Source organism: Vipera ursinii (assembly GCF_947247035.1).
Source record: "Vipera ursinii genome assembly, chromosome: 2".
In the NCBI taxonomy this organism is placed as follows: Eukaryota; Metazoa; Chordata; class Lepidosauria; order Squamata; family Viperidae; genus Vipera; species Vipera ursinii.
In genome coordinates, this window is record NC_139513.1 from 274,271,998 (window position 1) to 274,325,734 (window position 53,737).

At 37.9% G+C, this 53,737-nt stretch overlaps 1 protein-coding gene across 2 annotated transcripts; it reads right to left on the reverse strand.

Moving 5' to 3' along the window:
* Window positions 1-8,714: 8,714 nt before the first annotated feature.
* On the reverse strand, window positions 8,715-38,587 carry C7 (complement C7). Of its 2 annotated transcripts, none has more exons than XM_083356913.1 (18): window positions 38,445-38,587; window positions 38,082-38,137; window positions 36,467-36,539; window positions 31,969-32,110; window positions 31,161-31,311; window positions 29,101-29,239; window positions 28,362-28,496; window positions 26,262-26,505; window positions 24,488-24,601; window positions 23,882-24,048; window positions 20,965-21,193; window positions 19,637-19,808; window positions 18,480-18,567; window positions 17,777-17,909; window positions 13,854-14,045; window positions 12,178-12,274; window positions 11,035-11,219; window positions 8,715-9,871 (listed from the first exon to the last, which is right to left on the reverse strand). In XM_083356913.1, the coding sequence occupies exons 1-18, from the start codon at window positions 38,448-38,450 to the stop codon at window positions 9,678-9,680; spliced, it is 2,517 nt and encodes an 838-aa protein (XP_083213039.1). In that variant the 5' UTR covers window positions 38,451-38,587; the 3' UTR covers window positions 8,715-9,677. The 2 variants fall into 2 exon arrangements, with proteins under 2 accessions (XP_083213039.1, XP_083213038.1); XM_083356912.1 differs by lacking the exon at window positions 38,445-38,587 and adding an exon at window positions 38,344-38,431.
* Between the last annotated feature and the right edge of the window lie 15,150 nt (window positions 38,588-53,737).

Below are 53,737 nucleotides of genomic sequence, written 5' to 3' on the forward strand. Positions count from 1 at the left end.
TTGTGTATTTCAACTCACAGAATTCCTCAGCCAGCCATCACATTAAAGTTGCCATGTTTGAGAACCCTGGACTATAGGAAGATATGGAATAGATCAGGGAAAGAGGCCCAAGAGAAAAGTTATGCTAGAAGCACTGTTGTGTGAGGCTTTGTGGTGACAAGTTTCCTAGTTGTGAGTAGGTACACAATATACAGCATCATATGTACTATTTGTTATGTACTGGGCTTTTTGAGGGAATGCCACGTGGGTTGCTGGAGCAGCTAATGTCTCTCCAGCAACCCAGACTACAAGTCTCCTGTGCTGCAATTGGCTATCTCCAGGCGGCAATGGTTGATTCAAACCTATTGGCTGCCGCCTGGGGGTAGACAATATATTGCGGCTGGTTGCAACCATTACCCTCAGTACAGTCACAGCACGAAATAAACTATGAGTTACCCTGTACTCTGTTCGCGTCTTCATTCCTGCTTCAAAGAACCCGCTATTTAACACTATTCTTATCACGTAAGCACAAGGCATTTCTCTTAACTGAAAGAGAAAAAGGAAGAAATAAAAGGCCATAATTTTGGTGACCAACTGAGTGCACTTTCAAAAAGCCCAACAAGCCCACCCCACCTGTGCCAGCAGAAAAGGCCTGTTCTGAATCCCGTCTGCTAAGGAATTGAAGCAGGTGGGGTCAAGGAGAAGAGCCTTTTCCGCTCTAAGAACTTCCTCCTCACTTTTGGCCTTCTGAAAGGGTAGTAAAACCTGGCTTTGCTGGTGGGCCTGGAGCCCCCAGGGGCACACTCACTGCTGGAGGTGGCTGAAAGGGTAAGAAGATCTCACCCCTAGCCCATCCATCCAACTCTTAGTTCTCTTACTTGCGGTTTTTGTACAATTCTTAATAATATGTTAATCTGTGTCATTTTAATTTTTTTTAATATTGGAACTATTTTTATTTGTTTTATAACTTGTAAGCAACCCAGAGTCACCTTCTAGGGGTATAAAAATTTAAACAAATAATAAAAATTAAATTCCCACCACCTGTATGCATTTTTAAAGTCCAAATTTCTCTCTGTAGACATACAGATTTTTATTATCATTCCTTTGGTTCTGCACATTTATGTCCCTTTTGAAGAGAAACTAACTTATTTTCCCGCATACAGTCCCTTGAATCTCTTCCTCCCATCTGTATTTCTGGACCAATTTGTCTCTAGTTAATTTGCCCGAGCCAGTTACCAGTGAACCGGATCTTAATCTCTACTAGTCACTTTCAATCTGTTTCTTAACATCTTCAAAACAAACAAACAAACAAACAAACAAACAAACAAACAAACAAAAACACCTCCCAGTTTGATTTCCCTTCCTTGTAAGAGGAGTGTGGCAGCATTACAGAAATAAAATGGAAAGTGTACCCTTGGTTTATAATGGACTCTATTGTACAGAGAAGCTGTATTTGCCTTTTTAAAAAATCTGTGATAAAAACAGCTAGAAGAAAAATTATTTGGGAGGAAAATTGCATAAGGGGTAGTGAAAGTGAACATCATGTGCTTTTGAGAGTGAATTGATCAGTTCCCTGATGGAATATAACAGCTACATAAATCCAGTAAATTCAGTAGAAAATAAAACCAAGGGTATGCATTATTCAAGTGGAAGTGGTGATCTAAAGGTAGAGGCAGCTCTGCATTTTTGTTACTAAACAGGAACCGCGACACTATTGGTATGAATCATTTCGAGCAAGGAATAGCCAGCCCAAGTGTCCCATGAACAAAACACAAGTATGAAAAGAAAACAACCAAGCTCAGAGAGCAGCAAAGACCCCAGAAATAAAAACATTTTGGCTGATTTTGTTCATTTAAAAACCAAAGTGTTGTATATTGTCAGGACCACATGGACAGGAACAGACAGGATTCACAGCAACAGTCTTTATTGTGTGCAGGCAGGAACAAAGGACAATGGAGCCTCCGGAGCCCCTTTAAATACCTAGCCAGGTACATTCCCAAAACCAATCCCCACATCCGGAATTCCCGCCGAATGCTGACCAGCCAATCCGAGCCTTGACTGGCGCCACCTGTTGGTCCTATTGGCTTGCTGTGATTGACAGTCCCCAGCATACACAACACAAAGCAAGATTGTTTTGTTTTGGATACAACCCAAAATGTGGTGATTTCAGGTGCCGGTGTTCCAAGTATTCCATTCTATTTTAGGGATATTCAACCAAACCCAACTCTCCTCCTGGCCCCATCAAATCTCCAAATAATAAACTCCCTCTCCTTATTTGCCCAATTGACATCAAAGAGTCATCTGATTTTACTACACAAAATCCTAACTTTTGTCCTCTGTGCATTCTAACAGAGGGAATGTAATTGGCTAGGCTAGGGCAATCAGAATATCAGCAACAGTAATGGGAAAGCTTGCATGGGTGAGTTGCAGTATAGAATGAAAAGACATGGAGTTTTGCAAAGGCAGGTTATCGTTGGGTCTTGAAGGATAGAATCTCACCTGTTTATCTGAAGGAAGAAGAGGTTGGTGGAATTCAATTCTGCATGCACTAGTTTTATATATGTATAAACTCACTGATCACTTGGAACAATTGACATAGAGGTGTTTTGCAGGGAGACTTGGCAGTTACCTGCATATAAGATGCCTCCTTTTGGTTAGACCGGAGTTTCTCAACCTTAGAAGCTTTAAGATGTGTGGACTTCAAGAACTTAAATATTAGAGGAGGTGATACGCTGCTAGAATTGTTTGGAATTGTCAAGACGAAGAGGGACGTAATTTTTTATATTTCTTTTTTCCCTGTATCCCTCCTCCTTTTTTCTCTCTCATTTTTATTTTTAAACTTTTTCTTAATTTGCATTCATTTCTTATCTTGCTAGTTTTAAACTTTAACAAAAAATATTTCTTAAAAAGAAAGGTTGAGAAACGCCAGGTTTGACTGATATTTTTAAGGCTTTTATTCCTTCTGCCTCAGTTGAATTTCCTTTCTTTTTTTGACCCTGATCTGTACTATTCAGCTTCTTCCTGACTCACCCTTTCTCTGTAATGGAGTGCACAAGCTACAGTCGTCCTTTACCTATAGACTGAGTTAGATAATTCAGCCTTTTCTACCATCATGCTATTTCCTAAAGAAAGGTTCTTTATTTTCTTTCACACGAGTGCCAGCCTTAAAAATACATGCTTTTAAAAAAAAGTTATACACCTAATTTTAGTGTTCGTTTTCCTCTTCATTCTTTCAGGTTTACAAAGTTATCTGCTGACCTGGGTGGTTTGGATTGATGTAGCCTTTGTGAGGCTTCATCTGAGTTTTTGGAACTAACAGTAGGACTTAGCAGTTATTGGGGTAGAAGGGTAGCACTTTATGATCAGCAAACTGTGACCTCTATCTACAAGTCCCTTTTTCCCAGCAGCAGAAATAACTGCAAGCAGGAATAGGGAGAGTCTTTTGAAGAGAAAGAAAAGTAAGAAGGAAGCAGAAGCAGCCTCTGGGGAGCCTTGACCTTATCAGGAGGGAAACTTACTTCTTTTCATCAGCTGCATGGGAATTTTCATCACCCCGTGTATTAGAGGAAATAGTAGTAGAATTGGCGGTGACTGCAGTCTTTGGCAATGACCATGAGAAGAGAAGAGAAGAGAAGAGAAGAGAAGAGAAGAGAAGAGAAGAGAAGAGAAGAGAAGAGAAGAGAAGAGAAGAGAAGAGAAGAGAAGAGAACCTTGGAGGTCTTCTAGTCCAGCCCCCTGCTCAAGTAGGAGAACCTATATCATTTCAGACAAGTGACTGTCCAGTCTCTTCTTAAAAACCTCCAGTGATGGAGCACCCACGATTTCTGAAGGCAAGCTGTTCCACTGCTTAATTGTCTTCACTGTTAGAAAGTTTCTCCTTAATTCCAGGTTGCTTCTCTCTTTGATCAGTTTCCAACCATTGTTTCTTGTCTTGCCCTATGGTGCTTTGGAGAATAGTTTGACACCTTCTTCTTTGCGGCAGCCCCTCAAACACTGGAATACCACTCTCATGTCACCCTATTTCTTCTTTTTTTAAGACTAGCTAAATCCAAGTCCTGCAGCCGTTTTTCATATGTTTTAGTCTCCAGGCCTTTGATCATTTTAGTTGCTCTTCTCTGAACTGTTTCCAAGGTCTCAACATCATTTTTGTAGTGTGGTGACAAAAATTGTTTGCAGTATTCCAGGTGTGGTCTCACTAGGGTTTTATAAAGTGGTACTAATACTTCATGTGATCTTGATTCTATGCGTCTGTTTATACAACCCAGGATTGTATTAGTTTTTTTGGCTGCTGCTGCACACTACTGGCTCATAGTCAAGTGATTGTCCACAAGGTTCCTCTCACAGTTGCTGTTTTTGAGCCAGGTCTCACCTAATCTGTACGTAAACCTTTGGTTTTTCCTGCCTAAATGTAAAACTTCGCTTTTCTCCACATTAAAACTCATTTTGTTGGATAGGGCCCATTGTTCATGTTTGTCAAGATCTTTTTGGATCCTGAGCTTGTCTTCTGGGGTGTTGGCTATTCCTGCCAGCTTGTTGTCATCTGCAAATTTGATGAGTTCCCCTTCTATTCCTTCATCTAAGTGATTAATGAAGATATTGAAGAGTACTGGGCCTAAGACAGAGCCTTGTGGTACTCCATTGCTTACTTGTCTCCATGTGGATGTATTACCATTGAAGACTACTCGCTGAGTACAGTTTGTCAGCCAGCTACAAATCCATCTGATAGTGTTGCTCTCTATCCCACTTTTTTTCTAGCTTACTAAGCAGCAGGTTGTAGTCTACTTTGTCAAATGTCTTACTGAAGTCTAAGTATACTATGTCCACAGAGTTTTGCTAGTCTGCTAATTTAGTCACTTTATCAAAGAATGAAATAAAATTGGTTTGGCATGATCTGTTTTTGTCAAACCCGTGCTGGCTCTGGTTATAACTTTATTTGCTTCTAGTTGTTCGCAGATTTGTTTTTTTATTATCTTTTCCAAGATCTTCCCAGATATTGATGTTAGACTGATTGGTCTGTAGTTTCCTGGGTCTCCCCCCCCCCTTTCTTGAAGATGGGGACCACATCAGCCCTTCTCCAATCCTCAGGTACTTCCTCAGTGCTCCAGGATTAAAGGAAGATATGGTTTTGAGATAACATCTGCCAGTTCTTTTAGAACTCTGGAATGTAATCTGTCAGGTCCCAGTGATTTATATTTGTCAAGGTTGGATAGGTGTTCTATTATCATTTTCTTGCTTATTTTAATTTTTGTTTCTAGTTTGTCTTTTGCAGTAGGGTTTTTTTGGTATGTTGGGCTATAATTTCTTTTTGTGTGAAGACTGATGCAAAGAATGAGTTAAGCAGTTCTGCTTTCTCCCTGTTGCCTGTTACTTTCTTGCCATCTCTCTTTAGTGGACCTATAGTTTCCTTGACTTTTTTATTATTAATATGTTGAAAGATTTTTTTTTATTGTCCTTGATTTCTGTTGCAAGTCTTCATTCATTCTGAGCCTTTGCTTTCATGACTTCATCTTTGCATGTTCTGGATGGCTGTTGATAATCAGCCTTAGTTATGTGTCCCTCTTTCCATTTTTTGTACTTGTCCTTTTTGTCTTTGTCAGAGAGAGCTTTGTGTAGCCATGCTGGTTTCCTCTTGAATTTCTTGTTTATCTTTTTCAGTGATACTGCGCTGGACTGGGCCCCTATGATCATATTCCTCAGAGTTTCCCATGCTTCTTGAGTTGTTTTCCCCTTTAGGATTTTCATCCATGGAATCTTTCCTAGGTTCTGTTTGAGTATGTTAAAATCAGCTCTTTTGAAGTTTAAGACTCTTGTTATATTATTTTCTATTGTTTGTGTTTGCATTATATTGAATTTCAGTTTCACCCAAGGTTCTGGCAACTTCAACTCCCTCTATAACTTCTTCTCGATTAGTAAACTTTAGGTCCAGTATAGCTTTACTTCTAGTTCCCTCCTTTATCTTTTGGGTGATAAAGTTGTCGACTAGGTTGGTTAAGAATCTGTTTGATCTATTTGTTTGATTTATTTAGCACTTTCTGGTACAACCTTTCAGTGGTTATACCTTCTACATCCAGAAGGGGGCTACTACTGTTGCTATTATCCTATAGAGTTACATCTTCTCTTTCAAGCTATTCAACCTCTGGGTGAAACTGCTGAGGAAAATCATTCAGAGTTTTGAAGTGATATATCAGTGTATACAGAATTTATCTGTACTGTTCTTTATCATCAAGCTCCAAGAAAATAATAGACATCCTTTAAAATTTCTTACATTCCATTACAGACTTGATGGGAGAAAACAAAGCTAAAATTAGATTGAATAAAGCAAAAATGGTGTTACTAAATAGGAAATTAGGTTCAGGAATTGATTCCAGCCCTTTTGGATATAGTTGAATGCCTCCTCAATAAGAAAGTCAGCAGCTTTTCCTCCTTAAGTAAAGAGATCTAATATGCTATAAAGTTTAAAGTGTTAATCTAGGATTCTGGCAACCAAAGTTCACATTATCCTACAATTATTGAAGTATATTGAGTGATTTTGGTCCAGTCTGTTCCATAGGGCTGTTCTTGTGGAGAAAATGCACACGAGGGTGCAATTGTCAGCTCTTTGAGATAGTCCAGACCAAAAGCATAAACCATGAGTAGTAACACTATTGTAAGGTTACAGTAACAGAATCCTGCAAGTCTAAAAATATTTCTCCCCTCTTTTATTTTGATTTTCCAGAAAACTAGGGAGGGTCACTTCTTTTTTTTAAAAAATAAATCTTTATTTACATTTCGTGTTAAAAACACACCATACACCAATAAAGACAAAAAAAAGGGTCTCTTCTGACATGCTTCCCATAGCCTTTTTCTTTCTGTGGGCTGAGATACCTTTTGCATGATGGTTTCTAGGCTGTGGCTCTTCTTCCTGCCTCCCAAGGTCATTCCCACGTACCATTATACTTATAAACATTGGTTTGAGTAGCTGGAGGAAAGGTAGAAAATAATTGTACTAAATAAATAATTGAATAGGTGGATACATATTCATCTTGGAATTTTCACACCAGTCTTGAATATTACTGATTCCATTATGTTCTCTGTAGCATTAGTTGGCAAAATATTGTCTGTACTTTGTTCCCTTGGCAAAAGTGAAGGCGAGTGCCCTGGATTTATCATTGTGCCCAGGAGACTTTCCCAGAGGTTGAGCTGATAAACAATCTAAGTGAAGGAAAAGTGCCAAACCTGTTGATTAATGACCAAGCTCTGAGTTATGGATTAACTTGAAAGCCCAATAATAGACAAATTATCTCAGCAATAGCAACAAGACTCATTTTCACATGAATATGCTTAGAACCGTAGCCATAAAGCTAGGCATTCTGTCTCTTGCTGAGATATTAAAAAGGACTTACGATGGAAAGATACAGAAGGTTGCTGTATATCAAACTAAACTCAGAAATGAAGGTCTAGCAAATGTGCCTTATATAATCCAGCAGACAATATGGACATAACAGGAGCAAAATAAATTAGTCTGGAAGTAACAGTATAATAGATCATTTTTGTACGATCACTCTACAGTATTCAGGCATCTTGAGCCCTGAGCCATTAAAGAAGTGGGTGTATTATATATACAGTACTTCCAAAGTTTAAGCTAGACTTGCCTTTGTTCAATTATTTGTCTGAATTCCTGAGCTTTGAAAGTGCATAAAGGGCAGGACTGCCAGTGTGTTCTATCCACTTCTTTTTCAGAAAAATCAAGGAAATCATGGAATAAACAGGGGAAGAAGAGGAAACGTTACAGACAGCCCTATCCCTTTATGTAGTGTCAAAACTTCCATGTTTCAGGAGAAGGTATTTCTGTTGTCTGAAAATACAGATGAAGTTTTTATACAAAAAAGGGAGCTTCCAGAATATTCTCTGCTTCAGAGATATGTTGACCCTTTCAGCCACAGGTTTGTTATTTTTTCCACCAAAATTTAGCAACATGGTTTAAAGCTGTTTCTGCTATAGGGGAGGGATTGTATTAAGAGTAGAAATGGGGGTAATCTGCCTCTCAGAAAGAGGTCTACCATTCTCATCTCTATCCCTACCTTTCCAGAGCAAAAGAAATGGGTTGAATAGTGGCCATGCCTCATCTGGTACATCATTGGGTCACTAGGTGTCTCATGGCCCTCAAATTCAGGATGATAAGGTTCAGCTCTGAACTCTCAAAAATTCATCTCTGTTGCATTCAAATAATGAGAGGTCTTTTTAGCTTGATGTTGGGAGGTGGGAGAGGGAGAGGGAGAGGGAGAGGGAGAGGGAGAGGGAGAGAGAGAGAGAGAGAGAGAGAGAGAGAGAGAGAGAATATAGAACATGATTGGAAGACTCTATTGCAGGGGTCTTGAGACTTGGCAACTTTAAGACTTGTGGACTTCAAGTCCCAGAATTCCTCTGCCAGCCAGGAATTCTGGGAGTTGAAGTCCACAAGTCTGAAAGTTGCCAAGTCTCAAGACCCTGCTCTATTGGCTTTCATCGTTAGGTTCATTTAGATCTAAGTGTTGCAGGATGAAGGCTTCCTTTAAAGGCTGATTGCTCTTTTTAGCACATGCACTGATGATCCCTTATCCCTAAGCTGTACACCAAATGTTGTTACTCTATCACTATTGAGTTTCATGTTTGCTGAACTCCAAACTTGCTGAAATTCTTTTGAACTTGTTCATAGATCAATAAAGGTAAGAAATCACACTGCCACAATTTTTAAGATATGATTTATTGACATGAAAAGTCAACTTGTTTGAATATTTCAGGATTGTTTGTTCAAAAATTTTATCGAAGTTTATTGTAAGATAAAGCTACAAAAAGAAAAATTAGAAAGTTAAGAGAGGTGCAAAGAGAAAGTAACAAAAAACAGGTGCAACTTCTTTGTTCAGTACAGTAGAGTACAAAAAATAAAGAATTACAACTCAACCTTTATCCTCACATTTCTCAACATTTCAAGTCATTTCTATAACAACAAAATCATTGTAATCATTAAAACCTACAATCAAAGTGATTTCAAAAAAAGTCCAGAAACAGAATATTTCAGGATTGTTAAAGAGATCTACAACCCCAACATCTCTCTTTGTTTTAGTAAGACAAGGTGAAATAGATGTGGGTTACGTCAGGTGTCCGGAACCATCTGCCAGGCAGAATGCAGACACAACTGTTAGCCTGCCAAATGCTAACATCATTACAGTTGTTGTTAGTAAAAATTTCCTTTATCCCTTAGTGCAGAAGTACTTAACTTAAATTCCCAGACCTATAGAAGTGGAAATTATTAAAAATACTGTATAACTAAAAGTAATTACATTAACAGCAGTTAATTTGCAAACAAAATAAAACTTAATTAGTTTTAAGGTCCTTTTCTCAGCTATTATTTTTTGGAATGTGGCCTTTAGCCTATCAGTGAGGCCAAAAGTGATTCCTGATCAGAAAAAGATTGAGTATCTTTTTCCTACTGGGCTGCTCTAAATTTTGGGATATTCCTGCAATATGGATAAAATCCATATAAAATCGAGTGGGCTGATTATCTTCCAACTTTTATTTGGGAAGAGAATATACACCAATAAAATATTTGCAAACCTTTCTTGTCATGTATTATTTAACAGAAAGAGATATTTTGCAAATTTCAATAGCACTGTCTCTATTTTTCTGCCTCTTCATTGTTAATCACATTGTCCACCCAGTTCCATTACCAATGACATTCATTACTGGGAAGTCTGTTGTATAAGACAAGGTCTTATGCTAATTACACTGACACTCTCTCCACTGCATCTAAGGATGCCAGCCTCACATTCAGTCATAGTCTGTTGGTCAGGACTTCCATTCACACTGACACAAATGCTTGTTCCAGTTTCACTGCATTGTCCAGCTTCTCTGCATGTGCACGTGTTGGTGGACTCTAAATAATGAACAGTTGCAAAGTAGGAAGTTAATGTAATGAAAACAGAAAATCAGATCTGTAATACACAAACCAACCTAACCAATTGTTGAAGTGAGAGTGTTAGTTAAAAAAAAGGCCAAATTAATATGTTTATGGCTTGAAAGATGTATTGAGAGTTTTTACCAACGGTCTAGCTCTAGCATATTCTCCCAGGCAAGGGTAACCACAGAGTATGGTCACAAAAAGTTAATCTGGTAGCCAGGATGATGTGATTAAAGCTCTAGTTATTTTTTATGTGTGTCATGTTTTTATATATATATGCAACACACATTAAAAAACCAGATGTTTGATCACACTGTTGTAGCTACCAGTTTGATTTTTCTGATGACTCCCTGCAGATACCTCACTTCCAGGATAAAATAAGAAGCAGCAACAGATATAACAGTCAGTGTGTGCACACGTGTGGTTGAATTCTGGTGATTGCCTGGGCAAATTCATGGCAAGTTTTCATGGCAAGATTTCAGCAGTGAATTGCCACTGTTTGTTTTTTAGGACTGAGAGACTGACCAACTTAACATCACCAACTAGCTTTGTGCCTAAGACAGAACTAGAACTTACAATCTCCTGGTTTGTAGCCCGATGTTTTAATCACTAGATCAAACTGGGTTTTGTAAGCTATTGCTTGGCCCTAATTCCTTCCTCTGCTCTTTGCCTTGATAATAACCCTTAATTTTCTCTCCAAGTACTTTGAAGGGCATAATTGAGCTGTGGTGGCGCAGTGGTTGGAATGCAGTACTGCAGGCTACTTCTGCTGACTGCCGCTGCCAGCAGTTTGGCAGTTCTATTTTCACTAGCTCAAGATTGATTCAGCCTTCCATCCTTCTGAGGTCGGTAAAATGAGGACCCAGATTGTTGGGGGCAATATACTGATTCTGTAAACTGCTTAGAGAGGGCTAAAAAGCAGTGTGAAGAGATATATAAGTCTAAGTGCTGTTGCTATTGCTAAAATGGGAAATGTGAGAATATTTTTTAGAAAATCTGAAGGGACAAAAAATCCCTCTAGGGTCAACCTGAATGAAATTGGTGTGTGTGTGTGGGGGCAATAATCACCCTGACTCTTTATCAGAGACAGATCTAAATTTACAGTCTCTAGCTTTTGTAAGTAAGGAAAAATCTCTTACCGTCACAATCCTCCCACAATTGACAGGAATCACAACTTCGCTCAGAAAGAGTACGGTCTTTGCAGTTTTCCTCTCCCACTAAATTATATTGCCTACCCCTACACTCAAGGGCATGTAGCTTGCAAATGGTTAGCCATATGCTCCGCTGAGTTTTGGGGTCAGTAGCACAGACATCCAGGGAAGAGCTGGAAAGAAAAAAAAATAACTCCAGCAAATCACCCACAACACTCTTCTGGCTTTTAACAGCAGGTACACACTGTCTGAATCCTCCAGGCTGCATGAAGTCCTTGAAAGCTTAGGGTGAAATCTCCAAGCTCTGCTGCCAAATTGCTATTCTTAATATGTCAAAAGAGGACAGTATTACAGAAATGGAGTTTAATCATGTGAATAGTCTTTAATATAAATAAGCTGCATACATTCACTGGCTAGTATGGGGTCCTCAATCTCCATACATTTTCTGATTTTTATGGTGAAATTCAAGGGCAAGTCCAGATGTAGCCTGGGGTTGGAAACTGTCAACTATCTAAAGACAGGATTGCCTTCCAGGATATATCCTGGATCTAGATGATGACAGTGGGTGAAGCGCTACTTCTCCTTAAAACCCCACTTCTCCCATAAGCACTTTACATTCACCGTTTTGGCAGGAGAGGAAGGGTAAATAGCAATAATTTCCTCAAATCGAGCTCATCTCATCTTGTGTCAAAAATGCAGGAATTAGAAGGGGGAAATTATTGATTTAAATTTAAAATATTAAAAACTTTAATAAAACACAATTTTATATAGTTCTACCTCAATGCCAGGCCATGTTAATGGCAGGGTTATGCCAGCAAGTCATCTGTGTGCATGCTGCTCCCAGTGGGCACTGTAGAAGATGGGTAGTTGTTTGAATAGTGCCACATTCACAGTAAATATTCTTGTCCTCATGGAAAAACCATGGGGTCTTTAATTCTAGCCAAACCAGTCTATTCAAACATCTCCACACCATCCACTCCTCCTCAAACTTCAAGGTAACTCCTCAAGCAGTTCTATCCAACTATGAAGATAAGTTCAGGGTTTTTTTTGCAAATGAAGCTCCAAAGCTTTTTAATTCATTCAAGACTCACACATTTAAAATTTTAATTTAACAGAAATGGCATAATTCACCTGCATTCGTTTGGCAACTTACAAACACACTGAGTCTGATAAACTCTCTCCCATGGTTGGCACTGAATCACTGTTGGACGTGTAACTGGAGGAACAACTGAAATTTAAGAAGAAACATAGCATCACTAGGAGAAAACGGGAAGCCAAGGAAAACTCCCCCAGCACAGCCTCAGGAGTTTCATCAGGGGAGGAAACATGGACCAATTGTGAATAAGGGACGTGATACTTTAATGACAAAATTAGGGCTTAACCTTTAGAACTGGGGCAGTTTTATGGCTTTTGAGAGTCCAACTACATGACACCTATGCTTATGATCACTTCATTAAATGCTCTCTATGGCTACTGCAATAATAAGTAGGTTTAAACCAGAGGTGTCCTACTTTGGCAACTTTAAGACATGTGGACTTTTAACTGCCAGAATTCCCCAGACTGGCTGGGAAATTTTGGCAGTTGAAATCTACAAGTCTTAAAATTGTTGAGGTTGGACACCCCTGGTTTAAACTATTCCTCTTTAATCACGAGTAAAACAAAAATTATGTTCCATCATCCACTGCCATCAATGCCTATCCAATTTTAATATTTGCATTTTAGGCTATGCTGTTGTTTTATACATATACATATAACATACAAAATAACTCTTATACTTTTTAAGGGCCCTTTTCAGCCTTCTGAAACCCGGCTTCCTATCATTGGAAGAAAAATAGGGATTAAAAGAAATTTTTTGACTGAAAATTGGCTCATTAGAAGCAATCATTTCATGGAATACATTTATTGCACTCAAACAAAAAAAGGGTACACACTTGACCTTGAAGAAAGTTCATTGATATAAACTTCATTTATTAATTTTTAGGAATATAAAGTATACTTAGTACATTAGGACAGGCAGTGTTTGGATCAGGGCTGGCTTAAGATGTTTTGCTACCAGAGACAAAAAGCTCCCTTCCTTCATTTCATGTATAATTTTTTATTTTATTTTAATCCCATTTATATCCCACCCTTCTCCGAAGACTCAGGGCGGCTTACAATCTAAGCACAAATCAAATGTGCTTAGCAATAGCCTTCATTCTATGTATATACCTGCTTATTAGGGCTTTCGCCCCCCCCCCAGCGGCATTATTACAAAGTCAGCTTATTGCCCCCAACAATCTGGGTCCTCATTTTACCTACCTCGGAAGGATGGAAGGCTGAGTCAACCTTGAGCCTGGTGGGATGCGAACCTGCAATAATTGCAGGCAGCTGGTGTTACTTAAGGAGGCATTAGCCCACTGCTCCACCAAGGCTCTGGATCAGCAACTGGATTAAGAACAATATTTGTGTTACTCGTCCCAGCTTCTGCCAACCTAGCAGTTTGAAAGCACGTAAAAATGCAAGTAGAAAAATAGGGACCACTATGGTGGGGAGGTAACAGTGTTCCGTGCGCCTTTGGCGTCTAGTCATGCCAGCCACATGACCATGGAGACATCCTCGGACAAGCGCTGGCTCTTTGGCTTTGAAACGGAGATGAGCACCGGCCCCTAGAATTGGAAATGACTAGTACACATGTGCGGGGGAACCTTTACCTTTACCTTTATCACCTCTAAAGATAGCTAACTAGCTTAAGAGGCATAGATGTTGATGGTGGTGATAGCATCTACCAAATTGATGCTATTTTTAACCTATTTAGAACTGAAACATACCTTGTTTTTGGCAGTGGATTTGAGCAAGATCAGGAGACCATTTCAGACTAGGTTCACATAGAAGAAGAGATGATCCTACTAGCCGCATGTCATTTGGGCAGGACAGGTGAATTTTCTCTCCAATCTGATAGGAAGGCTTCAGTGGATTTCCTCTCAGTCCTCCTTCAAGCCTTGGTAAAAGACAAGCTGTTTCTAAGAAAAAAGAGGCAAAGACACAAATATTTTCAATTGCTGTTTTCTATTTTCCTGTTGAAGACAGTAGCCCTTACCTTTTTCAGCTGCATCTTAAAACTGGATCAGAAAATAATAGAAATAATAATAATAATAATAATAATAATAATAATAATAATAATAATAATAATAATAATAATAATAAGAAGAAGAAGAAGAAGAAGAAGAAGAAGAAGAAGAAGAAGAAGAAGAAGAAGAAGAAGAAGAAGAAGAAGAAGAAGAAGAAGTTGGAAGGGACCTTGGAGGTCATCTAGTCCAACCCCCTGCTCAGGCAGGAAAGCCTATACCATTTCAGACAAATGGCTGTCCAGTCTCTTCTTAAAAACTTCCAGTGTTGGAGCATTCACAGCTTCTGGAGGCAGGTTGTTCCACTGGTTAATTGTTCTAACTGTCAGGAAGTTTCTCCATAATTCTAGGTTGCTTCTCTCCTTGACTAATTTCCATCTGTTGCTTCTTGTCCTGCTTTCAGGTGCTTTGGAGAATAGCTTGGCTATTGAGTATGTTGTATAAATTGTATGTACTGCACATCTGTTTTTTTCCCTGTTTTTTTCCTTTTCTCTATTTCCCCTCCCCTATTTTCAGTTCTTTTCCACATGACTTTTATTCTTTTATAATGTGGGTGATAAATAATGTCGACCCAGATAAGATCCTGACCTGTAAACTGAGGACTAGTACTGCACAACTAAAACCTGCCTATATCTTATCCAAGCATGTGCAGATACATGTGAAAAGATTCAAATGATCTTCTGAAATTTTCCAATCACATTGGACTATAATTTCCATTATTCTCTGAATAGGCTTAATAAAAGTTTTCCAATAGATTTAGAGCAGGGATGGGAACCATGGCCCTTTTATGGCTTGGAATTCCTGGCTCAGGAATTCTAGGAGTTGAAGTCCACAGGTCATAAAAGGACCATGGTTCCCCACCCCTGATTTAGAGATTCCCAGGTTAGCTGCCCCTTCTTCATTTTAGCACCTTCCAGATATTCTGACTTCGGCTGCCAAAAATCCTCACCCAATATGTTGATTGCTAAGAATTCTGAAGGATAAAGTCCTCTCATGTCTGAAAGGTGACCACATGGGGGAAATCTGGATAAGGACAGAATATCAAATTCTTCTTTTGTTTGAAATATGCAATATTTGAGTAACCAGATTTTTTAAAAGAGATTAAAAAAAAGATTTATCAAGAGGAAAAAATCCTGGTGCATGATGAACACAAAACAAAGCTTTTGTGTAATGTGCAATTTAAAGGGAAATCATTTACATCTGCACATAAGAAAAACAAAGAAGGATAAATATTACAGATACATCCTAGGATAAAATAATGCATAATAGTATATATTTTTATAGATGTTTTAGTACATGGAAAATTTAGTTTTATAATAAGAAATCTTTAAAATGGCGAAGCATAAAGAAAAAGGTGGCAGTTGTTTTCAGAATTATTTTGATTATGTATAATTATTTCTGTGGAGTGAAATAAAACGATAAATGTGACGTAGGAAGAAACTTGTCACAGAGAAGAAAAAAGAATTACTGAGGACAACCACACAGAGAGGAAACAGAAGAATGCTAATATGATATTGGCAGGAAGGGGAGGAAAAAGACCAAAAACAGAATGGAGAGAACTATTATGAATGTCAATTGTTTGGGAATGTCAATGTTTAGACAACTATTAAGGCCTCCACTTAACAAAAACCTTCCCTTCCTAGGGAATGCCCTTCTTATATGAGAATCTGTATTTTATTTATTTTATTTTATTTTTATTTTATTTTATTATTATTTTATTTTATATTTTATTATTTTATTTTATATTTTATTATTTTATGGACCCTCGGTGCTCTCTGAGCTTGGCTGTTTTCTTGCAGACATTTCATTAACCCTCCTAGGAAACATCATCAATAGCATGTCTGTAAGAAAATAACCAAGCTCAGAGAGCACAAAGGACTCTTCATTTCAACCCTGAGCTACAAATATTCTTCTTTATTGGTATTTTATTTTATTTTATTTTATTTTATTTTATTTTATTTATTTTATTTTATTTTATTTTATTTTATTTTATTTTATTTTATTTTATTTTATTTTATTATTTTATTTTATTTTATTTTACTTTATTTTATTTTATTTTATTTTATTTTATTATTTTATTTTATTTTATTTTATTTTATTTTATTTTATTTTATTTTATTTATTTTATTATTTTATTTTATTTTAGTACTGCTCATCTCACTCTCAATGAGTATTTTACCTTCTTCCTTCTTCAAAATATTATTGTTTGTTTGTTTGTTTGTTTGTGTGTGTGTGTGTGTATGTGCACACACACAAATGTGTCTTTGTGTCTAAATCAGTCTTGACTTTGAGTTTTCCACTGCTTCCTTCCTAGGCTGAGAGAGATGAACTGGGCTAAAACAATCTAGTTGACTTTGGGCTTAGGGCAGGACTAGTATTCACAATCTCCTGGTTTCTAATCTGGAACATTTAGCGTGTTTCCCTGAAAGTAAGACCTGGTTTTATTTTCTTTGGGGCTCTGAAGTAAGCACTAGATTTTACTTTTGGGGAGGGTTTACTTTTTGCCGGTACTGGTACCGGTACTAGTAGGCCGTGAGTGCGCGGGGGTGGGATGAGGCCTATGCATGGGGTGGAGAAACAACGTGGCGGTGAGAGAGTGGTGGTGGCCAGGTACGGTACAGGTGCGGCCTAGTACAGGGCGAGTCGGCCCAGATCCGGAGTGCTGCCCTGCCGCTGGCCTGCCAGGGCCCTTCGTCAGTGGCCGCCAGTGGAACCGCACTGCCCACGCTTCCGCCTTTGGGCTACTGAGTGCCAGCCTGCATGCCTACTCAGTGTTGCAAGCATTGTGCTAAGGGCTGAAGCTGGTGTTCTTTGGGCCTCGTGGGGCTCTTTGCCCTCCTGGCCGTGCTGCTCTGGGCTGCCCTAGCACACGGCAAGGTGGCCCAGATTTTCTGAGTAACTGCCAGAGTGACCCCCCGCCACCAGCCTGCCAGAGCACTTTATCAGCAGCCTCCGGCAAGCGGGCAGCAGGGGGTGGTGGTCGCATGGAAGATCTGGGCCAACTCATCATGCCCCATGCTAGGGCTTACTTTCAGGGTAGGGCTTCTATTAGGCCCACTCCCCCCAAAAAATCAACTGGGGCTTACTTTTGGAGTAGGGTTTACTTTTGGGGAAACACGGTAGTTATTACACCAAATTGGCTCTAAAGTTATTGCTAATGATGGGAAATTGGAGAAAGATAAAAAGAAGTACTTCTTTACCGTGTGTGTGTGTGTGTATGTGTGTATACACACACACTCTGGATCGAGGCAATTTCCTTTCCTATCAATAACTGACAAGTTGGTGAGAAAATCCAGTGAAGTCAATACCCTAATGCAGTGTTTCTCAATTGCAATAGTTTGTAAGATGTATAAATTTCAATTCTGTCTGGGAAATTATGGGAACTGAGGTTGGGGAGGTTTAGAAAAACTGTCCTAATGGATATCAACAAATATGGTTTCTTCCAGTTGAAAGGGCTTATCCCTCCCAATAGCAATTTTTAGGGAATACCATCCAAATAGTGATATTATATTTATATCCTATTTACAGTCATCCTAAAGTTATCTATCTGACCATAATGGGAACAGATACAGGACTAAACAGACTTTTGGTCTGCTCCAGCAATACTCTGCTATTCTTATACATACTCTGGCAGCTGATTTCTCCAATGGTCCACTTCAAGCCTTCAGCACAGGTAACAACTGGGTTTCCTACAATTACAAATCCAGTGTTGCAAGCATAATGGATGCTTTTCCCCACAGGATAGAATGAATCAGCATCCTAGGAAAAACCAAAAAATCTTGAGAATCATTGAACCAAACAAACAAACAAATCTTTATATGCAGAATATTCTTACAGAACATATGAAACAATACAACATTCGTTTATTTTTCTTTGGTTTATGCATTTTTGGAATATCAGTAACAGTTGGAATTAAGTACTTGTGTTTCTGTAGAACAGTAATAAAACTGCAAAAAACCCTCTAGCAGTAGAATAGTCTCTGCACCTTTGGTGAAAGTAGTTAAGAAGTCAGAACTTCTTAACTACTGTGTATCTTCCAAAAAGAGGACAGAAAAAGGTAAAAAATACTTCAGTGGGTGGAATGTAGTATGTCAAAGGATTGTGGTCCTTATGTTCTAGCTGTCTTATTCAAGTGTCCTTCCAAAGGGGTTGAACTACCAGAGACAGGCTAACAGGAAAATCAGAGTGTTGCCATGCAAATGCATCAAAGAACACCAGATATGGGGCTTGTTTCTGAATAAGTCAGTATAAGATAATAGACTAAGTTGCAGCTCTGGATCTGCACACAAATTTGGAATACAAATAACAATTCTTTTATGTTTTACCTACTTGAACATATCCATTTTCCAAGTGAGGTGGTGACGGGCAGGATTCTCTGACAGTTCCAGAAGTATCAAAGCAGTGTGGCTCTATTGTTCTATAAAGCAAAACATGAGATTCAAATTTTCCAAATATCCTTCAATATATTTGTCACCTTTCATTTTAAAATGCTTTGCTTTTCTATCTGTCATCTCTCTCTCTCTCTTTCTCTCTCTGTGCGTGTGTGTCTGTCTGTCTATCTACTATCTATCTATCTATCTATCTATCTATCTATCTATCATCTATCTATCTATCTATCTATCTATCTATCTATCTATCTATCTATCATCTATCTATCTATCTATCTATCTATCTATCTATCTATCTATCTATCTATCTCTATTTTTCTCTCTCTTCCTCGTTTATTGCATTTCTACACTTCCCATCTCACTTAAGTGAGTCAGGGTCTGTTTACAATAAAAAAATACTGTAATATAAAAGCATAAACAAAAAGAATTCACACAAAAACAATGGTAAAAATTTAGCTATTACAAAGTTGCAGCGACAGAGGGAGCAGCCTCATGTCATCAACCACCGCCAGGATTGCATACCCCTCTTAGGTCCCCCATGGCAATTGACAGAGCCAGGTCTTAACTCTCCTTCCAATGGCCAAAAAAATGGGGGCCCATCTAGCCCCTGGGAGTAAACTGAATGAGGGGACTATGGCAGAATTCAACTTCAACATTTATATCTATATACAGTATCTCTATCTCTATCTCTATCTATCTCTATCTCTATCTCTATCTCTCTCTATATATAGAGAGGGACGTGGTGGCTCAGTGGGTTAGGACGCTGAGCTTGTCGATCAGAAGGTTGGCAGTTTGACGGGTCGAATCCCGAGTGCCGCGTAACAGAGTGAGTGCCTGTTACTCGTCCCAGCTTCTGCCAACCTAGCAGTTCGAAAGCACATAAAAAATGCAAGTAGAAAAATAGGGACCACTACGGTGGGAAGGCGACAGCGTTCTGTGCGCCTTTGGCATCTAGTCATGCCGGCCACATGACCTCTCTGCAATTGATAATAATTTGAATATGTTTGATGCTGAATAGCCTTGTGTGTGAGAGTGTGGATCAATGTTAAAAATATTTTTGTATGTTGATCTTAAATTGATTATCGATAGTATTCCTACCGAAAATATTGCAGCTCTTCATCCTCACACTGAGGGTTTTGAAAGCTTTCACCAATGCAAGATCTGCCACCACCCGCTGGGGAAGGATTATTACAACTTCGACTTCTGGACTTCCTTCCATTAGTACATGGGCTCCAAGAAGACCAACAGCTCCAGCCTCCATTTATGACTCCTGTAATGTGAAAGAAAAGTTCACCCATTGTAAAATTGTAATTTAACCCCATGTTCAGGTCTGGAACTGCAATATCAGATATAAGATAGAACACCCCTGATGCAAGTCCATCAGTTTTTCATTTTAATATCTTCAGTGTAGGGTTGTTGTTGTTTTTTTACAATGAATGCTCCTTTTTTCCTCTTCTTTCTGAAATGATTTGTTTTCATCGTTTATTGAACCTGACTTGGTCTTTTCTTGACCTGGACCCTCTATCAGTACTTTCTAGCATCTCCAAATAATGAAGGAGGAAGCACATTACTCCTGTGAAGGCCCTCCCATTGTTGTTATTTTTCCTTTGAAAATATACTGGTAACTCACCCCTTTTGTTTTCTGCCAAGCTTCCTCCTTTTGCAATTGGGATTCAATTACCTCTAAGTACTTGAGGAATGTGTATAAATTACTTTCAGACCTTGTGCTACTTTAAGAGAGAGGAGAAAAAGTCTGTTTTTCCTTATTCTGGAAGCAAGTTGTTCCACTGATTTATTGTTCTAATTGCCCTGACAATTAATCAGTGGAACAAGCTGCCTCCAGAAGTTGTGAATGCTCCAACACTGGAATTTTTTAAGAAGAGATTGGACAACTGTTTGTCTGAAATGGCATAGGATTTCCTGCCTGAGCAGGGGGTTGGACTAGAACAGGGGTGTCAAACTGCCGGCCCGCGGGCAGGATGCATCACAAGGAAACCGCGCCCACCCCATTGCTGGCAATGGGGGAAAAGCTCCGATACGTCGTGCGACGTCACATGACATCACGAGTTTGACATGCCTGGCTGGACTAGAAGACCTCTAAGGTCCCTTCCAACTCTGTTATTCTGTAACTGGTACATAGCCAAAATCAACTTTAATGCAATGTCCACCAACTGGTTTTAAATCCATCCTCTGTAGCAACCGGGAACACTTGTTTCAATTTCTGCTGGATAAAATACACATTTGTTTCAACTTCTCCTTGTACAATGTGGTTTCAAGATTGCTCATTTGCTTTTCTTAAATACAATAGCAGAACTTGATACCATACAATAGATGCAAATAAAGAATCAAGCGTGGAGAAGACCGAGTGTTACGCATTGTCCAGACCACATTAAATCCCTGACTTCTATGAATGAAGAAATACTTACCTGGCTGATCTTGTACAAGAGTTCCCAGTTCACAAGCTGCTCCAAAGGTGTATGGTTTGCAAAAACACAAGCACTGAGTTCCTTCCACAGCTGGCTGACCACCATTCTGACATGGCTTGCACTTGCAGGGGTCATTCTCATTCAAATAGTCTTCAATTGCTTTTTTCAGGTACAGTTTTTTGACCGAGGCACATGGCACTTCCTTCACCAACTCATAGAGGGGTGCCAGCTATATAGAAGGCACACAGTTAAGAATTCCACTTTCTGCCGAGAGACGTCCGGTATACATTAACTGGAATTCTAAACTATGAGTGCTGCCTGCAACACTTCATATTTGCATTAACATGAAAAGGAAAATATATATATCACCCACTGTCTCAAAGAGCTTGCCAAAACTTATACGCATTGCATCAATGACCCTATCTAATGTTTCATCCCTGGTAACCCCTTCTCCTTTTGCCAAGATTGATCTGACCTTGGAATTTGGGGATGATGGAGACATGATGAGGATGGGGAACAGATTAGCATGACAATTACTTGATAGAAGGATGAAAGGCATAACTGTGTATTTTTTTTCTTTTTAAAATTTAATAATAACAACTTTATTATTAAATTCATTAAATGAATATGCTGCCAGAAGTCCATCAATTTCCTTTCTCTTTCTTTTTTTTGTTTCTATTGTGTAATTCTGCTATATTGAAAAATTGTTAGACAGAAAGATAGATAGATATCGCTATATGTACACTTAATTTATGTAGTTACCTCACTGCAAATTGATTTCCTATCCCAAAACTTTTAACAGTAACGGTGACTTTTTAACAGCAGCCCAAGTCCCTTCTATGGTTCCACAGTACTTTAAAAGTAGATTTCTATTCTTTAAACGTACTCATTTTTCCAGTGCAGTACATTTCTAAGGTAAGTTTGAAAAACAGAAACAAAAAACCTCACACCAATAATATCAAAAGTGAAAAAGAAAGCATAAAAATAAAGTTAAAGTAATTCTGATGCAAATCAAACCTTTTAAGAATTGAAATTACATTTGCCTTGCAAGATACCATCTGTTTAACATTTCTGAACAATGAAAAACAGAACAACTGCTTTGCATAATATAACATAAAATAAAGTAAAACAGGATTCAGACAAATGCTTCAGGGACAAAAAAACAGCAGCGTTTTGACACCAGAAATATAATTTGTAGAAGGGGGTGGAGGGGAGAAGAGGGAAGAGTTACAGTTATTTAGAGACTTATAATTAATCAGTAATCCATGATACTGCTTGTTGTTTGGTATTCAAATATAAGACAATTTGCCTCTGTGGGTTCATAGCTGACATGCATTTATAACAGGTCTCCTAGCTATGCTCAGTACAAATCTATGTACATTTTTGCGTAGTTTATATCTGACTTAGTATAATTTCTGCTGGCCCAGAAGGTAAAAACAACCAAACACTTTGACTAATTAAAACATTTTAACTGATTGGCTGACAAATGCAAAATGGTCACAAGCACTTTGCTTTCACTTGGTTACTCTTCTGTTTAGCAAAGTTCACAGCAAGCTGCTTTTGTTGTCAATGGCAATTTTAAGGAGCCAAAATATAGGAAAGCAAAGCAAACATTTTATTTTTATTTGAAATAGGAAGGAATGAAATCAGCTTAGAGCTGCTGGTGCTCCAAAACAGAATCCTGAGGTGATATATATCGGGTGGCCATAGATTATGTGGGTCAGGAATTCACAACCCTAACCCTAAACCTAACCCTAATCTGAGGCTTCAGAGCAGTCTTTCTCAGCCTTGGCAACTTTAAGATGCATAGACTTCAACTCCCAGAAGTCCACGCATCTTAAAGTTGCCAAGGTTGACAAAGATTTAGAACATCAGCAATTCCCATAAAAAGCAATCACATGCCCCCATACAATTATTTCTTTTTTAAAAAATGCTAAAATCTGGTTTGAGATTATACTAGGACCTGAGATCCTGAAATCTAACAAGATCTGATAATCTTGCAAGATTTGAATCATCTTTTATAAAGCAGTTGAGAGAAGGATGCCTGTCCCTTTATACAAGATGGCACCTCATACTAACTCCCAGTACACCTGGTGTAGATTCATGGCAGCCTTACTCAACCTCAGGAGTTAGACCATACATCTTAAAGTTGCTGAGGTTGAGAAACAACGTGAAATACAGGGCTAACCTATTTGGGCTGCAAAAATCTAAATTACCACTAGACAGTACCAGATAGAAAACATTCTGCTGCCATCTAGCAGTGATCAGGATGCATACAGCCAATATGGTAAGCCTAATGAAGTAAATGAAAATATTAAACAAGTTCCATGGACCCTTATGTATTTAGCAGTCATGTGAATAAAAATATTCATATAGATATAGTGTGATCACACACTGAGATAAGCCTAAATGCAGCTTATTTGGAATTGGCCTACAGTATATACTAATACAAGGGATGCGGTTAGGACGCTGAGCTTGTCGATCAGAAGGTCGGCAGTTTGGCGAGTCAAATTCTGAGTGCCGTGTAACAGAGTGAGCGCCTGTTACTCGTCCCAGCTTCTGCCAACCTAGCAGTTCGAAAGCACGTAAAAATGCAAGTAGAAAAATAGGGACCACTACAGTGGGAAGGTAACAGCGTTCCGTGCGCCTTTGGTGTCTAGTCATGCCGGCCACATGACCACGAAGACGTCCTCGGATAAACGCTGGCTCTTCAGCTTTGAAACGGAGATGAACACTGGCCCCTAGAGTTGGAAATGACTAGCACGCATGTGCGGGGGAACCTTTACCTTTACCTTTACCTTATATACTAATATGGGGTAACCAGAAGCAAGATCCCATAAATTATCTTTATGTATGAAAATGCTGGGCTTTTGATTATGCAAAAGGCTGTGCCAAATCTAAGCAATCAAAATCTTACCTTTTTTTTAGTAACTCTAGGAAAAAGAGACACTGAACGAGCCCAGCGGGAATACCGTTCGGTATTTGCCACTGGATTGTTCACGTCTATGAAACTTAAGCCAGCCACAGTTCCAGGATCCCCTCCTTCTACATATGGGTCAGCTCTAATCTGATCGTTGCTGACTCCTAGAAGGATAGGCATACAGAAAGAGCATTTTAAAAGTCGAACAACTTATATTGCCCAACAATATGAGCCCCATCAAAAGGATCATGGTAAATCATGAGTGCTCTTAAGAAGTTTACATTTAATAAAAATACAGAGCTTAAAAGAACTATATCCTACATTATTTTAAACACAGAATCCCAGCCTCTTTTAGGGTATAATGGACTGGAAGACCAGCAGTGGACGGCTGTGACCTTCTAGAGGGCTATTTTGCAGAGAAAATGATTTTTATTGTCTCACAGCATTTCTACATCGAAAGAAATGAGCAGAAATGTCCTGTTCCAATAATATAGGAGTTTAGTATTTCTAGAATCATCCTATTATTCAAAGTCCTTTAACAACATGGAATGCTGACAGTGAACATTCTCATATTTTCCTGGGAATATACCTGTAGTTCCTTACCGGAAGATTGCTTCAAGACTTCATTGAGGGCTTCGCACTCTACTTTCTTCTTCTTTACAATCCAATAATTGTACCCAGAAGAGGTGCATTTTTGCATATCTGTTAGACTGAACCCTAATGAAACAAACAACCATCAGATACGTTTCATTGTACTAAAGTGGATTAGTGCACTCATTTTGCAGATTGATGGGTAGCTGTTACAGAGTTATAGGCCCCAAGATAACCCTATTATTTAAACAGAGCAAATATGCTTACTTTAGGAATTAAAAGATTTAACTTTTCTGCCAAAACCAATGGCAACCCACCGGTTTTAAAAAATTATCCTGACAACAAATATAATTTATGTAATTCAGGAATTTATAAAAGCAATCCATGGATGGAAAAGGAACTCCAATAAAGCAGTACTTGGCATATGACCATAACTGGGCCCAAAAATTCTGTTGCTAAGTGAGACATTTGTTAAGTGAGTTTTGCCCCATTTTACGACCTTTCTTTCCACAGTTTTTAAGTTAAATCACTGCAGTTGACAAGTTAGTAACATGATTGTTAAGTGCATCTGGCTTCCCCATTGATTTTGCTTGTCGAAAGGTTGCAAAAGGGGATCACATGACCCTGGGACACAGCAACGGGTATAAATATGAACCAATTTCCAAGCATCTGAATTTTGACCAAATAATCATGGGGATGCTACAAAAGTCATAAGTGTGAAAAATGATAGTAAGTCATTTTGTTCAGCGCCGTTGTAACTTTGAAAGGTCACTAAATGAACTGTTGTAAGTTGTAAGGCCATGAACTTTTGTTAAGGACAAAAAATGAGTTTAAGAAATGCCTTGATATTCATAGTGCTTACATTTGCTAAATGAAACTAGCAAGAAATTTCATAGTGAAGACCACTCCAGAAATGACCCTCTCTTCATGACCATATAACATTCTGGAGATTCACATAACATTATTTATAGCTGAAATAGATGATCCTATGAAGACAAGGTTTAACAAACTGGAATTTCAATTTTAAACAAGTTAAGTCAACGTCTCAGGGCCAAAGTCGATAGGAAGTTTTTAACGTCTGTGACCTATGCACAGAGATATACTTTAAAAATGATTATTTTTCTCTCTTTGAAATCGCAGAAATGGATCTAGTATATGGCATGATTTTAGGCACTGGGTTAAAACACAAGTGTGCATTTTTTTTAATTTGGTTCTCAGAAGCGTTTTAAAGCACAACAGGGCATGAATGAGCAACCTCATGGCAAATCTTTAAAGCAACCATAACTTTTCCAGAAACATGTTGTAGCTGCAGGAAGCAGCTGTAGAAACTTAAGAAAAGACCCACCTATATTGTACGGAAAGCAAACTCACTTATGGTAGTTGTACAATGCCATGATTTTAAATACAGAACTGCGTGCATTCAGGCTGTGGCTTTTAGTTTTCATTGTAATTGGTCATTTTTCTCTGCCTACTTTGCTCTAATTTATTAGGAAGGTAGAAGCTGCTGTAAAACATGAATTGTTGATACTGGCATAGAGCTGTGCAGTAGAACATAAATACAGAGAGTTTCAAAACTATACTAATATGTGTAACTACCTACAAAAGCTCTTCCCACCTCACCCTACCCCAATAAAAATAGTGAACTCCAAGACATAAAACGATCACATTTCTCCTTGACTTGTAAAAGTCGGAACCAAACCAGTAAGAATCCAAAACCACATGCAAAAATAGAAGACATTTCACTCGTAAATCCTTGGTGCTGGCAAATGAGTGCAGTAAATGTTACCTCTTGAGTTAGCTTTATTTTTAGAGACATGAAAAATGGCTTTGTAATATCCTCCCAAAGATCCCGAATGCAGGAAGTGTGTTCCATAAAGTTCAATTAGTCGGTGATATGCATTATATTCATAGAAGGAGGGCAGTCTAGAAAGCTCTTTCCAGAAGGACTCCGCAAGGTTTAAAAATGTGGGTTGATTATTGAGGAACTGTGCAACTTCCACTGAATTTTCAATCACCATAAGATAGTTGCTCTGGGAAGATAAGACACAAATCAGGCAGCTCTTTTCACAAGCATACAAAGAGGATGGACATATGAGCTGTATGGTACACTGCACATACCATAATTGGGTCACAACGTCAACCTGCACTCTTCAAAATTCAATTATTGGAGCCTGCTATCCAGCATGTGCTATTCAGTAATATACAAACTGGGTCTTGTACATAGAACTTTGAGGTTTACAGGCAAATATCTCCATTTGTCTCAGGTTAGTCATATAATACTCACCTCAGCCTATCAGTGGTTCAAAATGAACCAAACCTCTCCTCTCCTCTCCTAACAGCTGTCCCCAACCTTTCTAACTTGGCGGCCTGGCCCTGCATGGGAGGAGCATGTGAGTGGCAGGCGCCTGCAAACAGTTCCATTTGAGAGAATGGTGTGTGAGAATTCTCATGTGAGAATTCTCCATTCTCATGTGAGCAGAGGGTGCTTGCGCTTGCGCAGGGGTAGGCAACCTCGGCTCTTTTATGACTCATGGACTTCAACTCCCAGAAATCCTGAGTCAGCTGACTCAGGAATTCTGGGAGTTGAAGTCCATGAGTCATAAAAGAGCCGAGGTTGCCTACCCCTGCACTTGCGCATGAAGCTCCATTCGCACGAGTGCAACTTCGTGTGCGAGAGCCAGTGCCTCTGCTCGCACGAGTGGAGCTTCACAGCTGCGCACTTGCCCCATTTCTCCCACTTGCCCCATTTCAAACAGAGAGTTGGGAACTCCTGCTCTAGAATCTAGACCCAAAAACCAGGTCCAAATGCTCTCAGCAACTGATACCGTTCTTATTTTTTCATGCATATCTTGGACTTAATCTGTAATGTTAAGAGTTATTAATGACCTGATATTAGAGATTTGTGAGACAATGAAAGGAAAATGTTGCTTCGTCCAGAACACTGTTTATGACAGAGTACATATTAGAGTAAGTATTTGGCATATAGGAGGGCTTCTGGTCTTTCATGAACAAATGGATAATTTTGTAGTCATGCTTTCTTGATTCAAGTCAATCTTGATTATTTGATCCAATGAGCATGTAATTTTTACTACATTCTATTATAGTTTCCAGTTTTGCATTTATGCTGTTCTCTTAGAAAATGGTTTGAGATTCACATAATGTGAATAGCCAAAATGATGATGATGATAGACCATGATGTCAGCCTTCCAGATAGATTACACTAATTCTACTTTATTGTAAGGCTTCCTACATAGAATCTTGCAAGACTGAAAGCACATATCTCCCGCCATTTCCTTTACAGCCCAAGAAGCTATGGAGGCCCCTTCTGAATCTCTTGCTGTGCCTACCAGCTTCTGGCTATGCCTCATCTTATTTGACCATTCTCTTGGCAGCATATATTCACCCCATCTTCCATATACTATTACAGAACGACTGATTCTAGCAGAATCATTGGAAACAGCTTCTGTTAATAGAATAGGAGAGGATACGATCCTTTCTGCACCTCCCTACCATCACTAAAGCAGCCCCAAAATCTATTGCAGATCATTCCATTTCCAGAACATATTTTTTGCTGTTTGTTAGAAAATGAAGAATGTCCCTTTGCATTCACTAGCAGTTTAGTCAATTTCACGTTAGGTGTTATACTTGAATAGTAAGGAAGCTGATTATTTCTTTTCTAAAGACTCTCTTGAATGCAAAATGGCAACAGTTCTTGGCCTAAATATATTAGCTGAACTTGTATTTTGCTACAAGAGCCGACTTCAGATTGTTCTGAGTAATTTTGAAGATAATGTAAAGCTCTAAAAGAAACACACACACCCCTCCAAAGATAACTCTGCTTCACCTTTCTGTCACTAGAGAAGTAAGAAAGCAAAGCAATACATACCTCTGAATGGTCTTTTGCATATTCTTGTTCTGTGTAGTGATGGTTATCATTTCCCTTAGCGCTACCCTCTGTCTCTTTCACATAGGACCAGCTACTGTTGTAAAATTCAGTATTGAATTCATTCTCAATTTTCACCTGTACAAAGAAAAAAAAAGATATTTGATGACTCATTAAAAACAATACTGTTACATTTTGGCTCTTGAAATGAATATAGATTGCCTCCATAATGCAGCTTTTGTCAAGATGAGATACTGCTGATATAAATGCTACAGGTGCTCCTAGAATTCCAGCAAGCTTGCCAAATAACGAAGAAGTATCCTGTCTGGGAATATTGGGAGCTATTAATTCAAATACATCTGGAAGTTGCTGAATTGGATTAACTCCAAATTAACTCCAGTCAATAAATGCAAATTTCCTCTTATTTTTTTTATGACAGCTGCCAGATGGGGAACCCATATGGTGCCTAATGGTAATAATACAAGTGATGAGATGTTGGGTTAAAGAAAGTATTTAACCAATGAAAACAAGAAACAGCTATGGGGGGGAAAAACTCCTATTCTTACTAAAGGTGTTAGTAGCTGCTGGTAGCAAGAGGTTGGATTAGTTCTTTATCATTCTGTAGATAGATAGCAGTTCCATATAATCCTAACACAACATCTCTGATGTCAGATGGTATCTTTTAATATCTGGTCATGGATGGATTAGAAATATATCAATAAGGAAAATAAACTAATCACACCTCAAATGTATAAGCAAGGACATTTTCACTCAGCCGATAATATTCTCTCCGGTCACCGCTGAAGACCTTCCGACATTGGCCACCAAAGCTCTTAGTGTCAATGACCACACCTCTCATTTCACCAGTAAGGGCATCAAAGCTGCAAGCAAATAAAGTTATAATGTAACTATAAGTGCAAGATCTAGAATGTGTGCTCTGAAACTAATCATTGGTACATCTACAGTTAAACTATGGACAGAACACGACAGCCATGATGAAGTACTGTAAGCCACAAAAGCTGATAGCATATAAAACAGCATGCTACATAAAGAGGAATGGAATTGCTCTCTGTATCTTATAATACTAAAACATTTTAATCTCTATGGCAACTGTCTTTGAAAAGCTACATTTTAATCCCAAATTAACATAACAATGGTCAATCTCCTCTCATCTTTTTATTCAAATGAAGCCATCCACAAGGCCACAGGAGTGCATAAAGCATATAATTTATAGGCTTTGAAATAATATCCTAGCCTTTGTGCTGAGGTACCAATCACTCCACTAAGATCAACCAGCCAAAAGACTGGAGAAAAGCAGTAGCTATTTATGAATACCTCTGCTTCTGCAAAAACATGCTTAACCATGGTTTACTGAAAAATCCCCAGTTAACTGAGTTTATACAACATGCTGTATATCATGTCTTACAAACCACGGTAGCTGAGTGTACACCACATGCCAAACAACCAAAGCCAAGTGACCCCATTATTGCTCTGTATGATGTGTTAATCCAGCAAAGGGGAAATCCAGAATAAAAGACCCAAGTATTTCAGATGATATTTTTACTGGTTCTCTTCCTTCTTATAGGGTCTATAATTGCTTTCTCCAATCTAGATGTCTTCCAAATATCAACTAATTTCCTGAAATCTATATTTCAAATATCAACTAACTCCCTGAAATCTATTCGAGAATTCTGAGAATTAAAACATGCAAGTGGTAGGCATCCAGGTTGAACAAGATTGGGCTAAAAAAATTCACTGCCAAAAATATGAGTGCGTCTGGCTGTTCAGTTTACGCAATTTGCTAAGTGAATCGAACAATTATTGAGCTATTTCCATACTGTTCTTACATATCTGAGCATTCACTTTCCTGCCTAAATCTTTCTTGACTTCAAGTTGGCAACTGTGGCTCAATTCACACAGAAATGTTCTTCTTTCTTTCTATAAATAAAATATCAGAATAACCAGCTAAAATGTTTTATTAAAACACAATGATGTGTTAAACGATCCTTAACATGATAACCTGACATAACATGAAAAGCCGAGTTCAGTCCCTCAACTAAGGTTGCATAGGTTGAGATGTTATGATCTAATTGTCCAGAAATTTCAACTTGGGAAAACAGTATCTGTTCTAGGAAAGAAATGAATGGAATTTCTCTTTAGTCACATTAATAACAAAGAAACTAATGTGGATTATTACAAACTATCCTAAATTGTAAATATTGGATAGAGATGTGCAGATGTACATAAAAAGAACTGATGCTCTCTGTATGGAAATTGGCTTGAATTGCATCACAAAGAGATTCTGCAGGCTTAGGCAAAATGATATGCTTTGACTTCAGCCTTTAGCATGCTACTAATTCTCAACATAGGAAAAAATATATTATTAATTTTTATTCAACTTAGGTGCCGTTCAACTCCAATTGTTTACAACATTAAAAAACACCACAATACTTTATCATGCAAAAAGCATATAACAGGGACAAAAGGACAAATTTGGTCAACAACACATGTCAAAAATCAAAAGGGGCTCCAACCATCCCAATCAAGTCTGATCTGAGTCTTCCTCCAATGGTGCTTCAGATGTCTCTTCTAGTACTTCATCTCCAAGAACTCCTTGCTAAACCAAGGATCATGCACAGGGAGAGGCCAAACAAGTATTGGTTGAAAGAATTAAGTGGTCACGATTAACTGTAATAATTAATACAGTAATTATTAAACATGCTGCCCAGAGTTCCTCAACAAGGGATTGGTAAGTAAAAAAGTATAACTTTTTCATTCAGAAGAGCAACAAAAGCAAATTACCCTCTTCCTGTCAGCTCTACATTAGGAGGTGATCTAAGTGGGGGCTTCTCATCACATATTTTCTTGACTTCTTCACAGTTATCTTCATCAGAGCCACCTTCCAGGCAATCTTGATCTCCATTGCACATCAATGATTTGCGAATGCATTGTCCTATTACCATAAAAATAGACAACAGTGATAGGTAAGATCTATAAGGAAAACCAGAATTGATGAATAAATTGACCTCTTTGTTAATGTGTAAATAACTCTCCCTAATCTGATAGTCTTTAATTCTGTTGAGTCTACAATTTCCCAAATTCACAGCCAGCACTGAGAAAGGAAGCCCAACAATAAATGATTACATTTCACCATGGTATAGCTACAGATAACTGACTCATAAAAACACAGTGTTGTTTGATATCTTGCTCTGGTGTTTTGGTACTGGGTCTTCTTCAATGGTCCCTTTACCACAATCTGACAAACAAAGCTGAGATGTAATTCTGTTAATTTTCTCTACTGTCTCCTACTTACTTCCATTTTCTATCACTACAGAGCAATCTGTAAGAGATGACCAGGCTGAGCCCGAGGGAGGGAGTCAAACGCATCATAAGTCATGAGTCCCTGTGTGCCCACAAGAGATTTAAGTCCATCCCACATTGAATGCCTTCTTAATTCCCGCTCATTTCCCTTGACCATTAGTAGCACAGATTTTTGTAGAGAGCTTAAGTTTGCAATAAATCTTTATCCTCATTTGAATCGCCTGAATCTCCTGATTTCCCCAGCACTTGACACAATCAGCCGGTCACTTAGAGTCTTGAAGCTGTATACCTGAAGAACATCTGAAACGGTCACCACATCCTTCTTCTGTTGGGCAACCTCTTGTGGGAACACATGCACGAGTTTCAAATGAATTTCCTGAGCATGGACTTCCTTGAAACTGTCCATAAGCTGCTACAGTCCGCCTGCGAATCTAAACCAAAACACATTAATTTAGGATTGAAAAGGAGTGTTTTCAGTGAGAATATTCTCTTGGGCCTAATTCATCTTGACGCATGATGATGGTTGGTGAGTTCTGGGAATAAGTGGTGTGTGTTTTTCTTCTTCCACATTATTTCTTTCTTTCTTCTACATTATAATTCTTTTTTTGTAATATATTTTATTGATTTTTTAAAAACATAAATCACAATAATTGGTGAACATTGTGTTGTCTGGGTTACATTTGTAAAACAATCACTAACAATTGATTTCTATAATCCATAATCCACATAATGGTTTTAATTGATTTTCTCTTTTCCCAAAATATCCTCTTTTGCAAACATTGAGTTAATACAATTCTTATTGTTTTGATAGTTAACAATTAAATATGTAATTTTTACCAATATTCCTGAAAATAATAGTCACACCAATATAATATTTCTTTTCTATCCAATCATTGTGGTTGCATTGTCATAAATCCTGTTATAATCCTTATTTTAATTTGTTTCTTCCACCAAATACTAGGTATTCTCACTGGTTAAGATTTTCTCAAAAATTAATTACATTTAAAAATTTAACTCTATTTTTCCATATCAACTATCTCACACTTTTACATTTCTTAAGGAATAGATAGAACAATGAAAAAAAGAAGAAGAGCAAGAGTAAAGAATCATAAACAATAACATACTACTTAAAATATATATCCCTCCTAAGCTAATATATCTTTATTTCCTAAATTTCTTATTCTTTTTAACCATAATTAAAAATGTTTAATCTTTAAACATTCCATTTAATACATCTAGTACTTTAACTCTTATTCAAAACAATTTTATCCATTATAATTTTCTTAAATTCTATCACATTTAAGTATCTAAAACATTTCCCTTATCTAAATCATTTCAACTTTTTTATATTACTCATATCAAGAAAGAGAACAAAAAGGGGGAAAAGCATACTATATTATTTAGGGAATTCACCCCTCTTAGAATGACATATATGTTCCAAAACCTTTCTATTTCTTTAACCATATTCAAACAAATGTTTATTTTTTAAATATTCTCTCTGGTAAGTCCCATCATCTATTTTCTTGGTTTCCACTTTAGTTTTTTTTCCTTTGCCCAGTATCTTTCTTAATCAATGTATTTTGCTGAATCAAAAAGTTTTTCTGTATGTTCATAAATGTTGCCATAGATATAAAAAGTAGATCAGGTGAAGTGTCTTTGTATGGGGCTTCTAACTTTCCATGTTCGTTGAAATTCTTTTTCTTTCTCTATACTTCTGTTATCATTTCTTTTCTCTCCAATGTTTGATATCAATACAGTCCATTTTATCCAATCTGTTTTCTTGTCCTCATATTTATTTTGTACTCTTAAGGATAAGTTTTTTTCCCCAATTCTTGTGAATTTCTTTCTACTAGGATTAAATCATGTTGCCTTGTTTTGTTAAATTCCATCTTTAAGTCTCTATTCTCAATTCTATATCCATTGATCTGTTTTATCTGCTCCTCTGTTGTTGTTTTCTGGGTATTTTTTTTTGTAGAGTTAACTTAGAAATAGATTGATTTATATTTTCAAAGTTATTTTGGATTCCTTTGTGGTTTAAGGTCATTGTTGTTTGAATTAGTTGCAGTATACTATATGTCTCCTCCTGTGAAATATTTATGTTTTCTTGATATGTTCTTTCTACATATGTCTGATCCGTGATGGCCAAGAATTTGAGTTTTTCTCTTCTTCTTTTTCTCTGCAAATAGCTTTAGAGTCCCAATTAAATAGATATTTGTAGTCCAACTAGTTCAAAAAAGATTTTTCCCCTAAAATTTATAATTCTCTCTTTTTCTACAGCCCAGATTATTGTCTTTTTTTGTCACAGCTGTTCTTTGTTGTTAAAACTTTGAAGGTCACAAACAGAGATGAGCTTTTCCCAGGTTTTGCCAAGTCTTATATTAAAGTCATAGCTGTCATAGTCTTCATCCACCACTAGGTGTCAGCAACTACTTGTTTTTCACTTCCATATATTTTGATTCTCCATAAAAAGATTAATTCGCCACTTCCGTTAGTATAAGGGTAGGGCGGAAATCCCCCTCCTTCCTGTTCAGAGGTATTTTGCTTCTTGGGGAAATTAGGAAATTAAATGTAGAATAGAAAATAAGAATAGAAAAGAGAAGACCGAATTCCTCACCGTTTCAAGCACGCTGTTCACAGTTGTGCTGGTTAGTGCTTTTGGACTTTAGTTGATGCAATACAGCCAGCCTTTCTCTTGTCGGGTTAGAAGGCTTTCCCCAAGTCGAACGGAATGGCCGCCACCATTCCATAATTGCTGGAGCACCCTTCTTTCTTCGTCAACTCTCTGGGGTAACATAGACCCATTTAGGGTCTCCAGGCAGGGCGAAATTAGCCACGGGGGTGTGAAGAATCCGCAAGCCCGCAACCGGTCGCTATCGCACAAAACCGAAAATCTTCCACATTATAATTCTGAACCCTTTCTTTTTTAGAATTTTGGATTTTTCTCCCTCCCTCCCTCCCTGTTGTTTGTATTAGTCCTGTGGCTGAGAGAAAAAAAAATAAAATGTAGGGAAAAAACTTGTCTCTATTTTGAATGTGGTATATGTCTATGTAAAATTACATACCCATCAAAATTAGGGACCAGTCTCTTATTGAGAATTCATGTCAGAATAATGATAACTATACCAGCCTTCTACAGCTTGACAGTCTGATGGATTGGATTTGAAATTATGGAATTCCACAACCAATTTTTTTCCTGGTTGAAAAAAAATGCCCTAGACAAGGAATCTGATTTGCATATTAGCTCTGTCTGTAATTTAATGCCCAGAGCAGCAAGCAGAGGGATACCTCAATTTCTACACCTCCAGCTTGCTCCTGTAAATACATATCCAGAGAGCCTTAGTTAAAAGTCTGACACTGAGGAGAAGAGAGAGAAAATGAAAAAGGGAAAAAAGAGGATAATGAAATAAGTTGAAAGAACACAAAATACCAGAAAAATCAGGAAAAACCTACTGTATATGTATTGTATCAATAACCAGCTGAAAAGATAAATCAATCAGAATAGAGCTGGAAGGGACCTGGGACGTCTTCTAGTCCAATCCTCTGCTCAACAGGAGACCCTATACCATTTCGGACAGGTGGCTGTCCAGTCTTTTCTTTAAAGCGTCCAGTGATGAAGCCCCTACAGCTTCTGGAGGCAAGCTGTTCCACTGGTTAATTGTCCTCGCTGTTAGGAAGTTTCTCCTTAATTCCAGGTTGCTTCTCTCTTTTATTGGTTTCCATCCATTGTTTCTTGTCTTGCCTTCTGGTGCTTTGGAAAATAAATTGATCCCCTCTTTTTTGTGGCAGCCCCATAAATATGAGTAAAATGGTTTGCTCATATAGTATAATGAATATAATGTTGGACGTAAGGCACCACAAAGATGCCCCTTGGACAACGCTCTAAAGCAGACATGTCAAACTCACAACATATCGGAACTTTTTTACCATTGCCGGCAATGGGGTGGTTTCCCGATGACGCATCTGGCCGGCAGTTTGACACCCGTGCTCTAAAGTATGACTTCTGGTTATACTTAGAAGCACTATATATTGTTGCAGTTAACAAAGGCAACTTATTACCAACACTTATTGCTTGTCAAAAGGGTATACTAAAAAAGAAATGTAAGGTCACAGAAGTTAGAGCTGTAAGCAAATAAAAGTTTTTTTACATTGCATATTATCAAAGGCATTTCAATCTTAGCTTACATTTTTTTTTACTTTCTGGATAGTACCCTTATATGATAATATCAACACTAGTTTTAACTTGCAAGTACTAAACAATACCGTACCACTAGGCCCTGGTATAGCATCTCCAGTACAGATAGTCCTTGACTTACAATAGTTTGTTTGGTGACCATTCAAAGTTACGACAGCACTGAAAATACTGACTTATGACCATTTTTCACACTTGTGACAGCTGCAGCATCCTCATGATCACATGAACAAAATTCGGATGGTTGGCAACTGACTCATATTTATGATGGTTGCAGTGTCCTGTGGTCACGTGATCCCCTTATGTGACCTTCCGACAAGCAAAGTCAATGGGGTGCCAGATTCACTTAACAACCGTATTACTAACTGAACAATTGCAGTGAGTCACTTAACAACTGTAGCAAGAAAGGTCATAAAATGGGGTAAAACTCACTTAACAAATGTCTCACTTAGCAACATAAATTTTGGGCTCAATTGTGGTTGTACGTCAAAGACTATCTGTATATAATCTTCTAAGAGTCCAGAAATATAAATCAGCTTATGATTTTGGAGAAATTTCCAAGCAATTAGATATGCAGAAAATATTTATAATACTATACCTGTGTTTTGGTACAGCCATCACACTCTGACCAAGGACCATATGGATTCCATCTGCAGTGGACTGGATAAATGCTATTGGATGTTATGTATGGAAAAAGAAAAAAAATGTCATTTAGTGAAGCATTGAGAGAAGAGATACATCACCAGGTTCAAGGTCCTGGTCATGATCTTTAAGTCCTTACATGGCATGGGTCCGGGTTACCTCGGGGACCACCTGCTGCCGGCGTCAACTTCCCTCCGCCCCGTGCGTTCCCACAGAGAGGGCCTCCTCAGGGTGCCTCCGGTCAGGGAATGTCGACTGGTGGCCCCCAGGGGGAGGGCCTTCTCTGTGGGCGCTCCGGCATTATGGAACCAACTGCCGGTTGAGCTCCGGAGGGCATCAGACCTCCGATCCTTCCGCCGCGGGCTGAAGACCCACTTATTTGAATTAGCTGGTCTGGCCTGATGGGGGAATATGGGTTTTTAAATTGGTTTTTTAGTATTTTATTATTGTTGTTTTTTAACTGGGCACTGGTTTAATTTCCTTTTAACTTTTGTATCGTTATTTATATATGCCCTGTGAACCGCCCTGAGTCCCTAGGGAGAAGGGCGGTATAGAAATCAAATAAAACTAAACTAAACTAAACAATAACAGAGTACTAATTGGGAAAACCTGCTGACTGAAAAATTAAAAAGTTGTTGCCAGTAGGTCTTAACACTACCTATTTCTAGCTTTTATTTGAGGTTTAACTACAATTTTCTAGATATTTTCCACCTATCTATATAAGACCTGAAAGTCTGAAAAGGTTAGTCAAATAAATATGGCGACCATGCTATAGAATTATTCCTAATAATTTGAAATAAAACAATAAATAAACAATAAAACCCTAAGTTGAACCATCCTGTTTACAGGGTTATTTGTATTGGAACAATCTTCATTTTCTAAAAGAAATCCTCACAACGTAGTGCTGGATCAATGTTTGAAACAATAAGTGGAAAAAGCCAGTAATTTTTTTTTCACTACAGCCAGAATGCAATTTGGTTGAATCCCGAGTGCCGCAGTGTAACAGAGTGAGCGCCTGAATGTTATGTAGATGTTGCTTATCTCTAGGTGCCTGTTGCTGGCCAATTTGTCTGAGTACCAGACTTCTATGAATTTCTATAATGTTTTGACTTCTACATCTACCATTCAAAAGGGACAGTCAAATAGCCAAAAAGGAAACAAAAGATTAAAACATCTCCTCCCCAGCATTCAACACCCAGATAAGCAGAGATTATCACTCAACCTTCAAGAAGTAAACAATACCCTATTCACAGAACTACCAACTGAGACAAAGTAGTTAACAATAAGCTACAACCTAATCAGGGAACCACCAAGACCATACCATAACACTGATGGGGCAAATCATATATAATCATATATAAATTATATATAATGAGAGAAAACCCCAATTCCTCAGCACTGATGATGTATTCTAGGGTAGTAATGAAACATCTATAAGAAAATAACCAGGGTCAAAGAGCACCAAGGACCACAAATGAGCTCACGTCTCATTTTTGAGTACATATGATGCACATCCCATTTTTGCTTATTAAGACACATTCAGATTTATTTTTAACACAAATTCTACTTACTTTGAAAAAACAGGAAAGCAGCCTGTAATTTCTAATAGAATCAAAATGGTTAGAATCTAAAAAGAAAGGAAAAGGAAGAAGACATTAATAAAGGGGTGTGTATTTAAACTACTCTTTTTACCTAATCTTCCAATATGTTAATGAAGGAAAGCTCTGCTGAAAGATGCTTTGCTAACAATACTGCTGTAGTGGCTTAACAACAACAACAAGAAGAAGATATATATTCCAGTTACTGCTATCCATTCTCTCCCACCCAACTTACCCTTTGTTTCAGGACTTGTGAGCCCATGTCGTCCTTTTCTGCTTACAAAACAAAGTCTGTCTTTTATAGATTTATAGAGATTGACTCAATGACTTTCTTACCTTCATGATTAGAGGAAGTCTGCTCTGCCCAGCCAGCAACTAGGAAAGGGAAAACCTTCTTTTGAGACAGGCTGCACTTCAGAACTAGGCGGGTCACTTGTCAGTCCAGTTATCTGGAAACTGATTCTGTGCTGGGCTGCTTTGCTTTTTCTTTCATAAGATAGACTCTAAGCAACACTATGGAATGCTAACACTAACTCATAATCTCTGGGGAGACAAACAGTTTGTTTTCAAGCTGTTCTCAAATTTCTGAAAGTATTCAAATGTAGTTTATAAATGTGTTCCATATCCTGCAAAGGCCTGGAATGCAGTTCTGGAGAAATATTTAGAATATTTGGACAAAAACAGAACTTACGAAGCTGTTGTCCAATCTATCAAAGCCAGGCGAACAGATTGGGTCTGCAAAAATCTAGATGATTGCTGACTCTTGAGGAGCCATCTAGTGCTGGTCCAGGGTTTTGCATTCCAAATAAGCTAAGTAGCTTTAATCAAAGTTTATGCCATTTATTTTGAATGGTCATGAGTCACTAAAAGGCTTGGCTCGTAATATTTCTGCCTCCACTTCCTTTTAACCAGAAGTGGCAAGATATTTAAAGTGCCAGGATTTCAATTTAGGACCCACTGCATGAAAACTGAGCTCCCTAAAAAAAGCAATTATTTTTATTCAATTATGGCCAGTTGAAATTTGAAAGTATAGTTCAATGTAACTTATTTAAACAATTGTCATCTTTATTTCCCAGTCGGTAAAATTGCATTTTCTGCTTTAAATCCCCAGGTCTCTTTACTATTTATGAAATATAGGCAGGATTAGTCTTTTTTGTTGCACAGTATTTACTGAATCCTCACCTCAGGTTTCAAGAAACACCAAAGTTTTAGATTCTTGCTAAAAAGGAAAGTAATTTATTATTTTAATTTTTCAAAAAGCTATATTGGTTTTTGAGAAAAAGAAAATTCAGAATCCTTCTTTCAGAAGGAAAACCATCCCAGGGAAATCCACTTTCCACTTTTCTGAAACTATAGCTATTTTTCAAACTTTGGCTATAACTTAGCCACAGCAGAATTTATTATATTTAATAAGACAAATGGAGAGGGAAATTTTGAATTAAAGAAGGAGTATCGGAAACGACTAGCACACATGTGCGGGGGAACCTTTACCTTTACTTATAGGGAAATATAAGAAAGTGAAAAAGAAATAATAAGAATCATTTTTATGTCAGAAGGGCAGCTACAGTATATAAATATGTTAAATAAAATAAAGAAAAAATAAGGAAGTTATATTTATATTTTGCCATCTCTAAGTTTACATAGTAACTTTCTTCTCTCCATAATCTATCCATTCTAATCAACGAATCTATAAATCATTCATTCATTTTTTTCCACAGAAAGTCCATAAGGTTTTTCCAGTCACTAATAAATCTAGTTGTTGATCTTTCTCTAAGCAAACGAGTTAATTTTGCCACTATTTCCTGTCATTTTCACCAACCATTCCGTTCTCATGGGCATGTCGGAATCTTTCCATTTTTACACATGTAGTAATCTCTCAACAGTTATCATAGATAAAACCAATCTTCCATGGCTCTTTTTAAATTATATGTCTTTTGTCTCAGCAAAAAAAATTTCTGGTTTCAGTTGAATATTAGTCTTTAAAATTCTTTGTATCTTTGCATGTATTAGAAGTCAAAGTTTTCTAGCTTTTTTACAAGTCTTCTGGGCATGATAAAATGTCTCTTCATATTGTCCACATTTCTAACATAAATTTAAAGAACCTTTATGTAATGTATTTGGATTTTACTTGAACTGTTTCACGTGTCTGTTTGAATGCTGCTTAAGGTTGCTCAATTGGTGTGTCTGTGTAACGGTCACTGACTAGCCAGACTTGCTGTCTCCAAGAAGATCATTGGATGATTTGGGGTGGGAATGGGTTCCTTTAAACCTATTGGCCTCCACCTAGTGGCCAACCATATAAGTAGCCGCGCAGAAGCCTCTGTTTCAGTTCTGTTCCTGTTTGCCTCAATAAAGCAATGTTACCGTTTGCAACTTCTCATCTCTCTTACTGCCTTCAAAGAACTCACTACACAACACTTTATATATTCTAGAGAAAAATTTTCTGGAATAATATACCAATGGTACATAATTGTATAAAAAAATCTTTTAACTTATAACATAGTCTGAATGTTAATCTCTTCAACCACATTTTCCCACTGTTCCAACACTATATTATAGCTAAAGCTTTGAGCCTATTTTATCATTTATTCTTTCACTTGTTCTTCCTCTGTTTCAAATTTCAGCAAAAGTTTACATATAGTTGGAGTTACATCATTACATCAGTTACATTCATCATTTGTACATAATTCAGCTTCAACTTCTATCTTCTGCTGCTCAATTCTAAACATCCTATTATATTTTTCACTAAATTGTGCATATGAAAACCACTGAAAACTCCCAGTTGTTCTCTTGGTTTCGTCTTATATTCTCTGTTCTTGTTTTAACAACTGTCAATAGATTAACCATTTGCCCTTGCCAGCTTTTTCTTTCCTATAAAATGTTTCCTGTGTAGAGACCCTTAAAGGCATTTGGGGGCACAGTCTGAGCTTAGATTTATTTCATATTTGCAATATGGCACTTCTAATATAGTGACTGTTAAAAACTACATTAGCCTTAACTTTATTTTACCCTAGAAATCTATGCCATCCAAACCTCAGATTGTAATATAGCTATACCATTCTCTTATTTCTCAGCAACACCCATTACATCCAAATCACGGGTGTCAAACTTGCCACGTCACGTAACGTGTCACGATGTATTGCGTCTGTTTTTGCATTGCCGCCAATGGGGTGGGTGCAGCTTTGGTGTGATGAAACAAGCCCACGGGCTGGCAGTTTGACACCCCTGATCCAAACCAACAGCAGTTTGCAAAATACAACTTCAAATCAGGTAATCCCAATCCTCCTTGTTCCTTGGCATCTTGGAGAACTTCATATTTAAACCTTTGCTTTTTCCCCTTAGCATACAAATGGATAAATATTTTTCTGACATTGTTCAAACGGTGCATCAGTTGTTCAAATAGTTATTAGGATTGAAACAAAACATCATTTTCATTTTTATCATAGAGATTCTTCCCAACAATGACAATTATATTTTCTCCCATCTCAACATATCCTGAATGTGGCAAGTAAACTGACTCTGGACTTGAGGAAACATTATATTTTAATTCTTCACCTATGGCTGATTAATAACAGAAGATTGTGCATGGGAATGCCTCTTTAGTCCCATGACATTTATATTGTGGACTCCTACAAAGTTCAATTTTATCCTGAATGTTATGAATAAATCTGCCAGATGATTTTTTTTAGGCAATTTAAAGTTTCGAATGAGCCATGTGCTGATTTCACTTAAATTTGTTTCTCATGTTAATCATACAGGCATGAAAAGAAAAAAAAGGCTCTGAATACTGATCACAAAAATGGACTGGATGAGGACTGAAAGATAGTTTTAAAATTAATGTTTATATAGCATGCAACTATGTAGTATGGGTTACTTAGGATTTCTTTTACAAACTAACTGTAGGCTACTTTGATCCCATTTAGAAATCTTGAGAAAAGGAGAAAATCCAAATAACAGAAATTGGCCCTGAAGAAAGAATAGTGAACTATAAACATTACTTTTTTTATCATTGGTATTCCACAAGAATTGTTCTTCTCTATTTGCCAAGGAAGAACATAATGTTTATAGCTCTTTCTTATTTCTTACTGGTTTAATCTCAGATTACCTAAAGAACGTTTTGCTACATGCCTCTTTTCAAATGCTAAGCTTACCAAAAACAGTTTATTAAAATGAGATGAAATAGTTAGTGCTCCGACTTTAGGCAATTCTCTTCCTGGCACTATCTTTATTGTAACTGAGTCCTAGTGGGCTTCAAATATATTTACTTGTATTCTACTTTTATTATTTTTTTACAAATAACTCAAGATGGTGAACATATAGTAATCAATATACCTTCCTCCTCCTATTTTTCCACAAAACAACAACCTTGCAAGGTGAGTTGGCTGAGAGAAAGTGACTAGCCCAAGGTCAACCAGCTGGCTTTCATGCCATGCTAAGGCAGGACTAGAACTCATGGTCACCTGCTTTCTCACCCGATGCCTTAACCATGGCACCAAACAAATGTGCTAGACCCACACTTTGTCCACTCCCATTCCACCTGTGGGCTGATATAGCTCTTATCTGACCATTGCCCTAACTGCAATTCTTCCTCCAATCTCCCAAGGTTATTCTCATAGCCCATTACAGTGAGCAATCAATCAACTCTGAAATGTTATATGACACTGAGAATATACTAAGATGAAGAGGTTACAAGATGTTGCTAAAAATATAAACTGCAACAATGATGCTTACTGCAATATTGGAGGTCATCGAGGGACAACGTTTGGTCCACAAGCGTCTGCTACCCTCACCCACTGAGAACCTTGTGCAATTCCTCCATGGTCAGCTAATCAGTTCCCCAGCAGGAATGGAATTGTTAGTCCTTTGCCAGTAATAAACCAAACAGTGGGGCAACAGATAACTAGAGCTCTGCAATATATCAGTGTCAGCCCACTGTGTTTGGCCAGGTCAAGAAACAGTCATGGCAGGTTTCTTTATTATTATAGCATACAATAACAGAAACTTGAAAGCCTGCTACAAATTCTGCTTCCCCATTTCATACCAAACAACATCTATGTAGGGTTGATGAAAACCAGCTAGAGTTTTTCATGCTTCCTTCTTTTTCAAAAGTAGGCAATATTTTATGAAAGTGCACCCCTCTCCATAATGGTTTGCTCATTCCTTCCCACTTCCTAAGGCCAGGTCTAGATTCCTTTACTTCATTATTAATTAATATTATTAATACATTCATAAAAAGGTAAATGTAAAGGTTCCCCCGCACAATGCGTGCTAGTCATTTCCAACTCATCTCCGTTTTAAAGCCGAAGAGCCAGTGCTTGTCCAAGGACATCTCCGTGGTCATGTAGCCTGCATGACTAGACGCCAAAGGCGCACGGAACGCTGTTACCTTCCCACCGTAGTGGTCCCTATTTTTCTACTTGCATTTTTATGTGCTTTCAAACTGCTAGGTTGGCAGAAGCTGGGATAAGTAACAGGCGCTTACTCTGTTACGCGGCACTCGGGATTCGACCCGTCAAAACTGCCGACCTTCTGATCGACAAGCTCAGTGTCCTAACCCACTGAGCCACCGCGTCCCTAATACATTCATACTGGCTGGGATATTCTGGGAGTTGAAGTCTGCCCAGCTTAAAGTTTTGAAGGCTGAGAAGCACTTGAATTATGTGTTAAGATGTCACTCACTTACATCATATGAAATTAGTAGGAGGAACATTTTATATAATCTGAAAACAAGGCGTTTACTTATCATTTGAAAGAATGATCTTGACTTCCCGTTCCCATTGTCCTTATAAAAAAAGGTCTTCATCAGTTTTCCTTTACAGTCATGGCAGTTTTAAAATAATGGCAAAGACGGCCTCATTGAATATAAAATGGAAAGAGCAGGCAATATTTGTGGTGTGTGTGTGTTAGGAGTGAGTGTATTTTTGTAATGCAAGTATTTTCATCTTTGTTTTCAGTCTAAGCTGCAAATGGAAGGGAGGCAGGGACAAACTACACCCGAAAATCACCATTTTACTCCCAAATTTTGATGTCCAAGGATTTGGGGAGCTGCCACAGAGATGAGCACCATCCTCTAGAATGGGACGTGACTGGACAAGGAAACCTTTACCTTTTCTTTAAAACAGAACAGGAAACTGAATACAGTTAAGAGGCTCCAGCTAATCCCTCCCTGGTCCAGGGGTCCTTTCTACTGAGGTATCTACTGCACCTGCCTGAACAGAAACATTAGGAGTCTCAATGAGGTTGAGGGGCTGGACAGAGTTTATTTTTTTTATTTATCAAATTTATATCTCACCTGAAAAGTGACTTTGGGAGGCTCACAGTTAAAAACGTAAATGTAGAAAATATTAAAAACGTTAAATACAGAGGCAAGAAGCAAAAAAGTAAGAGCACTTTAGAACTTGGGTTTTCCTAACATCAGGCAAGATCAAAATTGGAACTTTGGAACTGCTATGGGGCTACACAAAGTGGTCCTTCCACTAGATGAACCTGAACTGGTAAAGGACTCTTTTCTCCTGTTGTACCAATTACAAGGGAAACGTACACAATTCTACTCTGCTGAGGAAATGTGGAGCTCATATTTTGCCCTCTGGACAAAATTATGTACCTCACATGACCTCACCGAGGATTGCTCTGTCCAGTTACCTGACAGAAAACCCCCCTGCTTGAGATTTGCTTCCGAATACGCACAGGTAGAATTGCACTGTAAACACAGCAAGCATCAATATGAAAGAAGTAGAAAGTTAAGGTAGTCCCTTGGTATTTAAACATTTTCCTTATTACTATACGGCTGTATGATTATTTTGGATCTATTTCTTTATGATTTATTTATAACTCACATATTCAAAGCAGCCAACTGCTTGATAAACTAAACATCTGCTTTTGTATTATTTATGGTTTAAGTAAAAGTATTTCAGTAAGAGACACTTGCCAAGATTGGCTTGGAATATCCCTTGGGGTTGAGGTTCACATATTTCTCAAAGATCATAAAAGTTTTATGTATGGAATCATTCAAATATTTAAGAAAGTATTGTTAGCTTGTGGCGTCTGGCTTTCTATCTGTTCCTGTCTTTGTATTGTAGTGCAATAAATACACTGGTTCAACTATGTTAACTAAACTCAATTAGCCGAGTTAAATTTTTTGACATCTTCTATTTTTTTTTTAGTCCTTCAACTTTTTTGTAATTACAATTGCATATATTGGAGTGACATATTTAATTTATATCCTACTTCTCTAGAAGTAAAAAACAAACAAACCCTGGCTTATAAGAACAGAGGATATAATACTGTGCAAAAATTATATCTGAAAAAAACCCCACATACTGTACTGCTGTGCTCTTCACTCCCAATCTCCATAGCGTATGATACCGTACTACGATCAACAGCATTTTTTTTTATTTTTATTAAATTTATTATTTAAAAACATTGGACACAGTACCAGCGAGCTGACAAACCTTTTTGTCTACAATGTTTAAATATATATATATACATGTATATATGTACATCAAAAATACACTTAAATACACTTAGATTACAAATCGGTGAAATACCACAATATTTAAAACAGTGAGCTAGTCTGTAAAACCTAATAGAGACCTTTCTTTTTATCCATCCAAAGATACAATTTGTTCCAAATTCTATAATAGTCTGATTGATCTTTATTCTTTAATTCCAAAGTTAATTTGTCCATTTCAGCGCAATCCCAAATTTTCCTAATAACCTCTTTTTGTCCTGGGATCTCATTCTTTTTCCATTTTTGCGCAAATGATATTCTAGCTGCTGTGATAATATGGATCGTTAAGTATAGCACATCTTTAGGATATTTCTCTTTCGTGATTCCCAACAAGAAAAGTTCTGGACTAAACTCCAGATCTTGTTTCAAAATTTCTTTCAGCCAAATCCAAATCATTCTCCAAAATTTTTGTGTTTTACTGCAAGACCACCACGTGTGGAAGTATGTGCCTATCTCTTCAGAACACTTCCAACATTTGGGAGATGCTGTTGTGTACATTTTTGCTAAGCGGGCTGGGGGAAGATGCCATCGGTAAAACATTTTAAATAAATTTTCTTTATACGATGAGGCCAGTGTTATCCTTTTATTCCTATCCCAAATTGTTTGCCAAGTATCTAGGTCGATGTTATGTCCTAAATTGTTAGCCCAGGTCAACATGGGGTCTTTCACTTGCTCTTCAAACAGCTTATATCCCAAAAGTAATTTATAAAAATTCCTTATTTGTTTAGAGTCCGGTCCCAATAATATTTTGTCCAATGCTGTTTCAGAGGTATATATCCCCCATTCATTTTTATCCTTCCTAAATCTCGATTGGATTTGTAAGTAGGCCCACCAATCGAGTTTTATACCTTGTGATTCTAGTTCATTCCTAAGTTTCAATTCCCCCTCCTCATTCAGAATATCCTTGTATGAGATTATGTTACCCAAATCAAACAGATTTGGGTAAACTATCGCTTCAAGGGTGGATAGCCAGACCGGTATTTTGGTGTAATTGTGAGATCTAATTTTTTTCCAAGTATTGAGTAGCGCTTGACTGATCCGGTGTCTTTGAAAATGCGAGAAAAGACCTTGTTTCTCCGTCCATAGGAAAGCATGCCAGCCATATTGCAAATCGTGACCCTCTAAAGTTAATAGTCTTCTATTTCTCAAGATTACCCATTCTCTAATCCAGCTCAGGGCCGCGGCGTGGTAATATAATTCCCAGTCTGGCAATCCAAAACCCCCATTTTCCTTCGTGTCTTGTAAATATTTCAATTTAATTCTTGGTTTTTTCCCCTGCCAAATAAAATTTAGTGATAATTTATCCAAATTTCGAAAAAATTTAGAGTCGAGTTGAATTGGGATATTCTGAAACAGAAACAGGATTTTAGGCAGAATATTCATCTTAATGACAGCAATTCTTCCCAATAATGAGAGTTTTAGGTTTCCCCATCTTTCCAGGTCACCTTTTATTTGGTTCACTACATTATCATAATTATCCTTTTTGAGTGAAGTGCATCTAGCCGTAATGTTAATCCCTAGATATTTTATTTTCTTGACTATTTCTATATCCGTGATTTCGGCCAGATTACCTTTTTGTTTATTGGTCATATTTTTAACAATCATCTTGGTCTTATTTCTATTTATTCGCAGTCCGGCAACCTCACCATATTTAGATAATTCTTCCAATAGCTTTGGTCCCGTCTGACATGGATCCTCCATAATAAAAACTAGATCGTCCGCGAAAGCTTGCAATTTAAAGGTTTCCTTTTTAATGGTTAATCCTTTTATCTTTGGGTCATTTCTTATAGTTCTCGTTAATACTTCAAGAGTCAATATAAACAGCAACGGTGATAAGGGGCAGCCTTGCCGTGTTCCCTTTTGAATTTGAAACTTGCTAGATGCTTCCCCATTAATAATTATTTTTGCTTCCTGATTGTCATAAATTGCCCTAATTATATTTATAAATTTTTCTCCCATATTCATAAAGCTAAGCTGTTGGCACAAAAAAGACCATTTAACATTGTCAAATGCCTTTTGGGCGTCTAAGAAAAGTAATGCCATCTGTTGTTCGCTATGTAATTCATAGTACTCCAATGTATCTAATATTATTCTAATGTTGTGCTTAGTGTGTCTCTTAGCGAGAAAACCATTTTGATCTGCGTGTATGAAATCATTCAGAAATCGTTTCAATCGTTCCGCTATAATTGATGTAAATATCTTGTAGTCCGAGTTAAGAAGTGATATGGGTCTGTAATTTTGGATTAATGTATGGTCTGTGTTATCTTTCGGAATAAGGGTTATGTTTGCCTCTAGCCAAGATTTAGGCGTCCTTGCGCCTTCTAATACTGCGTTAAATACCTCCACTAGGGGTTGAGCTAGGATATTTTGTAATTCTTTATAAATCTCTGATGGAAGACCGTCGGGTCCCGATGCTTTATTATTCTTTTGTGCATTAATAGCTTTTATCACCTCAGATAGTCGAATTTCCTCGTTTAACATATTTCTGGTATCTTCTGTGACCTTAGGTAGTTTGGCTCTTTGAAAATATTCCTCCATTTTCTCCACACTTGCCTGGCTATCTTCTTTATATAAACGTTCATAAAATTCCTGGGCTATAATTTTTTTTTTTCCTCCTGGTGGAATATTCTCCCTTCCTCATCTCGTAGTTCGTGAATCCAGTTTTTCCCCTTTTGTTTTCCCAATTTGTATGCGAGCCACCGGCCCGGTTTATTTGCATTTTCAAAAAAATTTTGTTTCGTGTTTCTCAATTGTTGTGCCAATTTCTCTTTGTCTAGGATGTTAAGTTTGTGTTTAATCAGATCCATAGATTGCTTGATATTCTCTTTTTGTGGATCTTGTTGGAGTGTAACTTCTAAGCTCTTATATTCCTCTTCTAATCTTTCCCGTTGTTGTCTTTTCCCCTTATTTTTATATACCATATATGCCCTCGCTACCCCTCTCATCATTGCCTTAGCTGTATCCCAATTGTTTTGTACTGAGGTGTCTATAGCTTTATTTTCCTTAAAGAAAAAACTTAGTTCTCTCTCCATCTTAGATTTGAATTCGTCTTCTTTTAAAATTGCTCTTTGAAGCGTCCATCTGGATATTTTTTTGGAACCTTTCCAGATAAGTTTAATAGGATTGTGATCTGCCCAAGTACCTGTCGCTATATGTACCTCGTCTATTTCTGAACTAATTTCTTTCGTCATCCATACCATGTCTATTCTAGACCATGAGTTATGTCGGTTGGAGTAATATGTATATTGTCTAGCCTTACGATTTCTTTCCCTCCAGACATCTTGGATATTTAGTTCCTCAGCCAAGTTAAGAAAAGATCTCGGTAGAGTTCTTCTCTTCTTTTTCCTAAGCGTCTTTCCCATATAATCCAAATTTATATCTAGGATAGCATTAAAATCTCCTATTAAACAAATCTCCTCATAATCAATGCTACATATCTTATTGTGAAGTGTTTTGAAAAATTGTTCTTGGTTATGGTTTGGGGCATATATCTCTACCATCATGACCTTCCTGTGATTTATTATAACCTCGACTATCAGTATTCTACCCTCTTTATCGTTATAAATTTGTTTTGCAGTCAATTTTGGGTTTACATATAGTGCCACTCCTCTCTTTTTCTTGTGTCGGTCTAAGGAAACGAATAGGTTCCCTATTCTTGGTTGTACTAACAAATATTTTTGTTGTTCCTTTATATGGACTTCTTGTATTGCCACGATATCCAATTGTTGGTGAATAAGCCTATTAAAAAATTTCCGCCTTTTCACTGGCGAATTCAATCCATTAATATTCACAGACATAATACTACACTCACCTCCCTTCATCTTACTTATTTCTGGTTTTTGTGGATCTCGTGATTCGGGGCTCTCTCTCTTCCTTGTCTCTAGTTCCATGTTTCTCTGTTAACTCACCGGATTTGTTCCTTCTATCCTCTGTAGCTAAGATCTTCCCATCCATTGCCACACGTATTGTATCTCTTTCTCTTACCTCCCTTCCATCTTGATCTTCTAAATCTACTTCCTCTTGGCTATGGAAGTGGCGTTTGTAAAAATCTTCTGCCTTCTCTATCGTGTCTAGTCTATGCCTTCTATCCTGCCACGTAACTAGAATACCCTCTGGAGTTAGCCATCTAAAGTTTACATTTTCTCTTATTAGTTTGGATGTTAAGAATTGATAGCCGCGTCTCAGATCCCTCATCCTTTTAGGTATCTGTTTAAGGATGGTGATTGGTTGGCCCCGAAATTCTAATGGTTCCTCTCTAGATCTATGCAGAAGCTCATCCCGAATTGATTTTTTAACTAACCTTACATGTACTTCTTTTGGGAGGTTGTGCCTTCTCGCATAATTAGTTTGGACCCTGTATGTTTCATCAATTTCCGCCAGCATTTCCTCCTTCCCTACACCGAGTGCCTTTGCCATCAGTTCTGCCATCATGACCAACAGATCTTCCCCTCTTTTTTCTTGAACGTTCTGGAAGCGTAGATAATGAGCAGCCTTTTCTGCTTCCAGAAAAATGACTGTTGTTTCTAATTCCTTATTAGCCTGAAGGAGTGTTTCATTTAAATCATCTACTCTCTTTTCCTCTTTTTCCATTCTAGCTTCCATATCTTGAAGTCTTTGTTCATTTTTGACTAATTGCTGTTGAATCCCTTCAAATTTATCATCTATCGCTTGGATTTTCCCCTTTAATTCACCAGTGTCGTTTCTTATTTGGCCTATTTCTCTCTTCATCTCCTCGTGGTTTTTGGCCATTGCCTCGTGTAGGTTTTGCAAAAGGGCATGTAAATCTTTAAAGGAATTCGAGTTAGATCTTTCCCTTTGCAGCATATCCTCTATAGATTTCTGATTGGAGGGACTTGAGGCCATCCCCTGTCCCTGTGCTGCCGCCTTTTTGCCAGCGCTAGGCTTAGTTGCTCCCGAGATACTTGTCATGTTTCCCCAATTATAACAGCGTTTTATCAATGTGTAATACCCTGAGTCTTATATAAACCTTTTAACTCTATGACAAAAGATATATAAAACAGTTACCACCAGATACTTATTACCAACTAAGCAATTTATATAATAGAATTCTATAGTATGAATATATTCAAAGTCACGTTCTTCTTCTTCTTTTTTTTTTCCCTGTTTCCGGCGCAGAAATTGGCACCTTTTCCGTCTTCCTCTGCTGTCAAAGACCAGTAGGTGTCCCACTAAACAAACCTCCAGTTACTAAATTGCTATATCAAATGGCCGCCCGTGACAAGTAGAGTAGAATTTCAAAAGTTTCAAAAGTTCACAAATTCAAAATTTACCAGGATAGACCAGACTAGACCAAGCTGATCGCTTTCCACGCCCGACAATCCAGAGTTCAGTCTCTAAGGCTCCAAAGCTCAGACTTTGACCTGTTGTAGCTTTTCTCCAGCTAGAATACAGTCATATAGTCTTCGGCTTTCTGTCCCTTGCTGTTTTTGCCAAACGCCTCCCTCAAGACTTCTATCGCCGCTTATTCCCTCTCCGTGAGGCTCCCACTTCGAACCAGTACCTCTTTCACAAGCGCTTCCTATTTAATATTCGGATACACTCTCCGTCAGCTCCGCTCTACCGTTGTCCCGCTGCTTACGTGCTAGCTCCGTCCCTCTGTCAGAACTTCATGTCGGCCATTACTGGCCTCCTTCTCCCCGGTTCGCTCGCATCCGACTTTCTCCGGATCTTCAACATGAACTGCCGCTCATGAAGGTTCTCCGGGCTGCCTGCAACTTCGGATGTCCCTACAGGACCTCCTGAAGCTCCGAAAAGCCCCCGCGAACACTGGGTGAGAGGTTGTGCGAGGAGAGAGCTCCGTTCACACAGCCGCCCGCTCTGACAGTTGGCTCCGCCCCCCAATCAACAGCATTTAAAGCCATTAGAGCGAACAAGGCCCATCCTAGTTCTACCAAAGAAAATCAACGAATGCAACCAATGCTGTCTTGGTACTGTATCCTGGCTTGAAACTGGAATGAAATAGATCCAAATAATCACTTTCCTCTAGAATCCTCTGACATTGATGCCCAATTATCTTAACAATCTTCCCCCAAAAAGAAAAACTTGTAGACTGGACAGACGTCGTTGCTGAAGCCAATTATGAGTTCTTGAGAAGTCAGTCTTCATAGCCAAAGAAATCACCCCCTTTCTCAAAGAAACCTTTCTGGATAGTTTTCCATGGCTACAAACCAGACATAACACAAAAAAGCTAGATGAGATACAGTATACATCTGGTGTGTGATGCATACTTTAAAATAAGACACAACTCCTTGAATTTTATACAGAGGGGAGGTAGCTCCCACCTGGAGGAAAGTATTAGGGGAAAGATAATGCTCTTATTTCTACATCCACAACAAATATGTCAGAGACAATGATATGGAAAATGCATTATCTATCAGGGCCACAAGTTAATTTATGCAATGATGTATTCAGATCTCTGCCCTGGGAAACGTGTGTATGTGTGTGTGAGTGTGGTGTGTGTGAGTGTATATAATGTATTCAGAGCTCTGCCCTGGGAAGTGTCTGTGTACACACACACACACACACACACACACACACACATATATTCACTGTTAGAAGCACTGAGGTGCTTCCAGGGTTGAAATGATTAGCTGGTGGCATCCTTGTTGCCCTGGGGACACCTAGTTGGGGACTCCTTTCATGTCCCTGGCAGGAGCTGGATTGAAGAAGATATCTCAACCCTTCCTCACAGCAGCTCTTGGTTCCCGAGTTTGCTAATCTCATGCCAAGCATTCCAACCACTTTAGCCATATGCTCCTGAGCCACCATACTCCATGTAGAATTGAGCAAAGTAAAACTGAATGACAAAAGGGGGATAGAAACAGCAATAGCATTTAGACATTTCACAGTGCTTCACAGCCCTCTCTAAGTGGTTTACAGAGTCAGCATATTGTCCCCAACAATCTGGATCTTCATTTTATCGACCTTGGAAGGATGGAAGGCTGAGCCAGTGAGAATTGAACTGCTGGCAGCCGGCAGTCAGCAGAAGTAGCCTGCAGTACTGCATTATAACCAGTGCACCACCACAGCTAAGGCAAAAGGATGCCTTGACCACTTCCTTCTTCATTTATTTGCCCAGTGAAATAACTCCTTTCAGATGTGGTTCACTAAAATACAATACCATTAACAAAATACTTCAGAAATTGTTGTATATTAATAATTAGATGTCTTCTTGCTGCTTATGTCAGACATCAAGTATTGGGATAAAAGAGAAGGCACTGTTTAAAAGTTGACAATAACTCTTACTCCTCAAAGATGTATTCCTATTAATAATCAATTTTTCCATATTAATTTTCACCTGTTTTGATACAACAAATAAGACATATTTTTCTTTAAATTTCAATTTTTTTCCTGGGTTCTAAAAACATCAACCCATCAAAATTAATTTAAATTTTTGCATTTTACAATGTTTCCTATTTATGATCTGAAGATTGCTGCTGATGAAATAATCAGTCCCTTGATGCCTTTGACTGTAAACATACTCTAATCTCTCTCATTTCATTATCTTTTTGTTCCCAAATGCCAACTCTTTTCGCTTTATTACTTCTGCAGATGGCAAGGATCAAATAATGTCTGGAAAGAGATAAAATGCTGACTTGTTACATTTTAAGCTTGTGAAATTGGTTTTCGGCAAGAGCTTCTGGGCTCGTTTCTTCTAGCAAATGTCATCTGCCTTTTTCTAATTAGCTGTAATTGGTTTCAAAGCTCTTAAGGTATTTATCACATTTGGGGGACTAATAGAACACGCCTAGGGGAATGTGCCTTGTACAAATGTGTCAAATGACATTTTTTTCCTGTTTCTGTAGCCCAGATTTCTCTTTCTTTTCCCCTAAGGGAATCAATTCTTTTTATCAAAAAAGAAACTTTTTCTGGCACCCAAAGAAAACAAAGGATTTATAGAGACCTTTCTGTAGGAGGTTAAATTCTGTATTTTTTTTGAATGTAGTGTTTTTCCAAATACATTAAAAAGTATCTTAAAATGAATTTGAAGCTGGAAAGAGGATAATGGTGGTGAAAAAAACCAAGATATTGAGGCGCTGGAAAGTGTGCAGAGAAGAACAACAAAGATGATAAAGAGTCTGGAAGCTAAATCATATGA

Coding starts and splice junctions, on each gene's coding strand:
- C7 (XM_083356912.1), bottom strand. CDS start 38,370: ATGGGCTCACAAGTCCTGAAACAAAGG. Junction 31,312..31,968: donor CCGTTTCAGATGTTCTTCAG/GTATACAGCTTC, acceptor TTATGGTAATAG/GACAATGCATTCGCAAATCA. Junction 17,910..18,479: donor TGGAAAATGGATATGTTCAA/GTAGGTAAAACA, acceptor GGTTTTTCCTAG/GATGCTGATTCATTCTATCC.